The sequence below is a fragment of the Carcharhinus amblyrhynchos genome, chromosome 26 (assembly GCF_965287045.1).
Source record: "Carcharhinus amblyrhynchos chromosome 26, sCarAmb.v2.hapA, whole genome shotgun sequence".
In the NCBI taxonomy this organism is placed as follows: Eukaryota; Metazoa; Chordata; class Chondrichthyes; order Carcharhiniformes; family Carcharhinidae; genus Carcharhinus; species Carcharhinus amblyrhynchos.
The window spans coordinates 21,564,702-21,636,790 of record NC_137349.1 but is presented as its reverse complement, the minus strand read 5'-3'; the positions used below and the strand labels follow the sequence as shown (position 1 = coordinate 21,636,790).

Below are 72,089 nucleotides of genomic sequence, written 5' to 3'. Positions count from 1 at the left end.
TGAAGAGTCAGCAGGGCTCTGTGCCTTCACTAAAATGGCACCAAAGCCCCAACTCTGCAAATCCTACCCTTGAAGCTGGCTCCCTCTTTTTTTTTAATGGGGGTGAGGGGGAACGGGTGTGGGAGGTATTTCACCACAGAATGATCGGGCCTCCCCCCTCCGTCCACCAGAAAATGACCTGGCTCCCCTCCTCCCTCCTCCCCCCTCCCCCCTCCTCCACACCAGAGAATGATCAGTTCTCCCTCCTCCCCCCCGCACCAAAGAATGATCAGGCCTTCCTCCCACCCCCTGCACCGGAGAATGATCAGGCCTCCCTCCTACCCCCCGCCCTCACCAGAGAATGATCTGATCTGCCTCCTTCTCCCCCTTACCCCACACACTACCATTGATCTGAGTCAAAGAGCCACTGGGAGCTCTGAACTTACCTCTACTGAAGCTGGAGTGCCTGAAACAGACCTTTGTGCCAAACCTGGATGGGCAAACGCAATGGTAAAGGGGGAAATACAGGTAAGGTTGGGCAGGCAGCCCATTAATTCAATATAATTGCATGCAAATGCATTTAAATCGCCGTTGCGCCCATTTTGGGAGCAGTTCAGATCTCAGACGTTTTCGGGCCTTGGTAAAGTGGGCATCTGCGCGGCTGAGCGTGTGGATCACATTAATTGCCTCACACCCAACTTTGTCAAGTCTTCGTGCCCACGCAATGGTAAAATGGGGCACTAAATATCAGTTGTAAAGTAAAAATTAACTCATAACCTTTCAAATATTTTCAGAAGGTCTTGCCCCAAAGTTCCAATTGAAGAATGCATCACTAATTATATGCTTTCAATATTTGGTTTTTACTCCTTCAATCTTTCATATACTTATTAATTTTCAGTTGCTGTCAGAGTGAAGGAATCTTGGGCATTTCTGCAGCCTAATTTAGAATTCTTGTGTTGAAATACTTACAAGGGCTGTTCTAGAGTTGTTAGGTTATTTGGAGCTGATGTCAATGTTTCTGATGCTGTTGATGAAACTTTGTTAGGTTGGAATTAGGATCCAAGGATGGAGAACTGAATTGAGAAAGGAGCACACAGTTGCTCCTATACAACTCCTAGCAGCCTGTTTGAAAAAGTTTTGGCGAAGGATTGTTTGTAATTCATTGGTCTTCTGAGCTATTGTTGTGTGTAACAGAGGAACCATGCAATAACAGAAGAAAATTACACTGAAATTAAAAATGTAGAGGGGTAAATTGCACTTATCCATCATAATTTTAACATAAGAGATACAGAAATTCCAGAAATATGGCATGGAAGCCATTTATTCTATTTTTTTCAGGCCATAGATCTTCCACCAACATGGAAGATAAGCCAGGGAACTTTGATTGAACATCACTCCTGATGTGTTTATGTCATCACTGAGCATTTTCTTTTTGCGAGGTAAGCAAACAACTTGCACGCCTGGAGTTAATAAAAGCCAAATTTCAGACTTTAAAAGACCAAACAAGCTTGTGGGCTGCTATTCAGAAACCACAGTATTAGGGTAATTGCACTTCCCGAGGAAAGGCTACGTACTCTAGATTGAACTGGAACATACAATGCAAGGTCTTAACACTCAACAAACAACACTGATGCCCTTTCATTACAATCAGAAGATTATTGATACAGGTAAACAGTTACTTCCCTCGCCTTTGTTCAATACTTTATCAGAAGTAACACTCAGTTGAGTTAACCCAAGAGTAGTAGAGGTGATCTTTTAATCAATATAGCTTCTGTAATCTAGGAAGTAATTTCAGAAAAAGCCAAGATGTCACTAGTTATTGGCCAGAATTCTCTGGCCGCTCATGCCCTGCCAGAGAGGATAGAGAATTTGGTGCTCAGCCAAATCTCTGTTCACTGCAGTGGCACTGGAGATTCCCACTGGTGTGAATGACAGGACAACTCTGGCCATTGTCTCGGGACCATATCAATGATGGTGGAAACTGCTTAATCAACAATGATCAAAAGTGTTCTTTACTTTTTGTCCTACTTAGTAATTTTCCAATGTGTGTTCTTTAATTCTAAGGAGGATACCATTTAAATAGTTCTGTTATCAGTATGCAGGTAACATTTCTGTAAGGTTTTATTTTAACAAACAAACATAGTTATTTACACCTAATACTACACAATGTACAGAAGAATGTTTTCTTCAGAAAAAGCAATTCTTGCTATCTGGTGATGGTGCTGTTGCAATGTTCAGATGAACACAAACTGGAGGGAAGGAAGGAGGGAAAGAAAGATGAAGAAGGGTGGCATGGTAGCATAGTACTTAGCACTGCTGCCTCACAGCGCCAGGAACCCGGGTTCAATTCTGGCCTCTGATGACCGTCTGTGTGCAGTTTGCACATTCTCCTTTGTGTCTGCATGGGTTTCCTCCCACGGTCCAAAGATGTGCAGGTTAGGTTGACTGGCCATGCTAAATTGCCCCATAGTGTCAGAAGGATAGCAGGGTAAATACGTAGGATTAAGGTATCGACCACGGGTGGGATCGGTACAGACTTGATGAGCCGAATGGCTTCCTTCTGCACTGTAGGATTCTATGATTCTCTGAAAGAAAGAAAGGGGTGAAAGGAAGGAGAAAAGAAGGAATGATGTAGGTTAAAACAGCCAGCACATGGTGACTTTCATCAATTAATACAGACTGGAATCAAATGGAGGGAGCCAGATGGGAGAGGCAGTGGCATACTAGAGTTGTCACTGGATCAGTAATCCAGATACCCAGGTGAATGCTCTGGGTGATCCAGGTTTGAATCCCACCATGACAAAAGATGAAATCTGAATTAAATAAAAAACCTGGAATTAAATGTCTAATGATGACCACAAAACCATTGTTGCTTTTCATAAAAACCCATCCAGTTCAACAGCAACTTTACCTGGTGTAGCCAAATGTGAGTCCAGATCAACAGTAATGTGGTTGACCCTTAAATGCCTTCTGAAATGGCCGACAAGTCACTCAGTTCAAGGGCAATTAGGGATGGGGCAATTAGGAATGTGCACACAACCTATGAATGAATAAAAAGATGTGAAAGGCTAGTGCTACTGTGCCACTCAAAGCCCTGATCATTCCTCTTAATGATTACATCAGATTATTGACATATACTTTTGTACATACCATTATAAGTGATTATGGTCTCCAACAGAACACATCAACATGTATTTTAGTTTCTCTGTGTTTGAGCATTGACTGCTTTTTTGAATGATAAATGTACATTTGGCAAAGATATGCATATGTAGCCTATTGGTTCAGAGGCTATGCAGAAATATAAACTTCATGTTGACAAAGTGTTATTTTATATGCAAAATAATCTGATGAAGCTCTCAACAATAAATTTCCTTAAAAAGAACCTGACTATATCCATTGAGAAGAAAGCAGCTGTATCAATTGATTTACAACATTCTTAATCAAAGATTTTGCATCATAATCAACATATGAGTCACCACTTGTGTTAATGAAACAGACTTAGGCGGCAACATTCTTAAATGCTGACAAGTTCTGTGCAGTTGGTAATACTATACTAGCAAGAATGGAAGTAGAACTGAGTGCCTGAAAAGTAATCCTGCAGTCAATAGAAATAAGCAGACAGACACCAGCCTAAATGGAGAAACTGAGGGCGAAAATATTTACAGGGCAAATACTTATTGTTTGACAGCACAGGACATTCAGTGGAGAACTATCATCGTTTATTCACTCCAGTGGATTCATGGGCATTGAGGTGGAATAGGTTGGATGGATTCCATTTTATTGTCCTGTGCACAATAAAGAAAGAGGGCAAGCGAGAAAAGAACAGTAATCAGAGAAAGAGAATAAGAGAAAGGGAAAAAGAGAGCGCGAGCAAAAGAATGAGAGAGCAAGAGAAAGAGCAAGAGAGTGATAGGAAGAACTTGAGTATATACATATAAAACATAATTCGCATCCTCCGGTAAAGTAATGCTCATCCAATGAAGTACTTCTGATGTGTAGTCATTGCTGTATTACAAACACAGCAAAGTTGCACAAGCAACTATGGGATAAATAATCAGGTAATCTGTTTTAGTAACACAGCATTAGCTGAGGATTTATTTTGGGTAAGAAGTCTGACAACACCAGGTTTAAGTCCAACTGATTTACTTGGTAGTAAACTCACAAGCTTTCGGGGTTTGCCCCTTCGTCAGGTGAACGGAGCATATAACAGCTATCCTAGTGGACTTATCATATATTAAGCCGATCTTTCTCCTCAATCTACCTGTAACTGCAACACTATCTTCTGCAGCCTATCCTTTTCCCCTATGTACTCCATGAATGGTGTGTTTTGCCTGTATAGTGGGAACAAAAACAATCACTGTATCCCAGCACATATGACAATAAATCAAATCAATTTTATTGAGAAACTGGCAGTAGGTTCCCTTTTTGAACTGCTGCAGATTTTATGGTGGCAGTGCTCCCATAATATTAGAGAGGGAATTCCAGGATTTGACTAAGTATCACAGTCAGGATGGGATGTTAATTGGAAGGAAACTTGGAGGTAATTGTGTTTCCATATCATGCCTGCCTGATTCTCTTTGAAAGCTACAGGAAGATTTAATGATTTAAAAAAAGGTTTATAAACTTTGAAAGTAATTGGCGCCACATGAAGCTGCATAATTATCTTGAGCAAAAAAAAAATCTTCTGCTGTCCGGAAAGGATAGCATCCAATCTCAAGGTGGGGAAAGAAAATATTTTAAGTATTCTCTGAAGGGCTCATTGAAAAAAAGGACTAATTGACATTGGTGCATGGAGAGAACTTGTAGCTAACCATAACATGTGGCAGTACATCATCCAACAAGCCACAGCACAGTCAGAAAATAACCACAAAAACTCTGTTGGGGAGAAGGGACAGAGGTGTGAGGAAAGAGAAAGAGAGAGAGCTGAAACCCTGGCACAAGAACTTTAGAGCAACTCTTTTCCTCTCTGCTCAAAGATTTGTGGCTCAAGAATTGGTTCATAGAGTTACCAGAACACTTACAAATCAAAAAGGCTGGCAGAGTTCATCCTTGTTTCAAGAGACTGGTGATAATGATGAGTGCCATAATACAATGATAACGGAATTGTTGATTAATCATGATAATCAGTCCCAATCAATGAGTTTAAGAATGTCCAGAAATGATGAATGTTGGAGAGCTTTGAGGTCCAAAGTCACCCTTTTTTGTCTCAAGCCTGTCACACGTCCATCAAATCACATTTGAGAAAAGATCCTGCAAGATACTTACACTTCCATTAAATGACATGGTCCAACTCCCATATGGTTTCCGTAAGTGTAGCACCTTAAATATCATGACAGAATTAAAAAAGCCAAGACTGCCAAATTTTAGGCAAAATTGCTTTATATTTGATGTATTGCTATCCTCACAGTTTTCCCAATGTCTATGATTGAAAGGGAAGGCATATACTTGCAAGAACAAGATTTATGGCAAGTGATTTAACTAAATAGCTGAATAATACATGCAAGGACCTCTTCAGGAAATTTTTTAAAAAACACAAAGGGTGGGATTCTCCAGTCCTGCTGCAGTGAATGGAGATTTGGCTGAGTGCCAAATTCTCCATCCTGTCTGGCAGCGGCAGTGGGACGTGAATGGCCGTAGAATTCCGGCCGTGGGCAAACAATTAATTGCTTTCAAAACTGAACTTAGAGAAATTGAGATAGATGCTGCACCATTTTATATTTAAATGAATACAGATCAGGTCTGCATTTGCACTAGATTACCTTGTTGCATGCAAGCATTACAAACTTGACCTAATATATACTCACTGGACATGAGCACTACCTAAATCTTTGGGCAGAGAATATTTGAACATTAACCACATATTTAGATTTACATGTTTGATTCACATATCCCAGCAGCAGGGGTATTCAGCTTACAACCCCATGTGACCCCAAGCCCAGTCATCTCAGCCAAATTTATTCTTTTTCCCCAATTGAGATTTGTGATCCGAAAGAGATGCATCCTGCAGCCTTCTATGGATTCCGGGAGATTTGTTTTGGCAAAGTCAAGAGGAAGAATAATCAATGGAACCAGACTTTACCGCAGGTGGTGGATCTAAGAAACTCTCCAAAAACTAAGGAAAGCATCTGGAGATGATCACTCAAAGTTACCATCCAGTAAAATGGGACTACGGAAAGCTAAATGGACTGTTTGCCAAAATGACTGTAATTCAAGGGAGAATCTATTGGAAGATAAGCATACAAGGGGAACAACACTTTCTGTAATTAAAGTGTATGTTACTTGCAAAATTAATATAGTGTTTAGTCACAGGGATTTTTTAGTTGTTTCAAAACTGAACTTACAGAAATTTAAATAGATACAGCATCATTTTATACTTAAATGAATACAGATCAGGTCTGCATTTGCACTAGATTACCTTGTTGCATGCAAGCATTACAAACTTGACCTAATAAAGACTTACTGGACATGAGTACTACCTAAATCTTTGGGCAGAGACCAAAGGATTGATTAGAGAAGTCAGCATGGCTTTGTGAGTGAAAAATCATGTCTCACAAATTTGATTGGGTTTTTTGAAGGGGTAACCAAGAAGGTTGATGAGGGCAGTGCAGTTGATGTTGTCTACATGGATTTTAGCAAGGCCTTTGACAAGGTACCACATGGTAGGTTGTTGCATAATGTTAAATCTCACGGGATCCAGGTTGAGGTATCTAAATGGATACAAAATTGGCTTCTTGACAGAAGCCAGAAGGTAGTTGTAGAGGGTTGTTTTTCTAACTGGACGTTTTGTGCCTCAGGGATCAGTGCTGGGTCCACTGTTATTTGTCACTTATATTAATGATTTGGATGAGAATATAGGAGGCATCGTTAGTAAGTTTGCAGATGACACCAAGATTGATAGCATAATGGACAGTGAAGAAAGTTATCTCCAACTGCAACGGATCTTGATCAATTGGGCCTGTGGGCTGATGAATGACAGGTGGAGTTTAATTTAGACAAATGTGAAGTGATGCATTTTAGTAGATTGAATCAGGGCAGGACTTACTCAGTTAATGGTAGGGCGCTGGGAAGCTTTACAGAACAAAGAGATCTAGGGGTACATGTTCATAGCTCCTTGAAAGTAGAGTCACAGGTGGACATGGTGGTGAAGAAAACATTCAGCATTCTTGGGTTCATCGGTCAAAACACTGAATACAGGAGTTGGGATGTCTTGTTAAAGTTGTACAAGACATTGGTAAGGCCACACTTGGAATACTGTGTTCAGTTCTGGTCAACCTATTATAGAAAGGATATTATTAAACTAGAAAGAGTGCAGAAACAAGACTTGATGTTTTGGGTTATAAGGAGAGGCTGGATAAATTGGGACTTTTTTCTCTGGTGCGCAAGAGGCTGAGGGGTGATCTTATAGAGGTCTACAAAATAATGAGGGGCAGAGATCAGCTAGATAGTCAATATCTTTTCCCAAAAGTAAGGGAGTCTAAAATTGGAGGACATAAGTTTAAGGTGAGAGGGGAGAAATACAAAAGTGTCCAGAGGGTAATTGGGATTAGTTTAGGGATTTAAAAAAGAGCAGCATGGACAAGTTGGGCCAAATGGCTTGTTTCCAAGCTGTAAACCTCTATGACTCTATGACTCTATTTATTGCAATAAAGTTTTAAAATGTAAAGTCTTAACAGATTATTCCTTTAGCTAATAACTGGAGGTTTGAACTTTTTAAAAGTTATCAGTCTCTACACAGATTGTAACAATTGATGGAAAAATCCAAAATCCTAACAACAAGATCTGTTGATGTGGAGATGCTGGCATTGGACTGGGGTGGGCATAGAAAGAAGTCTCACAATGACAAGTTAAAGTCCAACAGGTTTATCTGGAACCACAAGTTTTCAGCGACTCATCTGATGAAGGAGCAGTGTTCCAAAAGTTTGTGATTCCAAGTAAACCTGTTGGACTTTAACCTGTGTTGTGAGACTTCTTACTGTGCCCAAGATCTGTTGATATATGCAGGCTCAAATATATATGCATTCATGGAAATGGGTTGAAACTTTATACATGCTCCCTGAAGCTCCATGGTGTACAACTTAGAGCTCTGAATACTAAAACTTAGACCATCTGCCAGAGAGTAAATAAACTCTCTTACTTTCTAACTGCGGCAATGAAATAAAAATAACTGCTGGCCTGATACCAATTTAGTGATGCATGTACAGATGGAGCACAATCACAGATTGCTTGAGTCATTTATAATTCACCCACCATACAAATCAGTGTTGCAGTGTCTTTTTTGAACTATGAGTTTTCTCTGCTTCAAACTGTATGTGTAACCTTCGTCATGATTCAGGCTTTTAACACAGGTTACTTACATAGCAAAAAAATTTCCTATAGATAGCTACAAGCTACTAATCAAAACCTGCATATCTGTGGGTGCCACGAATGAGACAATGCTAACTAATTAGTACTTATCTACAGTATTTTCGACTGGCTACCAACAACTTGTATGTATATAGAACCTTTAACATAATAAAATGTCCTATAGCACTTCACAGTTTGGGTGAGATTCTCCGGCTTCCCAGCTGTGTGTTTCCTGCCAGCAGGAGGTGGCGCGTTTTTTGCTAGCAGTGGGGTTCTCTGGTCCCACCGCTGTCAATGGGAATTCCCATTAACGTCACCCCCATGCTGGCAGGAAACCCACATGCGGGGGTGCACTGTTGATGGGACTGGAGAATCCCACCAGCATGAATGGCCAGAGAATTCCAGCCATTATATAAAACAAAATTTGGCAAGGCCGTCTAAGAACATATTACGTCAGGTGACAAAAAGGTAGGTTTGAAGGTGTGTCTTAAAGGAGGAAAGAGAGATAGAGAAGCAGAGAGGTTATGCAGAGAACTCTAGTGCTTATGTGCCGGTATGTAATAGATTCTGTTGATGGATGTTAAATATCAAGAAGTTTAAGGTAATAAGGTTAACAGGTGTTGGATATTGATTAGTAAGCTATACTCAGATGTGTGTATAAAGAGTCAACCAGCAGAGCATTAGAGCAGAGAAATAAACTGTACAATAAAGAGTGTCTACCAAAGCATCCTTGTCTTGGAGCCTTCTTCACAGCCAGGCTTGAGAGTCTTTCTTCTCCCATTGGTAGTAGAGTTGTTGCCTGAAAGTGAAGATAGGAGATGAAGGTTTACTTTCAGACAGAAGGTTAGAATTGGAGTTTTTTGGAGGGAAGATTGTAATTGAAGAGTCTTTAAAGACCAACAGTTGAAACCAGGTATAAGGTGGCAGGGTATGAGTTTCAACCAGTGTCCTGCGAAATAGAACTTTACAATCAATGGAAAAACAAAATGGATCTATGAACATGGATTACATATGAAAGAAAAAGTAGGATGTGGTTTTGGCAGCTTCGCTTCCCATCAGAAGCAGGATTGGGTGCAAAGTATTTTTTCAGAGCTAAAGGTTCAAACTTTGGACACGGAGGAAGATTTGGATCATCCATTAAAATCTATGGACAAAATTTATATGAAAAATGACTTATTGAATGCTTGGTTGGACTTTGAGAAATTTAGAAGAATGGATGAATACATCCATTGAAGAATACATTATAGAGTTTAACCAACTTATGTATGAGTTTGCAGTGATTCCACTTGGGAATTCCTAAATCCATACATGTCTTTAAATTATTGGAGAGAAGTGCTTTTGGATCAAATGTCCAAAACCTTTAAAAAACAATTCTGGGAAAGCATTCATTTTCAGTCATTTTTATGATGCAAATGGACTCTTCAGCAGTGATACCAAAGGTGGAAGAGGGTACATTGGTAGCAGCATTTTGGGACCATTTAAATATAGGGCCCAAATGTTTGTACGAAGGAAGAACAAACAAAAAGTCTGAGGTCAAAGACCCTTTTGGGAGATATAACAGGCGGTGGGAGTTGGACAATGGAACAAGGATGAACCCCAGGGATTGCCAGGGGATGGTCAACATATGCTTTAAGTACTATTGTGCATCAAATGGCTGAAAAATGAAAAATATGGTTTCTGAGACAACGATATAGAAAGCAACAAGGATGCTACTGACTAACCAATCAGAAGGAGTTATATTGGTCACCAGAAGCTTCAGTATCCTATGAGTATCCTTATTGCAGATTTGTTCAATTGCACAGTTCTGGATAGTGACGTCCACAGTACGTGGAGTGGAGCAGCTCAAGTGTTACGTGGATTCTTCAAGGAAGGAAGATCGAAGTGAAGTCAAAGAACATGATAGTTCTGTTTGTTCCAGGTTTAGTGACAGTAATACGTTGAAATCATCAATAAGAATAGTAATTCCATGTAAAATAGCAAGTGCAAATCACAATCTGTACTGATGTTGTGTTGAATGAAATACCTTTTACTGTTAAGTAAGATTTCAATGAAAAAGACTCAACTAAAGTTGGAGATGGAGCATGATAAAGCGAGCCTGTAGATTTGCAATTTACAGAGTTAATACGTTATTGTATTCCTTTATAGCCTATCAATTCTCAACAGAATGTTAAAGAGGTATTAGTGGCAGCTGAGGATAGGGATGAAAAGGGAAAGAAACAAATGATTACAAAACTATATCGGCAATTTGCAATTTGCACATCATCTGGCCATAGGTTGAAGATTCTGTTAAAGGGTGCAGGAATACTGGATGAGGAATACGCTAGACCTGTTGAGGATGTTGGTGAACAAAGTGCGTAAATATTGGTGTAAAAAGTGCAGGAGAACACCATGACCAGTAGTTAGTCTCCCAATGGCAAAATACATTAATGGAGCTGTAGAGATAAACCTCAAAGTATGGGATGAAGAAAAATAATCCTGCTACAACTTATCAATGTAGTAACTCAATTTGGTCTGTCAATGGTAATTTGCAGTAAAGACAAAAATGTAATTTTCAATAAGATAGTAGAAATATGGATAGCAACAGGGCTGGGAGCACCAGCTAAATTCTTTATGGCAATGGAAGAGAATTTGCAAAGGATGAATTTAGGAGTACGTGTGAAGATTTGAAAATTGTGGCAAAGTTCGCAACTGCAAAACATCCTTTTATTAATAGGGTATGTGAGAGAAATCATACCATGATTGATGAAATGATCTGAAAAATTTTAACTGACTAACTAAATTGTAAATTGACAAATACTCTAGCATGGGCAGCACATACAAAAAAACATGCTTCAAAGGCTGGGGGCTACAGTCCTTATCAATTAGTTTAAGGCAGGATTCTGAAGATACCTTCCATAACTTGGGACCTCCCTCAACTTTGGAGGGACTACGAACGGTTCAATTTTTGTAAAACATTTGAATGCCATGCATGTAGAGGAGAAAGAATTTGGAGGTTTCAGAAAAATTCAGAATATTGATGTATTGAATCATGCTTCAGAAGTGAATTGTAAACCCGAGTACACAGAATATTATAGAAGAGAAGGGTGGAAAGAATGGAGGGACCCAAGAAAAGTTATAGGCACCGAAGGCAAAATTACCATCTTGCAACATGATAATCAGACTGTTAGAGTACATTCCACATGGCACACTGGCACTGATTACACATTGATGGAACCTGAACAGATGATGGACTCTGAAAATGCACCATGCACTTTGCACATGTATATGCCAGACCTGTGCAAACAGATTGTGGCAAATAATGGGCCAACTGAGAGTAGACCAAGTGATACTGAAAATCAGAATAGGGCTATTTATCACAAAGATCAACTGCTGAAAGTTGGAACTTTGGTGGCATATATTTCAGAAGGGGCTAGTGAGTGTGGGGAAGCCACAACAGTAGGACGGGCAGGAAAGGTCAGAGGGAAATACAACAGCTTGCTGAATGTACATGACAAGAGGCAGAAATATCAGATCTATAGACTGGCAGGAGGAAGTCAAAATGTAAAGAGCCAGGGAACATGACGTAAGTTCAGATAGTGGTGACCACAGGCCAAGAAAAATCAAAGATCAAAGGAACACAATTTAGACCCTGTTACATTTAAGTTCTTACTTTAAGTTCTTTGCAAATTCCTCCACAACCTTCCCATTGTAGGTCTACAGATTATGCCACGCAATGAAATTGCACCTTTTTTTGTTCCTGCGCATTCTTCTAAATATAAAATTTTCAGTGTATCATCTGCATGACATGATTTTCCTTCCAGTGACATACTCATGGGAATGTAAATTCATTGATGTCAAAGCAGTATTTTTGCAAGGGAGGCAATTTCAAAAACAAGTATTCTAAAGCCTCCAAAAGAAGCTGGCAACATAGAGGAGGAATTATGGGGGCTAAGTAAGTGTGGTTATGGGCTAAGTGATGCATCTAGGGTACAATATTTTTCAATTAGTGGGATGGACTTAACCACTGGAGGTTTTCAAATAAATGCAGATCTAGCAATGTTTTATTGGTACTATGAAGGAAAACAAGCAGGCATTTTCATAATGCATGTAGATGTGCGCACGCGGAATTATAATGGAGTTCAAAATTAGAAGTTGGGCTTTCAGAATATAGGATTGGACACCAGGCAGACTAAATTAGGAATAACTATGACTCAACAGTCTTACCTCAAGAATGTTAACAAGATAGCAATAAATCAGACCAGGTTTTCATAAAGGGGAGATTCTACAACCTAGGAAGGAGCAGATCAATTAAGAAGCTTAATTGGGCAATTAAACTGGTTATACACACAAACTAGATTGAATGTGTGCTATGCCGTATTAGAATTGTGCGCCATGCTGAAATATGCTGCTGTAGGGAAGGTGCTTAAAGCAAATGATGCATTGAAAATTTTAAGTTTAGAAGAATGCCCAGGAACATAAAAGATGCAATTTCATTGCTTGGTGTAATCTGTAGATCTGCAGTGGGAAGGTTGTGGAGGAATTTGCAAAGAACGTAAAATGAGATGCAAAAAGTATAGAGTACTTATAACGGAAGAATTTACTTTCTAAATAGTAGTGGTGTAAAGGGCAGAGAGAGTTAAGAGTTCCTCAAGTGTGTTCAGGAGAATTTTCTTCAGCAATATGTTTCCAGTCCATTGAGAAAGGAGGCACTGCTAACCTGATTCTTGGAAATGAAGTGGACCAAGTGGATCTCAAGTGTCAGCAGTAGATCACTTAGGAAATAGTGATCATTGCATCATACATTTTAGGTTCAATATGGAAATGGATAAAGAACAATCCAGAGTAAGAACAACTAACTGTGGGGAAGCCAGTGGATCTAGGCTGAATAAATTGGAGTCAAAGATTGGTAGGAAAAGCAATAGCTGATCGATGTATTACTGTCAAAGAAGGGATAATTCAGGCATAGTCATGGCACATCCCTTTGAAAGAGAAAGGTAGGGCAAAGAAACCCTGAGTTACCTGGATAACAAAGGGGATAAAAGTCAAGACGAAGAAGAAAAAAAGTGTGCCAGATAGAGAATACAACTGAAAAGCAAGCTGAATACAGAAGGTTCAGAGGAGAGATGAAAAAGCAAATAAGAGAAGCAAAGCTGGAGTATGCAAAAAGATGGGCAGCTAGCATCAAAGGGAATCAAAATTTTTAACCGGCATATTGTGTGAATGTACCTGGTGGCAACTAGACCCAGAATTAATAAAAAGAACTAAGAGATGTAATCTACCTGGTAACAAGGGATAATCTGCCTGCAGCCCACATTCAAAGAGGCTGATGAGATGCATCCTTTTTCCAGTAACAAGATTAGCGGACATGATGATGATCAGGAGAAGATACAGAGATAATGATCAGGAGAGGATACAGATACTGATTGGGTAGCACAGTGGTGAGCACTGCTCCCTTACAGTACCAGAGATCCAGGTTCACTTCAGCCTCAATTGACTATCTGTATGGCGTTTGCATGTTTTTCCTGTGTCCGTGTGGGTTTCCTCTGGGTACTCCAATTTCCTTCTGCACTCCAAAGATGTGTGGGTTAGGTTGATTGGATATGTTAAAGTGTCAGGGGGATTAGAAGGGTAAGTATGTGGGGTTATGGGGATAGGGCCTGGATGAGATTGTGATTGTTCCAGACTCAGTGGACCAAATGGTCTCCTTCTAATTGTAGGAATTCTATGATAGTTTTCAAGATTCATGTAGGAGAGACAGACGGTCCAATACAGGATGAGCAGGTTCAAAGAGAGTCAGTGGTATATAATTGTCAACTCCTGTGAAAGCAGACAAGCCTGTTTAACATCTTACAAAAAGGCCAGGGTAACAGCTAACAGCAAGCCATAATCTCTAACAGCAAAACAGTTAACAACAGATGTCCTTTGTAAAGTCTTACAGCTAAGTTAATGCAGAAACCTTCACAAAGGCAATTTGCCTATCTTTGCTGAATCAGGCAAAGATTCTTTCCAGACTGGATCATCCTCCTGGCATTGTGTGGTAATCATAAACTGGATTTAACTTAAAGATTTGTTTAAGGTGGACATTGTATGGGGAACAGAGAAGTTTTCCTGAGTTGAAGTAGAGGGGATATAGCTTGGAACAAGGGATAATCTCTAGATAAAAATGTATGTATATTGCTCCGGTGTTTCTGTCTTCTAGAATTATAGTCTTGTTTGTGTGTATTTGTCTTGTCATAATTTAATAAAGTCTTTAGTAACTGGTCCACAATGACTGGGCTGCTTATTCTCACAAGTGGTTTCACATGACTTCCCACACTATTGCAAAAACGATAACATACACCATCATGTACTGTGCTGTTCTATTCTATGTTCTATGAACCAATGTCTTGCACTGAAGCGCCCTCGTAGATAACATCAGCGTCGTTCATGACAATATAATTGGTAAAAGGTTGGTAAAATGAAGAATGGAGTCAACCAGGACCATAAAGAGATTTACACGTGGAGATAGAAAGCATAGCTGAGATATTAAACAAATACTTTGCTTCTGTCTTTAAGAGGAAGGAGATGCTACCCACGTGAAAGATGGGGTAATCCAGACAGGATTTGAAATTCAAAAGGAGGAGATATTGGATAGGTCATAATTTTTAGTTTTCTTTAGACTCAGGTGGCCCCAGAGGACTGGAGGATTGCAAACATTGTAGCTCTGTGACACTGCAAAAGGGTGTAAAGATAAGCCCAGCAATTACAGGCCAATCAGTTTACCTTTGGTGGCAGGGAAACTTCAAGAAATAAAAAGTCAAGGCACATGGGCAAATGTGGTTTAATTAAGGAAAGCCTATGTGGATCTTATTGAAGGAAATGTCAAGTTTTTTGAAGAGGTAAGAGAGTTGATGTGGGCAATGCTGTAGATATGGTTTTTATGGACTTTCAAATCGCATTTGATACAGTAAAAAGTCTGACAACACCAGGTTTTAGTCCAACCGATTTATTTGATAGTAAACTCACAAGCTTTCGAGGGGACTGCCTCTTCGTCAGGTGAATGGAGAGTTCTGGCCTCGGACAGAGCATATAAAGCACAGACAGTTTAGAGATTACTGATTAGAATGCGAATCTTTACACCTAACCTGCTGTTCAAGTCCTAAAGCGGCCGACAATGTGTGTGGAAGGAGCACTGATCACAGGTTAAAGAGATGTGTATTGTCTCCAGACAGCACAGTGAGTGAGGTTTTGCAAACCCAGGCAAGTCACGGGGGTTACAGATAGTGCGACATGAACCCAAGATCCCTGTTGAGACCGTCCTCATGTGTGTGGAACTTGGCTATCAGTCTCTGCTCAGCGACTCTGCGCTGTCGTGTGTCGTGAAGGCCGCCTTGGAGAACGCTTACCCGAAGGTAGGAAGCTGAATGCCCGTGGCCACTGAAGTGTTCGCCAACAGGAAGGGAACAGTTTTGCCTGGTGATTGTCGAGCGATGTTCATTCATCCGTTGTCGTAGCGTCTGCATGGTCTCCCCAATGTACCATGCTTCGGGACATCCTTTCTTGCAACGTTGGCCGTAGACAATGTTGGCCGAGTTGCAAGAGTATTTACCGTGTACTTGGTGGATGGTATTCTCACGTGTGATGATGGTATCCGTGTCGATGATCCGGCATGTATTGCAGAGGTTGCTGTGGTAAGGTTGTGTGGTGTTGTGGTCACTGTTCTCCTGAAGACTGGGTAGTTTGCTGCGAACAATGGTCTGGTTGAGGTTGTGTGGTTGTCTGAAGGCAAGAAGTGGGGGTGGGGGGATGGCCCTGGCGAGATGTTCGTCTTCATTAATGATATGTTGAAGACTCCGGAGAAGATGTCGTAGCTTCTCCGCTCCGGGGAAGTACTGGACGACGAAGGGTACTCTGTCCACTGTGTCCCATGTTTGTCTTCTGAGGAGATCGGTGCGGTTTTTCGCTGTGGTGCATCGGAACTGTCGATCTATGAGTCGAGCGCCATATCCTGTTCTTATGAGGGCATCTTTCAGCGTCTGGAGGTGTCTGTCACAATCCTCCTCATCTGAGCAAATCCTGTGTATACGGAGGGCTTGTCCATAGGGAATGGCTTCTTTAACATGTTTAGGGTGGAAGCTGGAGAAGTGGAGTATTGTGAGATTGTCTGTGGGCTTGCGGTACAGTGAGGTGCTGAGGTGACCGTCCTTAATGGAGATGCATGTGTCCAAGAATGCAACTGATTCTGGGGAATAGTCCATGGTGAGTCTGATGGTGGGGTGGAATTTGTTGATATCATCATATAGTTGTTTCAGTGATTGTTCACCATGAGGCCAAAGGAAGAAAATGTCATCGATGTATCTAGTGTATAGCATCGGTTGAAGATTCTGTGCAGTGAAGAAGTCTTGTTCGAACCTGTGCATGAAGATGTTGGCATATTAAGGTGCAAATTTGGTCCCCATGGCTGTTCCGTGTGTCTGGATGAAAAACTGGTTGTTGAAGGTGAAGACATTGTGGTCCAGGATAAAGCGGATGAGTTGTAAAATTGCATCTGGAAACTGGCAGTTGTCAGCATCGAGTACTGAGGCAGTCGCAGCAATGCCATCGTTGTGGGGGATGTTGGTGTAGAGCACCGAGACATCCATTGTGACGAGGAGTGTCCCTGGTTCAACTGCTCCATGTGTGCTGAGTTTCTGTAGGAAGTCCGTAGTGTCGCGACAAAAGCTGGGGGTTCTTTGTACAATGGGTTTCAGGATGCCCTCGACATAGCCAGAGAGGTTCTCACACAGAGTTCCATTGCCCGATACGATGGGACGGCCAGGTGTGTTTGCCTTGTGTATCTTTGGGAGGCAGTAGAGATCTCTGTCTGAGGCCAGAACTCTCCATTCACCTGACGAAGAGGCAGTCCCCTCGAAAGCTTGTGAGTTTACTATCAAATAAATCGGTTGGACTAAAACCTGGTGTTGTCAGACTTTTTACTGTGTTTACCCCAGTCCAACGCCGGCACATCCACATCATGACTACTATCAACACCGCAAGCTGCCGGATCCAAGTGGAGAGGATCTCCAAGAAGATTGCGCATATCGACACAGACATCAAGTTTTTACAGAGATGCAAGAAAGCAGACAAGATACCAAAAGGACTACAGATCACGAACCCACTCAGGTCAACCTATAACACAGACTACGCTGAGAGACTTTGCCGTCGCACCTCTCTCACACTCCTCAACCACCTCATACACCAGCTTTACAGCAAACGCCACACCCTGGAAACTAAAATGGAATACATATTCTCAACTTGCGCTCAGGATGCAGACCAACTGCGAAACTCTGCCAAGCAGATGAGACAAAGAAACTACACCACCTATATGCACACCAAGAACAGGAAATTTGAGAAACTCGGCATCACCGCCAGCAACAACCAAGCCTCCCCCGGCACCACAGTAGAAAACAGCACTACCACAGGGAGGTCTATTGTCAACTTGTCGGACTACACACTTCAACCAGATGAAATCGAAGTTCTCAGTCGAGGGCTCAATTTCTGCCCCACCACCAAAATGGACCCCATCAGTCTTGCAGCAGACACAGAGGAATTCATCAGGCGAATGAGGCTGCGGGAGTTTTTCCACAAACCCCAAGAGGCCAGCAGCGAACACAATGAGACAGCCGATGAACCAGAACAGCCGACAGAGAGATCCGCAGTGCAACAACCTAAGAGCAAGGAATCCAATTGGACTCCTCCGGAAGACCGCTGCCCTCGACTGGACTTGTATTCCCAAACCATCAGGAGGTGCGTTAACACCAAATTCATCAGCCGCACTCACAAGACAGCCCCGAACATCACCCAAGCACAACGCAACACCATCCACGCGCTCAAGACCAACTGCAACATTGTCATCAAACCAGCAGACAAAGGAGGGGCCATTGTCATACTGAACAGAACGGATTACTGTAAAGAAGTGTACCGACAACTAAACAATGAGGAACACTACAAACAGTTACCCACAGATCTGACCAAAGAACACACTCGTCAAGTCAACAATCTGATCAAGACCTTTGATCCGGACCTTCAGAGCACCCTGCATGCTCTCATTCCACGTACTCCCCGCATTGGGGATCTCTACTGCCTCCCAAAGATACACAAGGCAAACACACCTGGCCATCCCATCATATCGGGCAATGGAACTCTGTGTGAGAACCTCTCCGGCTACGTCGAGGGCATCCTGAAACCCATTGTACAAAGAACACCCAGCTTTTGTCGCGACACTACAGACTTCCTACAGAAACTCAGCACACATGGAGCCGTTGAACCAGGGACACTCCTCGTCACAATGGATGTCTCGGCGCTCTACACCAACATCCCCCACAACGATGGCATTGCTGCGACTGCCTCAGTACTCAATGCTGACAACTGCCAGTTTCCAGATGCAATTTTACAACTCATCCGCTTTATCCTGGACCACAATGTCTTCACCTTCAACAACCAGTTTTTCATCCAGACACACGGAACAGCCATGGGGACTAAATTTGCACCTCAATATGCCAACATCTTCATGTACAGGTTCGAACAAGACTTCTTCACTGCACAGAATCTTCAACCGATGCTATACACTAGATACATCGATGACATTTTCTTCCTTTGGCCTCATGGTGAACAATCACTGAAACAACTATATGATGATATCAACAAATTCCACCCCACCATCAGACTCACCATGGACTATTCCCCAGAATCAGTTGCATTCTTGGACACATGCATCTCCATTAAGGACGGTCACCTCAGCACCTCACTGTACCGCAAGCCCACAGACAATCTCACAATACTCCACTTCTCCAGCTTCCACCCTAAACATGTTAAAGAAGCCATTCCCTATGGACAAGCCCTCCGTATACACAGGATTTGCTCAGATGAGGAGGATTGTGACAGACACCTCCAGACGCTGAAAGATGCCCTCATAAGAACAGGATATGGCACTCGACTCATAGATCGACAATTCCGATGCACCACAGCGAAAAACCGCACCGATCTCCTCAGAAGACAAACACGGGACACAGTGGACAGAGTACCCTTCGTCGTCCAGTACTTCCCCGGAGCGGAGAAGCTACGACATCTTCTCCGGAGTCTTCAACATATCATTGATGAAGACGAACATCTCGCCAGGGCCATCCCCACACCCCCACTTCTTGCCTTCAGACAACCACACAACCTCAACCAGACCATTGTTTGCAGCAAACTACCCAGTCTTCAGGAGAACAGTGACCATAACACCACACAACCTTACCACGGCAACCTCTGCAATACATGCCGGATCATCGACACGGATACCATCATCACACGTGAGAATACCATCCACCAGGTACACGGTAAATACTCTTGCAACTCGGCCAACATTGTCTACCTGATACGTTGCAAGAAAGGATGTCCCGAAGCATGGTACATTGGGGAGATCATGCAGACGCTACGACAACGGATGAATGAACATCGCTCGACAATCACCAGGCAAGACTGTTCCCTTCCTGTTGGCGAACACTTCAGTGGTCACGGGCATTCAGCCTCTGACCTTCGGGTAAGCGTTCTCCAAGGCGGCCTTCACGACACACGACAGCGCAGAGTCGCTGAGCAGAGGCTGATAGCCAAGTTCCACACACATGAGGACGGTCTCAACAGGGATCTTGGGTTCATGTCGCACTATCTGTAACCCCCGTGACTTGCCTGGGTTTGCAAAACCTCACTCACTGTGCTGTCTGGAGACAATACACATCTCTTTAACCTGTGATCAGTGCTCCTTCCACACACATTGTTGGCCACTTTGGGACTTGAACAGCAGGTTAGGTGTAAAGATTCGCATTCTAATCAGTAATCTCTAAACTGTCAGTGCTTTATATGCTCTGTCTGAGGCCAGAACTCTCCATTCACCTGACGAAGAAGCAGTCCCCTCGAAAGCTTGTGAGTTTACTATCAAATAAATCGGTTGGACTAAAACCTGGTGTTGTCAGACTTTTTACTGTGTTTACCCCAGTCCAACGCCGGCACATCCACATTTGATACAGTGCCATACTTGTCAACAGAACAACAAAAGAGCCAGTAGCAACACAGATACAAAATTAGCTGATTGACAAGAAACAGAGTAAATTGTTAATGCAAGTTTTCGTGCTGGAAGGTTTGCCCAGCATGGGGAAAGTTGGGCTTTAAATGCAAGAAACAGAATCATTTTGCAAACAGGTGTTTGGCTAGAAAGAATCAACACAAATCTATATAGATGGCCATTGGAGAGATATCAACAGAAGAATCTAATGAAGAACTACACACCATACCATACAACTGATTGGTTTTTTCAAGTCTATAGATGAGAAATGGTTTGTGACTGTTACTCTCCTCCTGGCGTTATTATCGGCATCATTGTATCAAGCAAACAAACGGTGTCAGATAGACACTGGTGCACATTGCAACACAATGATCTTCACAGACATGTGCAAAGTAGCTCAACATGCAATCCAAAATGAAACCCTTGAAAGTAAAGTTGAAGTTTTATTATGGCATGATATTCATATTGAGAGGACAAATTAGTCTGAGAACTCAATACAATAGCAAAAATTAAGATCTATCATTCCAGATCATAGAAGGGACACAACGGCCGTTCAATTGGCCAGTTTGGAAGAAGGGATCTCACCAGCTGTACAGAGTACAAAACTACCTTCAATCCTAGAGATCTATGTGCCCCTAATGAACACAATGGAACAACAACAGTTACCACAGCAACAAGTGCCACAGTAGTGACACTCTCTGGACAAGGAACATCACCCAGACAAACAGTCAATGTCAACATTCATACATACCAGTATTAGACTATTTAAAGACTGCAAACTATGTGCTGAGTAGTAGAACAAACTTCTCATGATGCATTAGAACAGTGGGTGTATAGTGGGTAACTCAGTCACACATGATGGTGCATGCAAATTGATCTTCTGTTCATTGTGGCAAGAGGATGTTTGAAATTTCAAATGCAATCTGTCGACATGTCACATATGGCTTTCTGTAATCATGTGACCACTGTCATGAGGCAGTTCTCTATATCTGACGTCAGAAGCAGTTCAATAAAGCTTCTCACTGAGAAGGCATTTCATTGCCCCTTAATTTGAGACACAGACAGATCTTGGTGTACAAGGCAAATTTTCAAAGTTTGCAGATGATACAAAACTTTAAAGCATTGTGAACTGAAAGGAACATAGTGTAGAGCTTCAAAGGGACATAGACAAGTTGCTGGAATGGGCAGACTGTGGCAGGTGAAACTGCAGAGAAGCATGTGGCTATTCCTTTTGGTAGGAAGAACATGGAGAGACAGTATAAAATAAAGTGTACAACCCACAGGGGGTGCAGGAGCAGAGGGTGAATATATGCACAAATCATTGAAAATGGCAGGACAGATTGAGAGAGCAGTTAATAACGTGTACAATATCTTGGGATTTATTAATAGCGGCAGAGCAAGAGGGCAAGAAGGTTATGCTGAATTTGTATAAGTCACTATTTTGGTCTCCAGTATTGTGTCCAGTTCTGAGTGTTGCACTTTAGAAAGGATGTGAAGGCATGAGAGAGAGTGGAGAAAAGATTCACAAGAATGCTTCTAGGGAAGAGGAATTTCAGTTATGAAGATAGATTGGAGAATTTAATATTGTTTTCCTTGGAGAAAAGAAGGCTGAGAAAAGATTTAATAGAGGTATTCAAAATCATAAGGGGTCCGGACAGAATAGATTGCAAAAGACTTCCCATTCATGAAAGAATTGAGAATAATAGGACACACATTTAAAGTAATTAGTGAAAGAGGCAGAAGTGAGATGAAGAGGAACCTCTTTTCAAAGCGAGGGGTCAGCATTTGGAATGCATTGCCTGGGAGTGTGGTGGAGGCAGGTTCAATTGAAGCATTCAAAACGAAAAATGTGGAGATTTACTGGGAGAAGGTAGGGGAATGGAACTAGGTGAGTTGCTTATTCGGCGAGCTGGTACAATCAAGATATTTATTTGGTAGCAAATGTGGTGTTTGCTACCAAATAAACCTGTTGGACTTTAACCTGGTGTTGTGAGACTTCTTACTGTGTTTACCCCAGTCCAATGCCAGCATCTTCACATCACAATCAAGATGGGCCAAAGTATGACCTCCTGCACCATAACAATTCTGTGATTCTGTAAACCACCCCCAAGGATAAACCTGCATGGAGGGTGGCATGTGGCACATATTTCTGCTAATTTTACATGCCGGGAGAGTCTGTTTGAACCTTTAGAGAAGCCTATCATCTTAAATATATGACTGATGAAGAGGTCACCTCATGCAAAATAGATGAAATTTGGAAGCCTATATATTTTGGATAAGTTTCTGATAAACATTGCAACACAGAAAATAGGAGCAGGAATAGACCATTCAGCCCTTCAAGCTTCCTCTGTCATTCAACATGATCATGGCTGATCTTCTATCTCAACTCCATACTCCAGCACTCTCCCATACCCATTGGCACCTTCAGAGTTGGGAAAACTTCCTATTTCCTTCTTAAATAGATTCAGCGATTTGGCTTCCACAAACTTCTGTGGTAGAGAATTCCACAGAATCATGTGTGCCTGAGACTTCAATAAATCTGCAACGGAAAAAGATAAATACAGTACTGGTCTCCAACTTGAAACAAATGATGCAGGGTTCTCAATATGCTGTGCATTGATGTGATTCCACTTTAGAAGTAAAGGCATATTTACTCATTGGAATTTAGAAGACGGGAGATCTTATAAAAACATAAGATTATGAAGGGAATAGATAAAATAGAAACAGGGAAGTTGTTTCCACTGGTGAAACTAGAACTAGGGGGCATAGCCTCAAAATAAGGGAAGCAGATTTAGGACTGAGTCGAGAAGGAACTGTCAAAGGGTTGTGAATCTGTGGAATTCCCTGCCAAGTGAAGCAGTTGAAGCTACCTCATTAAATGTTTTAAGGCAAGGATAGATAATTCCTTTACTGTTCAAAAATTTAAGGGTTATGGTGAGTAGGCGGGTAAGTGGAGCTGAGTCCACAGGAAGATCAGCCATGATCCTACTGAATGGCAGAGCAGGCTCGTGGGGCCAGATGGCCTACTTCTGCTCATAGTTCTTATGTTCTTATATTTGATTGACATATGAAATAGAAGGATGTAGGAAGAGAAAACAAATCAGTGACTATGGCCTGTTTCATATGAATACAGGGATAGGATTTGATGGTTAAGTTTTCTCTGGAAAAACCGAATCCTCTTCTTCCACATCCTAACTTTTTTCACATTTGTAGAAAAGGCAGATATAGAAGTACAAAGCTATGGCCAAGGTAATTCAGCCCAAACAGGGTACAGGATCTGAGGTTGACAAGAATATGGTTTTGCTTTCGTGCAATAGAAATCCCAACAGAACATAATATTCTAGATGCTGTAGGCTAGAGTTGAATGCAAGTTGTTGTTTAGCTAACATATAAACCAGGAGTCTTAGTACTATAAATATTTTGTTGCTTTGCATCTTGTCAAAGGAATACATTATCCAGTAACTGAACTTGAGTCATCCCAAAATTCCTCTAACAATCAAAATAAATGATTAATTCTAGTTGAAACACCGTACATCTGATCTATTACCCTCGGGTGGCAAGCTAATTGTACACATACTGCTATGAAATCATAGTTTGACTCCACAGCCTCAAGTACGAACTTTTTTGAAACTCATGGACTTGGTATGTCAGCTATGATTTTCACCAACTTCTACAGATGCATCATGGAAAGCATTCTTTCTGGTTGTATCACAGCTTGCTATGCCTCCTGTTCTGTCCGAGACCGCAAGAAATTACAAATGGTTGTGAATTTAGCCTAATCCATCACTCAAACCAGCTCCCATCCATTGACACAGTCTGCACTTTCTGCTGCCTCAAAAAAGCAGCCAGCACAATCAAGGACCCCGCGCACGCCAGACATACTCTTGTCCACCTTCTTTCATTGGAAAAAGGATACAAAAGTCTGAGATCACATGCCAACCGGCTTCTACCCTGCTGTCAACAGACTTTTGAATGGACCTACCTCGTATTGAGTTGATCTTTCTCTACGCGCTAGCTGTGACTGTAACAGTATATTCTCCACTCTCTTCTTTCCTTCTCTATGAATGGTATGTTTTGTCTGTATAGTGCACAAGAAACAATACTTGTCACTGTACACTAATACATGTGACAATAATAAATCAAATCAAATCAAGTGAGAGGATAATATGTAGGGATATGGGATAGGACCTGGGTGGGATTGTGTTCGGTGCAGACTCAATGGGCCGAAGGGCCTCTTTCTGTACTGTAGGGTTCTATGGCTCTATGACAAAAGAGACGAATGGTCTCACCTTTGACACTCACAAAAAGACATTAATTTTCGCCTTCCTGGTGGAAATGATAGGTTTTTGCCTCTTGGAGGTTCTTCACCTAACTTACTCCACATTTTGGCGTCTGTGGTTTGGCAGCCGATGAGCTGATTCGCTCGTCACCACGAGAAGTCAGAGTTCTGTGCATTTCTGGCAAGTTTCGGCAGCCAATGACAATCAACCCTTTGAGACTCCAGGGTCGACCTGTTGGTCGCGATTGACTATTTGGAGACTGCTGATCTCTGAGTTGTGTGACTGTGAATTAGTTTAGTATGAGTGGATTGCTTTCTACAACAGCCAGTGCTGGAATGGATTAACAGAGGGCCATTTTCCTGTTTGGGGAGGTTCAGGTGAATGTTGAAACCCTGGATATTTGATAAGAGCTGTGAGTTCTCCTGAAGCCTGGTCCAACATTCCTCCTGCAACCAGCAGAACAATAGAATATTGCAACACAGAGAGGCCATTTGGCCGCCCGTTGAAGTGGTGGAGGCTACCTCGCTAAATATTTTTAAGACGCGGGTTGATGGGTTTTTGATAAGAGAGGGGATTAAGGGTTATGGGGAGAGAGCAGGAATGTGGAACTGAGCCACGACAGATCAGCCATGATCTTATTGAATGGCGGGGCAGGCTCGAAGGGCTAGATGGCCTACTCCTGCTCCTATTTCTTATGTTCTTATTATGTTCTTATGTTCTTATAAGCATGAGAAAATTAGAAACAGGAGCAGAAGTTGAACAGGCGAGACATTCTTTACATTCCAAGCATGAAAGAGCCTTTGATTGAGGCATTGAGTTAGCATGGCTCAAATGGCCAACTGATGAGTCATGGAAGCTAACCCTAGAAAGGGCAGCATGGTAACACAGTGATTAGTACTGCTGACTCACAGATCCAGGGTCCCAGGTTCGAATCCTGGCTTGGGTTGCTGTGTGGAATTTGCACGTTCTCCCCATGTCTGCATGGGTTTCCTCTGGGTACTCTGGTTTCCTCCCACAGTCCAAAGATGTGTGGGTTAGGCGGATTGGCCATGCTAAATTGCCCTTTAGTGTGAGGGGGCCTAACTAGGATAAATAATGGGGTTATGGGGATAGGGTCTGGGTGGGATTGTGGTGGATGCAGACTTGATGGGCCAAATGGCCTCCTCCTACTCTATAGGATTCTATGAATAAGGGTAATAACATCTGTTATCGTTGACAAGTCTTACGGGTACACAACTCTTGAACAACCAAAACCACAAGGATAATGAGAGAGCTATGATTCTTAACTTGATTGCAAACTTTATGAACCACCAAGGCAAGGGCATAAGATTTAGATATATATTGCTGAGCTACAGTTGGGTAAATAATGCGCCGTGTCAAAGTTGACTTGGCGATGTGAAACTCAGAAATATAGCAATGGAGGAGAATAGGGACAGATTTTATGAGGACGGAACACTAGTAAAATTGGCTGATGTACAGCCACTCAAATTTAGTGCAGCAAAATCTGAAGTGATATATTTGGGAAGAGAGAATGAGGAGACCCATAGGAATTAAATGATCCAATTTTAAAGGATAGGTAAGAGTAAAGAGATATGGGAGCAAGTGTAAACAAATCTTTGAAAGTGGCAGAGCAAATAGAGAAATAAATTTGAAAAAAGATACATGTGGGGTCTTAAGGCGTTACTTATAGAGAAAGAGATTGAAAAAAGTAAGATTATGTTAAACTTTATAAAACACCTTTATAAAAATCATAGAATCATAGAATAGAATGTCAGAATCCCTACAGTGCAGAAGGGGGCCATTTGGCTCATTGAGCCTGCACTGACAACAATCTGCCCAGGCCCTAACCGCTAACCCCATGTTAATCCATCTGACACTCAGGGACAATTTAACCTGGCCAGTCAACCTAACCCACACACCTTTGGAGTGTGGGAGGAAACTGGAGCACCCGGAGGAAACTCACTTGTTAGGCAACTTGTCCAGGCATGATATTTAAGAAGGATGCCAAGGTCTTGGAGAGAATGTATAAAATATTTATTAGAATGGTACCAGGATAAGGGGCTACTGTGTTATTGTATTTGCAGCAGGCAAGTTTAAGTGGAGATGGCTTCATTAAGTAAATAAAGGAGAGACAGTTTGCAGTGCAAAAATGAATTTTAATTAGAGAAGTCTAAGTTTTCTTTCTTAAGGCCTTGCTAATATTCTTTTAATGAACTCATGCAACATTTAAAGAGTAAATATTTTACTTCAGGGCAAACCATGATTTTTTAGTTGCTCAGCAAATTCTTTTTACCAAAAGCTCTGGACTTTGCAGCTGGATTAATAAACGTTAGTAATAAACATTTATACTGATTGATTGTCTCTTTTACTGCTTTTGAAGTATTTAAAGGTTCATTATAGCAGGACCAAGGCGATTGACTGCTAATTTATCATTTTTAGAGTATAGATGAAAGGATAAAAATAAATTAGTGCTTGGGATTATGCGCTATAATGTTCTTTATAGAAATCTTAATTTTCTCTTTAATGATCCTTTAAGTGCCTCAAAAGAGATTTTTGGTGGAAGTAGCTACACAAGTGAGAAAATCCTGCTTTGTCCTGGTGTGAAATATTCCCCTTTCAATCTCAATGCTGGATGAGTTCATTAAAAGAACATTAACAAAGGCTTAAGCAGAAAAAAAATTTTAAAAAAATTTACACTCCCTTTTGGTATGAGCACCTTTAACAAAAAGTCAATAAAAAAAATTACAATCCCTGAAGAAATTGATAGCTTTTCAAAAAGAAAGCAATCCTCACTGGGCCAAGAGAAAGAAGACGACTGGGTTTCACTTTTTAGAACTTTGCTGTAAAAAGAAGACGACAAATCAACACAATTAAAGCATCAATTAACAGGCAAAGGGTATTTTAAACAAACAAGTAAATTTCACTTGAAATAGTCTATACATCAAAGATACACCTCATATTGTTCCAAGCATTTGCACAAGAAAGTATGCAATATCAGTCTTTCCAACTTGGTCTCTGTATGATCTCTCAATTCCCATCTGATCATTTCAGCCTTTGAGCCACAATCAGTAGCAGCTGTATTCCATTCAATGTCCCCAGGCATGGTTAACTATCAACAAGACATGTGTTGTCAAACCCTCTCTCTCACCCAGACCATGACAACCCAGATGGCAAATAGTGAGACGAACCAACCCAACTGCAAAGGACATAGACTGGCAGAATGGACAGACAAGCAACAAATGGAATTTAATACAGAGAAATGTGAGGTGATGAAGGTGGCAGAGCATATCGAAACAGGGTAATTAGAAAAGATTTGGGCTTCATAAACAGAGGTAGAGTACAAAATCAGGAAAGTTATGCTGAATCTTTATAAAGGCCTGGTTAGGCCATATTGTGTGGAAATTTGAAGGTGGCCAATTGTGTCTTAAACTAAGACAATTCAAAACTTGCAAGGCAAGTATCTCTGTGCAAAGATGTAACAGATTAATTTTACAAATAAAACATAGAACAAACAAACAAACATACCGCAGAATTCCAAAAGGGTAAAGTAGCTCTGGGAATAGAGCAACAGAACCTCGCTGAAAGGTCTGAAGTTCATAGTAAAATACAGATCAATTTATAGTTTTTTCTAATTAATAACTCTGCCTTTTATTCGCTTAAAATCAATTTCATTAAGTAACCATACATCAATACAAATCTCTGTCAAGTATCTCGACCAACCATCTGATACTTAATAGCATGGTGATGCCTTATTTGTCCAACAAGTCCAGACGTTGCCTCCCTACTTGGCTCTAACTATTTCCCTGTAATCTGGTAATGGCAGATGCTGCCGTAAAGTAAAAATGGATGTTCCCATCAGCTCACTGCCAAGTTGAATAGACATGTGTTCCTGCGTCCAGGAGCATATCTATCTTTGTGTCTCGGCAGTGAACACATCTATTCATTATATTGCAAAATTCATTCCCTCACAGGAATGCTACCCGCAGCAATGACCCCACCCCCCACCCCCGCCCCTGATGCTGCTGACTAACAGGTTCCCAGACCTCTGATTTTAAACTATTGATATTTACTGCCATGCCTTTCAGTAACTTTGTTTGGCTAAAGTGAACAAAATATTTAAAATATCATAGAATATCAGAAAATATCAGCATGTATGTTTTGAAATTGTAACTGCTTGTTTGATTTTCTTACTGCATTCACATATGTGTAAACTGTTTGTGTTAGCTTGTCTTAAGAGTCATTTAACGTCTTACTAATCTCCTGTTTCTGAAAGACTGCATTCTGCCTATGAATCTTGTTAGCTGGTTAGGAATCCCCTTCTTCAGACCACAACTGAAGTATTGTACACAAGTCTGATCACTACCCTTCAGGAAGATGAGATTTTTTGAGAGGGTGCAGAGGAGATTTGCCAGCATTTACTGCCCTCACCTAATTGAGAAGGTGGTGATGAGCTGCCATCTTGAACCACTGCAGTCCATGTGAGGTAGGTATTGTTTCAGAGGAGTTCCAGATATTGACCTCGTCACAATGAAAGAATGACAATATTGTTCAGATTAGGATGATGTGCAACTGGCAGATAATAGTTATGTTCCCACTTATCCTCCTAAAATTGAAGAAGCTAAATAAGCTAATACTTTCAATTTGAAATTCTTATGCTTATGTTTAAATCTCTTCATGACCTTATGCTATCAGTCTCTGTAATCTCCTTTGGACCCTCTGGAACTTCTGCACATCTTTTCATGTCACTTATCCAGAGCAAACTAGGTTTTAAGCTGTCTAATCTCTTGCAATGGAACTCCCTTTCTAAACTCTTCCATCCTCAAATCCTTTAAATCCTTTTCCTAAATCTGCCTTAGGTAAAAAGCTTTTGGTCATTCCTTCTCTACCTGCATGGTTTCCTCTGGGTGCTCTGATTTCCTCCCACAGTCCGAAACATGTGCTTGTTAGGTGCATTGGCGATGCTAAATTCTCCTTCAGTGTACCCGAACAGGTGCCAGTGTGTGTCAACTAGGGAATTTTCACAGTAACTTTATCACAGTGTTAATGTTAAGCTACTTGTGACACTAAAAAATAAACTTTAAAACACCTATGGTTTGCCGTTCAATTATCTTATCGAGTGCCTTGGAAATTTTTTGTGAAAGCTATGCAATATTGTTGCTAAAAAATTTAGATCAAAAACAGCACAAGAAAGCTAATGGGGACAATACAACGAAGAAGTAATTTGATTGGTTGGAGAAAAAAAATTTGCTGATCGGTATCTAGTATGTGTGTAAGCCTTATTCCTAAGATTTGAAATAGTATAAGCACTGTACTTTTGTATGTTGATTGGCTGGTAAGTGCTTAGTGTTAGAGACAGTTAAACTAACTTAGGGCATAGGAATTAAAGTAGATCTATAAATGAAAAGAACTAAAACATTAAAATTAAAATAAACACTTAAAACACATTCCAAAATAGGTAAGAAACATATAACTTGTAGTTGTCAGTGGTACTAGTACAATTTACTGTGCTTATTGAGTACATGTTCTGCTATTTATGGGCCAAATAGCCTCCTGCTGCACTGTAGGGGGATCTGTTCCATTTTTGTTTATGTTATGATGCTGCTGCGGAATGAGAGAGCTTTCAGACACCTACATGATCCAGAGCAGATATGTCTACAAAAGCGAACAGTGAGAGGAATTCCAGATCAGGATTATTGATTATGAAACCAAATTGCAGACACTGTGAAATATGAGGAAGGGGGAGAAATACCTGGACACTATTCCAGAAGACTGTCACATCTCTTGGAATATGGTCTGTTCAGGTCAGCAATAATGGACAGGAGAATGTAACCATAAGTGAGGCAGGTAAAGGGACCAAGCAGGGTGGAGTGGACAAACCATTTGCAATTGCCAAACAGGTTCAAGATGCTTACACAGAGGTAACTATGGTACAGGAAGTCATTCAAGTGGCAGGAGAAAACAGGAATGTAGTTGCAGCAGGGGACACTACAATGAGGAGGATTGACAGTGTTCTGTACAGCAGAGTCCAGACTAATCCAGCATTCCCTACACTGTGCCAGGATTCAGGAAATTTGCTCAAGGCTGGAGAAGAACTTACATTGGGAGAGGATCCAGTTGTTGAGGTATGTGTAGGTTTCAACAACACAAACGGGACAAGGAGAGATGTTCTGCGTAGTCAGCATAAAGCAGTAGATTCAAAATTAAGCAGAACCTCTCAAAGGTAATAATCTCCAGTTTATTACTGGTCCATGGGGCACTGGCATCAATCAGTACTGGGGAAATTGTAATGAGACAGGTAGAATTAAAGATCTTCTTGTGAGGGATCACAATATGGTTGAATTTCTAATACAGATGGAGGGTGAGAAAGTAGGGTCCCAAACCAGTGTCCTCTGTTTGAATAGAGGGGAGTACGATAGGACGAGGACGGAATTGGCTAATGTAGACTGGGAGCGCAGACTAGTTGGTAGGACAGCTGAGGAACAGTGAAGGATTTTAAGGAGATTTTTCTCAGTACTCCGCAAAAATAGATTCCTGTGATAAAGAAGGAATGTTAGAAAAGGGATAACCAACCTTGGATAACGAAGGAAATAAAGGAGAGTATTAAATTAAAACCTGATGCGTACAGTGGCCAAAACTAGTGGGGAATTAGAAGATTGGGAAAGCTTTAAAAGAAAGCAAAGAACGACTAAGAAAGCGATAAGGAAAGGAAAGATAGATTATGAAACTAAACTAGCGCAAAATATGAAAACTGATAATAAAAGTTTTTACAAATGTATGAAAAGGAAAAGCGTGGCTAAATTAAATGTCGGACCCTTTAAAGACGAGAAGGGGGATTTAATAATGGGAAACGAGGAAATGGCCGAGGCCTTAAACAAGTTTTTTGTGTCAGTCTTCACGGTAGAGAACACAAATAGTTTACTAAACATTAACGGCTGTGGGATTGTAGGGGGTGAGGTCCTTAAAACAATTACTATTACGAAAGAGGTATTGCTTGGTAGACTAATGGGACTAAAGGTAGACAAGTCCCTGGACCTGGATGTAATGTATCCCAGGATACTGAAAGAAATGGCAGATGCATTAGTAGTAATTTATCAAAATTAGCTGGACTCCGGGGAAGTGACGGCTGATTGGAAAATAGTTAATGTTATGCCACTGTTTAAAAAAGGAAGTAGACAAAAGGCAGGTAACTACAGGCCGGTTAGCTTAACGTCCGCAGTTGGGAAAATGCTGGAATCCATCATTAAAGAAGAAAAAGCAGGACACCTGGAAAAGAATGGTTCAATCAAGCAGACGCAGCATGGATTCGTGAAAGTCGTGTTTGATGAATTTACTGGATTTTCATGAAGATGTAATGGGTGCGGTTGACAGAGGGGAACCGGTGGATGTGGTGTTTTTAGATTTCCAGAAGGCGTTCGATAAGGTGCCTGACAAAAGGTTGCTGCAGAAGATTAAAGTACACGGAGTTGGGGGTAAAGTGTTAGCATGGATTGAGGATTGGTTATTTAACAGGAAGCAGAGAGTTGGAATAAATAGGTGCTTTTCCGGTTGGCAGTTGGTGACTAATGACGTGCCACAGGGATCGGTGCTGGGGCCTCAACTGCTTACCATATACATAGACGATCTGGAGGAGGGGACCGAGTGTAGGGTAACAAAGTTTGCTGATGACACAAAGATGAGTGAGAAAACGAATTGTGTGGAGGACGTGGAAAGCCTGCAGGGAGATTTGGATAGGCTGAGTGAATGGGCGAGGATCTGGTAGATGGAGTATAACATTGGCAAGTGTGAGGTTATCCACTTTGGAAGGAAGAATAGTAAAATGGACTATTATTTAAATGGTGAAAAATTACAACATGCTACTGTGCAGAGGGAGCTGGGGGTCCTTGTGCATGAATCACAAAAACTCAGTCTGCAGGTGCAGCAGGTGATCAAGAAAGCAAATGGAATGTTAGCCTTTATCGTGAGGGGGATGGAATATAAAAGCAGGGAGGGCTTGCTGCAATTGTACAAGGTACTGGTGAGGCAACTAGAGTACTATGTGCAATTTTGGTACCCTTATTTGCGAAAGGATATATTGGCCTTGGAGAGAGTACAGAGAAGGTTCACCAGGTTGATACTGGAGATGAGGGGGTTAGCTTATGAGGAGAGATCGAGTAGATTGGGCCTGTACTCGGAGTTCAGAAGGCTGAGGGGTGATCTTATAGAGACATAGAAGATAACGAAGGGGCTAGATAGGGTAGAGGCTGAGATATTCATTCCACTTAGAAGGGAAACAATAACTCGAGGACACCGCCTCAAAATAAGGGGGAGGCAGTTTAGAACAGAGTTGCGGAGGAACCTCTTCTCTCAGAGGGTAGTGAATCTTGAGAGGAATTGCTGGCATCTTGAGAGGAATTGCTTGATAGAGCAGACGCAGCACAGTTTCGTTAAAGGGAAGTCGTGTCTGACAAATTTACTGGAGTTCTATGAGGATGTGTCTAAGGCGGTGGATAGAGGAGAGCCGGTGGATGTGGTGTTTCTTGATTTTCAGAAGGCGTTTGACAAGGTACCTCACAAGAGGTTATTGCAGAAGGTCAGGGGACATGGAGTTGGGGGTAGGGTGTTAGCGTGGATAGAGGATTGGTTGTCAAATAGGAGGCAGAGAGTGGGGGTCAATGGGTGCTATTCAGATTGGCAGATGGTGACTAGTGGAGTGCCCCAGGGGTCGGTGCTGGGGCCTCAGCTATTTACCATTTATATAGATGATTTGGAGGAGGGAACCGAGTGTAGGGTGTCGAAATTTGCTGATGACACCAAGATTGGTGGAACGGCAAATTGTGCAGAGGGTGTGGAGAGTCTACAGAAGGATCTAGATAGGCTGGGCGAATGGGCCAGGAAATGGCAAATGGAACTTAATGTTGGCAAGTGTGAGGTGGTCTACTTTGGTAGGAATAACGGTAGGAAGGATTATTACTTACGTGGCAAAAAACTGCAGCAGGCGACGGTGCAGAGGGACCTCGGGGTCCTTGTGCATGAGTCGCAAAAACCCAGCTTGCAGGTGGTCAGGAAGGCGAATGGGATGCTGGCCTTCATAGCGAGGGGGATTGAATATAAAAGTAGGGAGGTCTTGCTGCGGCTGTATAGGGCATTGGTGAGGCCGCAGCTGGAGTACTGTGTGCAGTTTTGGTCACCGTACTTACGCAAGGATATTTTGGCCTTGGAGGGAGTGCAGAGGAGGTTTACTAGGCTGATGCCGGAGTTGAGGGGGTTGAGCTATGAGGAGAGGCTGAATAAATTAGGCTTGTACTCGTTAGAGTTTAGAAGAATGAGGGGAGATCTCATTGCGACGTATAAGATGATGAATGGGATGGATAGGATAGAGGTGGAGAGACTCTTCCCGCTCAGAAAGGATAGTAGGACTAGGGGGCACAGCCTCAAGATAAAGGGGGGGGCGGTTTAGAACGGAGTTGAGGAGGAACTTCTTCACTCAAAGGGTGGTGAATCTCTGGAATTCTCTGCCCGTTGAAGTGGTGGAGGCTACCTCGCTAAATATTTTTAAGACGCGGGTTGATGGTTTTTTGATAAGAGAGGGGATTAAGGGTTATGGGGAGAGGGCGGGAATGTGGAACTGAGCCACGACAGATCAGCCATGATCTTATTGAATGGCGGGGCAGGCTCGAAGGGCTAGATGGCCTACTCCTGCTCCTATTTCTTATGTTCTTATGTTCTAATCTCTAGAATTCTCTGCCCATTGAAGTGGTGGAGGCTACCTCGTTGAGTAAGTCACAGGTAGATAGATTTCTGACCAATAAGGGAATTAAGGGTTATGGGGAGCAGGAGGGTAAATGGAACTGAATCACTTTCAGATCAGCCATGATCTTATTGAATGGCGGGGCAGGATGGCCTACTCCTGCTCCTATTTCTTATGTTCTTATGAAATTGGAGGTTTGTGTTGAGATTGTCTAGGAAGCCACATAACTAGGGAAATAGCTTTATATTAAAAAAGTGGGCTGGGGGAGAGGGGGGAGGGGGGAATCAAGCTTGGGTAGATGTTAAAAGAGGTGGGGGTCAAGGAAGCGGAGCAATATATGCAAAATAAGATTTAGAGAATGGCAGGAAGGGACAGAGAGAAATAAACCTAGGAAAACATCAAAGGTTAAGACTAGATGTTATAAAGATAACAGAAACAAAATTAAAGGCTGTGTGTGTGAATGCAAGTAGCATTCATAGGAAAGGTAAATAATATATGATAGTGTACATTGAAATAAATATGATGTAATAGCCATTATGGAGATGATGTCCTGATTCAGAATTGTGACCTGAATATTGTGTGATATATGACATTCAAGAAGACTAGGAAGCAAGGAGGAGATGGCCTAGTGGTATTATCGCTAGACTATTAATCCAGAAACACATCTAAAGTTCTGGGGGCCTGGGATCGAATCCTGCCATGGCACTGGTAGAATTTGAATTCAAGTTCAATAAAAAATTCTAGAATTAAGGATCTACTGATGACCATGAAACCATTGTCAATTATCGGAAAAATCCATCTGGCTCACTAATGTCCTTTAGGGAAGGAAATCTGCCACCCAATCTGGCCTACATGTGACTCCAGAGCCACAGCAATGTGATGGACTCTCAACTGCCCTCTGAGCAAGGGCAACTAGGGATAGGCAATAAATGCTGTCTAACCAGTGACACCCGTATCCTAAGAATAAAAGAGGTGGCCAATGAGGTAGTAGATGCATCGGTGTCAGTTTTCCAAAATTCATTAGAATCTGGAAAAGTTCTACCAGAATGGAAAGTAGCAAATTTAACCCTCTATTCAAGAAAGGAGGTAGGCAGGAAACTATAGGCCAGTTAGCTTGATGTTTATTGTGGGGAAGGTACTAGAATTGATCATTTAAGATTACAGCTGGCATTTGAGAAACTCAAGGTAATTGGGAGTCAGCATGATTTCACCAATCTACAGTTCTTTGAAGGAGTAACATGCACTGTGGATTAAAGGGGAACCTGTGGACAATCTGTACTTGATTTTCAGAAGGCATCGATGGCTGGGGTAACGGGAATGAAGACATGCTGGCTAAATTTGCAGATGACACAGTATGCTGTAAAGATTGTAGACAGATATAGATGAGTTGAGTGAGTGGGAAGAATATCTACATACCTTTCCTCCCACCCACTTCATCTTTCAGTAAATAATTGTGTTCCACACTGGATGCTAAAAGAAAGTTTTGAACATTCTAATTGGGAGAAACTAGTTTCAAGTTCTAGTAATTGTCTTCAGGCAGGGAACTGAGATAGAGACAGAGTAAGGAGTCTCACAAAACTTTGGAGTATAATGTGGGAAAATGTTAAGTTGTTCACTTTGGCAGGAAAAATAAAAAAAGCATAGTATTACTTAAGCAGAGAATGGATGCAAATTCAGAGGGATCTGGGTGGTCCTAGTGCATGAGTTGCTTAAAGGTACAGCAAATAAATAAGGCTAATGGAATGCTATCACTTATTCCAAGAGGAATAGAAACAAGGTTACGTTAAACAGCCAACAGGGAGATCCATGATGCAGCAACCAAAGAGAAAAAAGTTGAACTGGACTCTTCCAGAAGGCCGCTGCACTCAACTTGACATGTATGCCCAAGCTGTCAGGTGGCGTTTCAATCCCAGATTCCTCAACCGCACTCAAGACAGCCCTGAACGTCACCCAAGCACAACGCAATGCCATCCGCACTCTCAAGACCAACAGCAATATTGTCATCAAACCAACAAAGGAGGGGCCACTGTCATACTGAATAGAACAGACTACAGCAAAGACTGACAACGGAACAACGAGGAACAATACAGTTACCCGCAGATCTGACCGAAGAACACACCTGTCAACTCAGACAGATCAAGACCTATGATCCAGACCTTCAGAACACCCTCTGTGCTCTCATCCCATGTACTCCCTGCACTGGAGATCTCTACTGCCTCCTGAAGATACACAAGGCCAACACACCTGGCCGTCCCATTGTGTCAGGCAATGGGACCCTGCGTGAGCGCCTCTCTGGCTGTCAAGGGCATCCTGAAACCCACTGAATAAAGAACACCCAACTTTTGTTGCGACACTATGGACATCCTACAGAAACTCAGCACACACGGAGCAGTTGAACCAGGAGCACTCCTCGTCACAATGGATGTCTCGGCATTCTACACCAGCATCTCCCACGATGATGGCATTGCTGCAACTGCCTCAGTACTCAAAACCGACAACTGCCAATCGCCACGTGCAATTTTACAACTCATCTTGGATCACAATGTCTTCACCTTCAACAACCAGTTCTTCATCCAGGCACACGGAACAGCCATGGGGACCAAATTCACACCTCAGTATGCCAACATCTTTGCGCACAGGTTCAAACAAGACCTCTTCACTGCATAGAATCTTCAACCGATGCAATACATTGGATACATCGATGACATTTTCTTCCTTTGGACTCACGGTGAACAATCACTGAAACTATATGATGACATCAACAACTTCCATCCCACCATCAGACTTATCATGGACAACTCTCCAGAATCAGTTGCATTCTCGGACATGCATCTCCATCAAGGATGGGCACCTCAGCACTTCACTATCACAAGCCCACAGCTTTTCTCACGATGCTCCACTTCTCCAGCTTCCACTCTAAACATGTTAAAGTCATCCCCTATGGACAAGCCCTCCACATACACATGATCTACTCAGATGAGGAGGATCATGACAAACACCTTCAGACACTGAAAGATGCCCTCATTAGAATAAGATATGGCGCTCAACTCATCAATCCACCGTCTTGACACACCACAGCGAAAACCCACATAGACTTCCTCAGAAGACAAACACTGGACACGGCAGATGGAGTACCCTTCATCGTCCAGTACTTCCCTGGAGCGGAGAAGCTATGGCATCTTCCCCGGAACCTTCAATATGAAGACGAACTTCTCACCAAGGCCATCCCCACACCCTCACTTCTTGCCTTCAAAACAACACACAACCTCAACCAGACCATTGTCCACTGCAAACTACCCAGCCTTCAGAACAGTGACCATGACACCACACAACCCTGTCATAGCAATCTTTGCAAAATGTGCCAGATCATCGACACGGATGCCATCATCTCACGTGAGTATGCCATCCATCAGATACACTATTACTCCTGCAACTCAGCCAACATTGTCTACCTGATGCTGCAAGCAAGGATAGTTGAGAGCTGTTCAAAAGCACATGAGGATTGCAATAGATGAGAAAGAAGCAAATTTTTAAGAAGGGAGGGGGACAGAAAACATGAAATTAGCGACTTCAGATGAGCCTGTAGACTGGCTGTACTTGGATTTCTGAAGGCATTTGATGTGGTGCCACATCAAAGGTTATTGTGGAAAATAAAAGCTCATGGGTAAGGTAACTTATTAGCCCAGATAGAAGAGTGGCTGGCATTAAAGTATGCAGAAATGGTTTTTTTTTATAATAGTAAAGGTAAAATACTGCAGGTGCTGGAATGAAAAATAGAAAATGCTGGAAAATCTCAGCAGGTCTGACAGCAACGTGGAGAGAATAGAGCCAATGTTTCACGTCAGGATGACTTTATCAGACTCGGAGACAAGGAAAGCAGGACGTGATTTATACTGCAAGGGTGAGGGGGCGGGCTGTAATTGATGGGGATGGCATAGACATAAAAACAAAAGGGAATGTAAATAGTGGTGAGAAATGCTAGGAATGGTGCTAATAGCAACCATTAAGAGATCAGAATGTGTAAATAGCACTGGAACATTGCAACAGACCAAGGCTGGACATGTCTACAGGAGAGCAGGATGGTGTGTTGAAGTGGTAAGCAACAGGAAGGTTTGGGTCCTGCTTGCACACAGAGCGAGGGTGTTCAACAAAGTAGTTACCCAGTCTGTGTTTGGTCTTTCCACTGTAGAGTAGGCCACATTGGGAGCAGCAAATGCAATAGACCAAATTAATGGAGGTGCATGCAAAATGTTGTTTCACCTCAAAAGTGTGTGTGAACACTTGGCGAGCAGGGAGGTGGTACAAGGGCAGGCTTTGCATCTTCTACGATTGCATGGGAAGGTATCAGGTGAGGTGTTGGGTGTGATGGAATCGTGAATCAAGGTGTGCAGAGAGAATGGTCCCTGCAGAATGCTGATTGGGGAGTGAATGGAAGATGTGTTGAGTGGTGGCATCATGCTGGAGTTAGCAAAAACAACAGTGGATGATCCTTTGAACGTGGAGGCTGGTATGGTGAAAAGTGATGACAAGGGGGTCCCTATCCTAGTTCTGGGAGGGAGGGGAGGTGGTGAAAGCAGTGGCGCATATGTGCTGGGCACAGTTGAGAGCAATGTCAACCACGATGGGTGAAAAGCCAAGATATATCAACAGCACCATTTTGGAAAGTGGCATCATTAGAACAGATGCAGTAGAGGTAAAGGAACTGAGAGAATGGGATGAAGTCCTTACAGGATGTGGGTTGTGAAGAGCTGTTGTCAAGGTAGCTGTGGAAGTCTGTGGGTTTGTAATGGATACTGGTGGATAGTCTATCAGCAGAAATGAAAAGAGAAGTCAAGTGTCAGAGATGGACCATGAAAAGATGATAGAAGAATGGAATTTGGAAGTAAAAAGATACTTCTTTTTACTTCCAAGATGAGAGCAAAAAATGGCGCTGAAATAGTCTTCGATGTACTAATAAAATAAATGAGGGAGGGCTGGAACAGGGAATGTTCCATTTACCCTAAATTTTGACACAAGCTTTCTTTCAAATAACAAGATGAAATATTTTTCAGAAGGTAAAGTTGGAGGCTAAGCAAATAATGGAGTAATGGATAATATACAAAGGTGAATTAATTAGCACAAAACGGAAAAGAAAAATGACACTTGCACGATTGATCTGTATAAGTTAATACAAGATTTCACGAATTATGCAATAGAAGTAATCAGATTGACATGAGATTGAATTCAATTTTAATATATATATATGCACAATTTCAAAAAGATACAAAGGTTGATGCATCCCAGCCCCATCCCCTGAAAACTTCAAAGGATTACACAATCCCACACCTATAAATTTGATTAATTTCACACCATTTATTTTTGTTTTGTTTACACAGCTTTGAGCATTAAAATGCCATGAATTTGTTGTAAGCATTTCCACCCTGGACTGACCTTTCCATCACTAGTGACTCAAATTGTTTCAGCACTATGTCGCTTTATACAACAACACAATTTGGATTGCTAGACCACCACCCCATAGCTCATTTCCATTAAAATAAACTGTGTACTCCAATTTCTCACATTCCATTACATGTTAAAAACAAAATTAAAACAAATTAGGCTGTGAATTAAATCACAAATTGTCAAAAGTCAAATTGCAGGTAAATTTGATCTAATTCATTTTATGAACGAACAATTAAGATTGCTTTTATTAAGTAAATTGGGAAAATGGATTACAACAGTCACAGGCTACAGCCCAAGGACATAGACACAAGTTTAGTTCAGTATTTTGTATGAAATCTGACATTATATATAACCCCATGTGGCAAATGTTTTGGATCCTCAATATTGTGTGCAGAATACATGACTGTATATTTTCTAAGTAAAAATTTAAAAGACAATAATGCAACTTATTGTACTTCAGTAGAATTTTATTTTAGGCTTGTTTTAACTTGTAGAACAGTAGCAACTGAAATCTCCAATTTCTGCCCCCCAAAGCCATCAAATGTTCTTCCATTCTGAAGACATGGATGCCTACCCTAGTTCTGACAGTTATCAGATACATTGCAAATCTGAAAAGCAAGTTCAATGGATTCTTTGAATAATGGTTGATTCTGTCCTCACAGTAGGAACTATTGGATAACTACTTATACATTTTCCAAGTCCAGGGACTTGGGAGGCAATACAACCACTGGTCAGGCTGACCACTAATCAATATATGGCAAGAATTAAACCCAGACCCCTCCAAGCCTCTCCGGTTCAGAGCCTTATGTAGATCAGAAGGTCATAACAATTCAAGGAGGGAGAGACGAAATACTGGCCACTTAGCTTGATTATCAGCAAAATGCAGGATAAAATTGAGGCAGAGTTAAGGAGGAACTGAAATATTAGACAGGGTCAGCGGTTTCATGAAACAGACATGTTTGACAAACTTATTCAATTTTTTTTATGTAACTGCGAGGGGAAATAAAGGTTAACCCAGTAGATGCAAGTTATTTGGATTTCAAAATGGAATTCAACAAGGTTCCACATAAAAGGTCTCAGTTGGGGATATTAATTAGCAGATAGAGAATCCATCAGAACAACCACACCCCACCCCCAAGGAATCACCCAATTTAACAACACCTTCCTTTAGTGTGCTCAGTGTTTGAATGAAAGCCGAGTCTGTCAGTTACAGGAAGGAAAGGCAGGATAAGCTGGGCATTTCAAGTTGGCAGGTTACAACTAGTGGGCCTCCACAAGAATCAGTGTTGAGGCTTGAGCTATTTACAATCTATACTAATGACTTAGTAAAAGAGACCAAGAGTAATGAACCAAGTGTCCTGATGATAAAAAGCTAGGTGGGAAAGTAAGCTACAAGGAAATTACATTAGAGGCTGTAAAAGGACAAAGGGCAGGCTATATGAATGTCAGCAAGGTGGCAGGTGGAGTACATGGGGAAATGTGATGTTATTCATTTTGGTAGGAATAAAAAAGTTGAGGTAGTTTTAAATTGGTGATAAACTGTTAAGTATTGATGGTTACAGAGATGTGGTGTCCTCATGAAAAACACAAAATTAAGCAATTATGAAAGCAGATGGAATGTTGGCCTTTAATACAAGATGGTCAGATTTCAAGAGTAAGGAAGTCTTACTACAACTGTACAGCATTTTGGTGAGACCATACCTGGTGGTTTTGATTTCCTTATTAAAGGAAGGATGCCTTGGAAGTGGTGCATCTCAGATTCACTCGCTTTATTCTGGACATGCAGGTTATCCTATGGTGAGAGCCTAAGTACAACTGGCCTGTATTTACTGGAATTTAGGAGAGAGAGAGAGATGATGTCATCAAAACATAAAAGATTTGAGGGGGCTGTAGGTATTGAGGTTGGTTCCTCTACAAGAGTCTAAAACTATATCTCATGCTAAGGGGGCAGTCATTTTAGACTGAAAAGGGGAGGGATTTCTTCAGTGTTGCTCATGAACCTTGGAAAATGCACATGTAATTGAGCACTTTTTGAAATTCTCTTTCCCAGAGGGCTTGGATGCTCATTTGTTGAGTATATATTAAACTGAGATGGATAGATTTTTAGACTCTAGGGAAATCAAGGAATATGGGGAATGGCTAAATACAACTGACGTCAGAGATCAAATCATGATTATATTGAATGACAGCAGTTTCAAACTACTGTACAGCTTACTGCAGTTTCCTATATTGGAAATGTGCATGCGTGTGTGTGTGTGTGTGTGTGTGTGTGTGTGGGTGGGGTGGGGGTGGGGGAATTCTCTGGCCTCCCTGCACCATGTTTCTTCTGCAACTCACTGTTTCAAATCTGACAGCATTGCAACAGACAGTAAACTCATATTACTTCCAGAAATGTCTCAGATAATTGCTGTTTAGTAGAAAATAATTGAAGCATCAGTTGACAAGTGATGCACTACAGCTAAACAGAAAAAAACACTTACTTTCCAATAGATCCTCATTTACCTGACATATTTCTGAAACTAAGTCAAACTAGTTTTATACATTTTGTACTGTTGAGCAATACAGAAGTGGAAGTGCTTGCATTAATAAACATGAGACAGCCTGATCTGTGCATAACAGCCAATTTGTAACTGAATGAATATTGTGACAATACAAAATTAAATTGGCATTGCAGAAGATCAAATTATAAAATTGTTCTACCCCAATGTATAAAACATATATTTGGGTGGGAGAATGAAGTTAATTTGATGTATTTCAGATTAATGCATTACTCAAAACTCCACATTTGGTCTTTTCACATTATGGATTACCTGAGTAAATATAGTGAAAAGCTCATGCCAAATTTTAGTCCCTAAAGACTGTATATTTTTTTTTACGTTCTTGGTATTGAGAAAATAATTAGTATTTCAAGATCTGTGCCTCTTAAAGCCAGTGTATGGCACTTACCTTGACATCCAACTAAATGACATTCTTCACATCTGAACACTGCCCCACATTAATACTTATACAGACACCTTTATGCAAATTAAACACCAGCAGAACTTTAAAATGAAGATATCAAACTGTTTGAAAAACAAAGACGGAATTTCTATTCAGAACATTGTTTTAAAGCAAATATTTGAGCATTTGATACCAAAGGTGTCAAGCAAAGCTTAATTTGTTTGAATAAGTATACTATATAGGATAATGTTAAGTACACAAGTACTTTTAAGTATTTATGCCCAGGCTATGGGTAACAATCAAGGGGGAGGGATCTCTTCAGTGTTGCTATTGAGAGACTGACATTATGGTGATTGTTTTGTCTACTGAGATTTTAAATGTTGATGTTTGTTCATTCACGTCAATGTATCACATGAAGCAGAGTTGAGGCCTCAATCCTATCAGCCATGATCCTTCCAAATGTTGGATCAGGCTTGAGGGGCTCCTCATGCTCCTAATTTGTGTGTTTGTACGAAATGTAGCGTCAATTCTAATAGCTTCCCCTCAATAACACTTACCATGTAGTTGAACACTTCTTCAAAAAAAATGCAAGGTTTTAGAAGATTTAATTCATAAAGATTTTGGCAGGCACATGGCTTGGGTAGGACAGCTCCATTTCAGTTTTCTTCTAAAAATGCACAATTTCTCCACCAGTCTTCACATTCCTACATTCTCATTTAAAGTTCCATTGGCTTACTTGTCATTAGAGGGTGAAATCAGATGGCAAATAGGAGTTTTTCTTTTTACCCTGATCAAGCGGTCACACAACAAAATGTTTTTTCTTCCACACAGTATACTGTAAAAAGTTTTTATTAAGAAGGTTTAAGTCAAAAAATAAAACTCTTAATACAATTTCATACCGTCAAGTCAGTTCAGCAAATATATATCAGTACTTTAGCCATGTAAGGTTAAAGGTCCATTATCTTAAAATAAAATATATTTAGTTTTTAAAATTTATTCAAATAAAGTACATTTTCAGTCCTATAAATTCCCTACATATACATAGTAAGAGGTAAACAAATGATAAAACTTGAATATTTAGTAATCTGTACTGGTGCTGTCACAATTAAACTCTGGTGTTATAAAACATACAACCACTCGGCTTTTCTCAGCTATGTGTACAAGATATATTCTATGCATTAAAAAATAAAATGCTAGGTAGAAATTTTAAAAACTCATATCTGCAAAGTGCGGCGGACCTTTCCTTTATTTAAATCTAACTGAATACTGTCATAGTAACTTTGACAAGCAGTACACAATCAGCACATGTGGTTACAACTGCTCAACAATATCTAACTTATTTCAAAATTGCCAATGATGACTGGGTTAAAATTAAAGCTAATTTGTAAACATCTCCTCTAGGAAATATAGTCTTCCAGTCGAAATAAAATAAGGTTTGTCTAGGGTATATTGTACAGCGGTTATTCTGTTCTTTGTGTTGCCTGCAGTACTTGCTAGGACATGATGCCGCTAAGAAAATATACGAATGGCCTGTGATGCTGGTTTTTGGCAGACAGGGCACTTGGGCTCGGCTTTCTCACATATGCGGTTGGCACACTCCATGCAGAAGTAATTGTGACCACAAGGAACAAGTGCTGCAATCACTTCGCTTTCTCGGCAAACTACACAGTCACGGTTGTTTTTCTGTCTGCTTTCAGAACCACTTGAGTCTGTGGGGGAGCCAGATGTTGCTGAGGTACTCCCTGGGAGTGAAGACGATGAATAGCCTGGACTGTTGGAAAAGGCAGACAGGGATGTCTGGTTAGGTAGCCACGCTAAATTAGCTAAAGGGTCACTTTGCACACGCCTAGCCAATGGATGGTCAAGGGCACTGCCGTCAGAAATGGTGGGTGATACACGGAGAGTGGAAGAGCCACTAATGCTGTTAGTGCGTCTTTGGACAGTTGAGCTACCATTAAAGGCTTGAATTGGATTGCCATGCTCAAACGGAGACCATATCATGCTGTGAGGCCCACTAAGACAATCAATTGCAGGATATTCCAAGCCCACATCACGCTCATCTGAATTGACAGAAGTAAGTGATTCCCCAAATGTGAAGCCACCACTGCCTGTACTGAATGGACTTGTTGGACTGGTATCTGCTAATCTATTGCTGTAATAGGAATCAGTGGAAGTACTTCCCAAAGAACTTAGGCTGTCATTTCGAAAGCTAGCAGCAGGTCTGCGGGCTGGATTTGGAGCCTTGGACCATAGGCTTCCAGTAGTGCCGATGCCATCTAAGCTTACATCAGTTCCATTGGAGTGAAAGTCATTGTCTGCTGTTAAGTCAATAAGCACACCAGTTCTCATTGAAATATGAGCCTCAATTTCCTCTCTGGCCCGATCCACATTTTCCGGCATGCCTGTGACCTCAAAGACTGGTTCTTTGTCACGACTTGGAGTGACTATGTATGTATGAGTTGTTTGCTGAATCCGTTTTATGGTAGCTCCTTTGGGTCCTACCACAAGCCCCACCACACGATAAGGCACACGCACCTGGATTGTTGTCTGCCCTGGCAGGTTTGGAGGCCCTGCCACAGCTCCTGCCAGTCCGTTTGTTTTGTTGCGAGATGCTCGGATCATTGAGAAATGTTCTGCTGCAGAAAGAATCTCTCTTTTGGCCATGGCTACGTCCTCCTTTCTTCCAGTGACAATAAATACAGGCTCCTCACCTCGAACGGGGGTTTTTATGTACGTGTTTGTCTTTGCTCGAAGAGCCTTAATTTTGCAACCTTTGAAGAAAAAAAATTATGTTAGACAAATTTTAAAAAGTAGTGCCTTTATTGAAACGTATGGAAAATTGTAAATTACAGCAGCATCAGCCAGAGTGTCATATTTTGACTAACGTAGCTGTCCCCTCTAATTACCATCTGTGTAATAAAGCTCCTTTAATGACCCATGCATAATTTTTTTGTTAGGTAGGTTGGAGGTTGGCAAAGATGGTACAAGAAACAAAACACAAACATGATATGAAATTCCACAGCTTTGAGGAACTGAAGAAAGACTGTCACATAAGTGCTTGCATTAATACATTTAAGGCTGCTATGTCTTGTATAACTTAAGAAAAATGATTAAGCAAAACTTCTCTATAAATGAGACTTCCTGCTTTTAACGTGCTGTAATGAGCATGGAGATAGAATTCTTCCAATAGGATCACTATCTTGGGTTTACATTACCCAATGCATATACATAAAGAAACAACTGCTTGAAACCATGATCAGAATTTAAGATGCAAGCTTGCAAGCACAGTGATGTGTATTCATTCATGGATTTAAACCAAAGGCTTTTCTAAACATAAGCATTAAAACAAATTGTGTAGATATATCCTACTGCCTGGTCACCCCCACTATTGAAATTGCATGGTTAAAACAATCTAATTAGTCATTCTGTTCTACAATGCAGCATTGACGATATTGCACAAGTACAAGCTAGGTGCATATCTATGCTGTTGGTTCAATACGTAATCCAAGTGATTTTAAAAAAATGGAAACTGAATAATCCTGGCAGGAAGGTTGGCTAAGGCTACTGGGGAGACTTTCAACTAAAATGGTTGGGGGGGGAGGGAATCGAAATGAAGTGACTGGAAGCGCGGAGGTTGGCTCGCAAATAGAGAGGGATTGTTGACAGTATAAGAGGGAGGACAGACAGGTGACGGAGAAGGGGAATACTCAGACCGAAGGTTTGAGATGTGTCTATTTTAATGCTAGGAGCGTAGTGAACAAAGTGGGTGAGCTTCGAGTGTGGATCGCTGCTTGGAAATGTGAAGTGGTGGCCATTACAGAAACTTGGATGTCTCAGGGACAGGACTTGATACTTCAAGTGCCAGGTTTCAGATGTTTCAGGAGGGACAGGGAGGGAGGCAAAAGAGGTGGGGGAGTGGCACTGTTGATCAGGGATAATGTCACGGCTGTAGAGAAGGTGGACGCCGTGGAGGGATTGTCTACAGAGGGTCTGTGGGTGGAAGTTCGGAACAGGATGGGGTCAATAATTTTACTGGGTGTTTTCTATAGGCTGCCCAATAGTAACAGGGTTGTTCAGGAGCAGATAGGGAAACAGATCCTGGAGAGATGCAATAATAACAGTTGTTGTGATGGGAGAATTTAATTTCCCAAATATTGATTGGATTATCCCTAGTGTAAGGGGTTAGGATGGGGAGGGGTTAGTTAGGTGTGTTCAGGAGGGTTTCCTGACACAGTATGTGGATAAGCCTACAAGAGGAGAGGCTGTACTCGATCTGGTATCGGCTAATGAACCTGGACAGGTGTCAGATCGCTCAGTGGGAGAGCATTTTGGGGATAGTGATCTTAACTCGATCTCCATTACACTAGCATTGGAGGGGGATAGGATCAGGCAAGCTAGGAAAGTGTTTATCTGGAGGAAGGGGAAATATGAAGCCATCAGGCAGGAAATTAGAAACGTAAATTGGAAGGAGGCATTCTCAAGGAAATGTACCAAAGTAAGGTAGCAGATTTTCAAGGAATATTTGTCTGGAGCTCTGCACGACAACGTTCCAATGAGACAGGGAGGTTATGATAGATTACAGGAACTATGATGCACGAAAGTTGTAACAAATCTAGTCAAAAAGAAAAGCGTACAAAAGGTTCAGGGAGCTAGGTAATATTAAGGATCTACAAGAGTATACGGCTTGTAGAAAGAAACTTAAGGAGGAAATTAGGAGAGCCAGAAGGGGTCATGAGAAGGCAAGATCAGAGCAGGTAAGATTAAGGAAAACCCTAAGGTGTCCTACGAATATGAGAAGAGTAAAAGGATGAGATCCGAAGGAATAGAACCTATAAAATGTGAGTGGGAAAGTTTGTATAGAACCGGTAGAAATAGCAGAGGTGCTCAATGAATATTTTACTTCGGTATTCACGATGGAAAAAGATCTTGGTGGTTGTAGTGCAGGCTTGCGGCGGTCTGAAAAGCTTGAGTGCATGGACATGAAGAAAGAGAATGTGTTGGAGCTTTTGAATAGCATCAGGATAGATAAGTTGCCAGGACTGGATGGGATATACCCCAGGTTACTGTGGGAGGCAAGGGAAGAGATTGCAGAGCCTCTGGCAATGATCCTTGCATCATCGATGGAGACAGGGGAGGTTCCAGAGGACTGGAGGATTGCTGATGTGGTTCCTATATTCAAGGAAGGGAATAGAGATAGCCCAGGAAATTATCCACCGGTGAGCCTAACCTCAGTGGTTGAAGAAAAAGATCCTGAGAGACAGGATTTATGAACATTTACAGAAGTATAGTATGATCAAAAGTAGTCAACATGGCTTTGTTAAAGGTGTCTTATGAGCCTGGCTGAGTTTTTTGAAAATGTGACTAAACACATTGACAAAGGAAAAGCGGTGGATGTGGTTTATACGGACTTCAGCAAGGTGTTCGATAAGGTCCCCCATGCAAGGCTTATTGAGAAAGTGAGGGGGCATGGCATCCAAGGGGATGCTGCTTTGTGGATTCAGAACTGGCTTGCCCGCAGAAGGCAGAGAGTGGTTGTAGATGGGTCTTTTTCTGCATGAAGGTCGGTCACCAGTAGAGTGCCCCAGGGATCTGTTCTGGGACCCTTGCTGTTTGTGATTTTTATAAGTGACCTGGATAAGGAAGTGGAGGGATGGGTTGGTAAGTTTGCTGATGACACGAAGGTCGGAGGTGTTGTGGATAGTTTGGAGGGATGTCAGAAGTTGCAGCGTGACATAGATAGGATGCAAGACTGGGCGGAGAAGTGACAGATGAACTTCAACCTGGATAAATGTCTAGTGGTACATTTTGGCAGGTCAAATGGGATGAAGGAATATAATATTAAAGGTAAGACTCTTAGTGTCAGAAGGATCTTGGGGTCCAAGTTCATAGGACTCTCAAATTGGCTTCACAGGTAGATGTGGTTAAGGTGGCGTATGGTGTACTGACTTTCATCAATCGAGGAATTAAGTTTAGGAGTCAGGAGATAATGCTGCAGCTGTACAAGGCCCTGGTCAGACCCCACTTGGAGTACTGTGCTCAGTTCTGGTCGCCTCATTACAGGAAGGATGTGGAAGCAATTGAAAGGGTGAAGAGGAGACTCACAAGGATGTTACCTGGAGTGAGTGGCATGCCTCATGAGGATAGGTTGAGAGCTCAATCTTTTCTCCTTAGAGAGACGTAGGATGAGAGGGGATCTGATAGAGGTGTATAAGATGATGAGAGGTATTGATCAGATGGACTCTGAGGCTTTTTCCCAGGGCTGAAATGGCTGCCACAAGACGACACAGGTTCAAGGTGCTGGGGAGTAGGTACAGAGGGGATGTCAGGGGTAAGTTTTTCACTCAGAGGGTGGTGGGTGAGTGGAATCAACTGCCGGTGGTGGTGGAGGCAAAGTCGTTAGGGTCTTTTAAGAAACTTCTAGATGAGTACATGGGACTTAATAGGATTGAGGGTTATAGCTAATGTTTGTGCTGTCGTTTTTCTATGATTCTACGATAATCTGGAGTGATAACTTCCACGTCATGATGAAACAAGGCATTCATAGAGAACCAGTATCAAATAATTATGCAATTAGACGGTGAAATATAGGTTTCCAGTAGGTGCACATCTACCACAATTATTCAAAGCAAACCATTAACTGAAGAGAAAAGGATGATGCTTTATCAATACAGTAGACTTGAATCCTTAGAGTTTGTCATCACACATGTATTTATAAATACGACAGCATCTTAAGGATGTAGTATGTATTCTGAGTCCTAGCTGTTAGTACACACAAAGGGTGTTTGCATCATGTTGCGTTTAAAGCTCAATCTCAACATTTAATAATACTAGCGGGTCTCCCACTGAATTGCTCAGGTATCCTGGTACCAAGTGTGTGGATTCTAACTTTTATGACAGCATTACCACAGCTGCCACACGAATGTTTCATCTTTCATTCCAGCGCAGCAAATTTACTTGGGTAATATATCACAAAATTCAAGGCTAGAGCACATTAAATGTCACAATCTGATCCAGATGCATGCGATAAACCCAGCTGACAACGGTACGAAATCTTCATCTAAGGCATAATTAATTCAAAATTTCAACCTAATGGGGTAAAGGTAACTTTAATGGGGTAATTGCATAAAATGCTAAGAAAAAAATAATTTGTTCTATTGAGCATGGTGAAAGTACTCGGTCAAAGTAGTTTAAAGTCTTAAAGGGAAGCAGAGTTCAAGGAATTCCAGACAGCTAACGTCACAGTGTTGACTACAGAATGGTCATGAAAGAGTGCTTCATTAACACGTTGCTATGTTCAGGAACGTGGTGCAAGTGGGAATTCCTCTGGTAAGTATTTCTCAAGCTAAATTGTTCAACATTTAGAATTTGACTTAGAACTTTAAAAAATGGCAAAAGAAACTGCTAGCTAATTCAGGTGCTTAGTTTAATGGAAACTGCTCATCAGTGGCAGTTAACTGTCAATCAACTATAAGCAGTTGCCTGAATAGGTGTTAATTATGGTAGCAGGAAGTTGAATTCAAAGTTGTAACTTGGGTTTGAATCAAACTATACATAAATAAACACTATTGCTGCCACAGAGTGTGGCCATGAAAGAGTGCTTTGTTAATAGTAAAGTTGGGAATTCAGTGCTGAGGAAGGAGATATTGCTTGCTTTTTTACCTCCAGTATATGCTGTGTCTTTCTTTTGGCTGTAAGCTAAGTAATGTAACATCTAATTACAATTCCTAAGTTGGTAATAACAAACTAGATAAATTATAAATAAAGCCAAATAATCAATGAACATTAACTTAGAAAATAAATAGGGTTAGATAAACATGGCAAAACAGGTGATGTTACATAACTACATGGGAGTTTATGCAGAGCACTGCAATCCCGGATATCCAGCCTGAAGAACTTTGGCTCAGAGACATTGAGTTGGAATGCAGACATTACAGGGCATCAAGAATAAGGTTACCAGGATGCAGTCAAACCACTTCGATTAAGTAAAACTTTAGAGTCGGCCAACAGCAATTTAATTGGTGATGGGGGCAGGGCAGTGGAGGAGAATGAAAAGGAATATGGTAATGATAGCAAAGGCATAATCAGAGGAATAGGTACAATATTTTGCAGCTGTGGCTGGGACTTCTGAAGATTGTCTTATCTTTAGCCATGGCACCTGGCAGGCCAAGTGTTTGGGTACTAAGGGATATGGGGATTTGCAATAACCTGGTGCTAAGGTAGATCAGCCTTGATTTTACCAAATAGCAGAGCAAGGCTGGAAGGGTTAATTACCTTTCTCCAGCTCTTACTGCCAATAGCCGCCAGTGGTGGGGCAAAGGGAGTAGGATGTAGAAAAGGGCAGAGGAATATTGTATTCATGCAGAGCAGAAGGAAATCCATGAGAGGATTTAAACATGACAATGCAAATTCCAAATTTGAGCTGACATAAGTAAGAGTAGGGCATGAGGAGTAAAATTGACTTAATATAGGATAGGATGTGAGCAGGAGAGCTTTGGGTAAGTGTAAAGATGAAACTGCCCAGGTGAGTAGGTATAATTAAGTTCAGAAGCGACAAAGGCCAAAAATGGTTAAAGCAAAGGAGAACTCAGTTGATGTAAGTGAAAATATGGCAAGAGGAAAAGACAGCTAGAAGCTTCGCTCAAGTCAAATTGGAATCAGAAGCTGAAAACTCATCGGGTTCTGTCCTAGACAATGGTTGAGAAGGGATATGGAGTCAGTGGCAAATATAGGACTTGCGGGAGAGGTCCAAAACAATGGCTTTGTTCTTCCCAGTATTTAATTGGTGGAAATTGCAGTTTATCCAAAACAGGATATCAGACCAGTCTGACAACACAGACAGCAACGCTGTAAAGAAGTCAGATTTATCTCTGATGTACTGGGGTGGAGGATAATTTTAGTAGAAAATAATGATGTTTGAAAGCACGCAATGTGGTCCAGTCAGATCTATTGCTAGATGGCTAATCCAGTTGCATTTCAGATCATAAAGTTTTAAAGTTTATTTATTTGTCATAAGTAGGTTTATGAACTTAGTGTGAAAATCCTGAGACGCCATACTCCCAACGTGTTCGGTACAGACGGAGAATATAGCATGGCCAATGCACCTAACCAGCACATCTTTTGGACTGTGGGAGGAAACCTACCAGACATGGGGAGAACATGCAGACTCCGCTAAGATCCAAGCTGGGAATTGAACTCCGGTTCCTGGCATTGTTAGGCAACAATGCTAACCACTGTGCCACCATGCCACCCCATTTATAGCTGTGGTTTTGACTCCAACAGATAACAGTATTTTGCTCCAGTTAAGAATATCGTACGTGGATGCTTGTGTTTTAGCAGATCAATCGTTGCAGAATTATGGTGGCAAATGGAAAGTTCAAAGGTTAAATAGACAGTCAAACTCAAATCTTCCCATAGCTTACTTTATGACAGAAAATACTGAACAGCAGATGGATCATTAAACCCTTATTTCATGTATTAAAAAATATTCAATGGGAGAAAATTTAAAACTTTGATACTTTGGCCTTCATTGTGAGAGGTTTCAAATACAAGAGCAGGGGTGTATTGTTGCAATTATACAAGACCTTGGTGAAGCCACACCTAGATAGAGTGTGCAGTTTTGGTCTTATTCTGAAGGAGGATGTTCTTGCTCTCAAAGGAGTGCAGTGAAGGTTTACCAGGCTGATTCTGGGTATGGCGGGACCAATGTACAAGGAGAGGTTGACTAAGTTAGGACCGTTTTCGCGGATTCACGGTAGACCGCTGAGGATCAAAGTGAGGAGACATTTCTTCACCCAAAGAATGGTGAGCCTGTGGAATTCATCACCACAGAAAGCAATTGATGTCAAAATGTTGAATGTATTCAAGAGGTGGCTAGATATAGCATTTGGGGTGAATGGGATCAAAGGTTATGGGGGAAAAGCAGCATTAGGCTATTAACTTGGATGATCAGTCATGATCATGATGAATGACAGAACAGGCTCGAAGCGCCAAAATGGTCTCCTCCTAACTTCTATGTTTTTTACTAATGCCAATACTGATCCATGCAGAATTTTCAACTGTTTGAGAACAAGAGACCTCTACCTTACCCAAAGGTCCAACTTTTGAGCCAGAAACTGCTCTGGTCACGATCTTAGAAAGCTGAGGATTCTTGCAACACCAGCAACACTAAGCTCTGGTAATCTTGCTTTCAAATTCAGTTGTGTATGAATTAACATTTCTTATTGTGGAGCCTTGGCATTTGGAAAGACACGCTGCCAGTGATGTTCTTCACCAAATAAGTCTTCAATCAGAATACCAAAAAACACTGGTGTTTGCAATTTGCATGCAGTTTCATGAAAATATTATAAAGTCTATATTTGAAACAGCAGATGCAGCAGCATTTAATGCAAGCTGGAAGTGATACATTTTAATAGGAAGAATGAAGGGCAATATGAATGAAATTATACAATTTTAAAGGAGATAAAGTACCAGATACCTGGGTGTGGTACAATAATCTTTGAAGTTGACTGGACATGTTGAGATGGCTGTATGAAGGCTCCTTAGCTTTATTAACATTGAAAAAGGGTACAAAAACAAGGACATTATTGTAGACCTTTAAAGGGTTAGTCCTCAGTTCAGGACACTGCACTAGAACGGTATCAGGGATGACAGACTTCAGTTATGTAGAGAAACTGGAACTGTTATCCTTCGTGCAGAAAGATTAAGAGGAGTTTTGATAGGTGTTTAAAATCATGAATGTTTTTGAATGGTTTAATGAACAGAGTGACCAATGGCAGATGCATCAGTAACCAGATGATACTGATTTAAGGTGATTGGTTCAAAAGTGAAATGAGGAAACTTTTAGTTTCTTTTTACACAACAAGTTATGATCATGAACACTGTCTGAAAAGAGGGTAGATTCAATAGCAATGTTCAAGAGAACTGGACAAATATTTGAAGGAGGAAAGATAAAGGTCAAGCAGTAATGAGCAGAGGAGCTGGATTAATTCAATGGGTCTACCATAGACACACTGGGACTGTAGTATACCATTTTATAATTCTTTGCTATGCCCTAGGCTTCGTGGTACAAACTATCCCTGTTGCAAAATGACTCAAATCAATATCATATTAATACAGTTTATGAATGGAATCTCACTTTCCCATTTTTAAAAAATTCAAATGCCATGGTTTATTACGTAGATTTTTCTGCTCCTGAGACTTCTGCAACTGGATGACCTCCATTTAACAACTCATTTTAATTAACATTTCCATTATACATTATTACAAGTGGTCAATGAGTGTTATTTCAGCAGCACTTTGCCATTTTCTTACTGGGCTACAAAATAAAAGGAACAGAAATGGGAAAAAAAGACAATCTGTGAGAATCTTCCATGGAATCAGAGTTGCTGAGACTATGCAACTTCATATTTTTTTCTTCTGTAATGAAAACAATGAATATGAGCATTTGCGCAGGTTATCAAGGGGAAAAAAACCACTGCCAAAAATTTAGTCTGATCAATATGAATAACTGTATGACTGAACATTGTTATTTATGCTTGCGGATGGCATCAGGTTGAATTTAACGATTATCAGCGTTGTCAATATAACGCTTTCTTACTTTGGCACCCATCAAAAATGCAGCATATCCACTCGTGTTTTAACTTCATTGCTTTACTTCAAGCATTTTTAAGAGTCCATATCAGCTGTCCACCAAGTGCTAATTTAGTGCCAGATGGCAGTTATGTGCTACGTGCCCTATTCCCACTAAAATACAGACTAGAGAAACCCAAGTTCATTGGATTGATCGATGTAATTCCTAAGGATCACTTTATCCAAATTGGTAGCGTTCTATTTAAGGATTGCAGCACAATTTAGGTTCACATTCCAGTCCGTGCAATGCCAAAGGAGACCAGTTTATGTTATTGACATTCACATTTGATCATTCAAATATCCTACAAGTTTTTACAAAATCATAGAATGGTTACAGGAGGAGGCCACTGAGCTAGTTGTGTCCATGTCAGCTCTTTGCAAGACCTACGTCCCCACCCACTCCCCATAGCCCGACAGATGTTGTCTCCTCAGATAATTATCCAATTCCCTCTTGAAAGTCACCTTTAAGGCTGTAAGCTACAGGACTATGGGCCGAGGCAGGAAAGTGGGATTAGAAAGGGCACTTGGGTGTCCTCAAGCTGAGATGGGCCAAATGGCCTCCTTCAGTTCTGTATCTTTTCTATAGTTCTAATTCGTCTCCAACATACTCCTTGCAGTGCATTCCTGATAGTAACCACTTGCTGCATTAACAAGATTGTCCTCTTGTCACCTTTCATCTTAAATTGATGTATTCTGGTTACAGTATGATATCCTGTTTTCTGGCCCAGATTTCCCCAGAATCGATAGCTCCTCACAAACTTCACCCCACATCCCCTAGTCAGCTGTTCAAATCCAAACAGCACCCTGCAAACTGTTTATGTTCCACTTGATGTGCGTCCTTCAAATTTCAGCTCCGTGTTCATTGTGTTCTGTGAAATCCCTGTGTTCATAGCATCCTTTCATAGAATCATAGCATTCCTACAGAGCAAAAGGAAGTCATTTAGCCCATCGCATCAGCACTGATTCTTGACTAAACAACTTACCCAACTCCTGCCCCATCCCCATAGCCCCACGCATTTAACACACTAATGCTCCTAACCTACACATCTTGGGACACTAAAGGGGCAATTTAGCATGGCCAACCCACCTGCAGATCTTTGAACTGGTGAGCAAACTGGAGCACCCAGAGAAAACTCACACTGACAAGGGAAGACTATGTAAACTCCACACTGTCTCCAAGGCTGTAATTGAACCTGGGGCTCTGCTACTGTGAAGCAGCAATATTAACCACTGTGCCACATGCTGCCCTTCTCATTCATGCCCTTTTTCAGGATCTAGCACCATGAGTATTTGAAAAGCATTCACTGCCTGTGGATTTGAATGTCAGAGCTTCATGGGGGACCTTTATGGCATCTCGAAAGCCTCTGCACACAAGTGCATCAAGGATGTGATGGACACACTCTTTACAAGGGCAAACAAATGCATCAATTTTGACCAGATCAGACAAGCCAGAATGCAAGAACCATGGAATTTGTCCAGATTATTGGCTTTCCACAGGGTGCCACTGACTGCACTCATAGCTCTCCAATCCATGTGGCATCAAGGATCATAGTTCAAGGGCCTCTACTCTCCAATTGTTCAGCTGGTCTGCAGCCACACGAAGCACATCCTATGTTCCTGGGGAGTGTACATGACTCATGTGACCAAGACACACTCAGCTCCCTGCAATTTTGAGTGTCAACATAGTAAGAAATCTCATAACACCACGTTAAAGTCCTTTAACCTGGTGTTGTAAGAATTCTTACTGTGTTTACCCCAGTCCAATGCCAGCACCTCCACATTTTGAGGGTCTACAGACTACAGGGCTAGCTCCTCAACAACTGGGAATATGCACTGAAGATGTGGCTGATGACACCAGTGTGGAGGTCAGAGTGTAGCTGAGACCAGATACAACGAGCCTTATGCTGCTACTTGTATTTTCATTGAATCAGAGAATCTTTACAGTGCATGTGGTCACCATTTGGCCCATCGGGTCCATACCAACTCTGGACAGAGCATCTTAGCCAGGCCCTCTCCCCTGCCCTATTCCCTGGAACCCCACACATTTACCATAGTTAATTATTCTAAACTACACATCTTGGGACACTAAGGGGCAATTTACTACAGCCATTCTACGTAACCTGTACATCTGATTCCTGGGATGGCAGGTCTGTCATATCAGAAGAGACTAAGTGGTTAAGATTATATTCAGGGGTGTTTAGAAGAGCGAGAGGGGATCTCATTGAAACTTGTAAAATTCTAACGGGATTAGATTCAGAAAGAATGTTCCCAATTGGGGGCGGGCATAGTTTGGGGATAAGCGGTAAACCTTTTAGAACAGAGGCAAAGAGAAATTTCTTCACCCTGAGAGTGATGAATCTGTGGAATTCACTACCACAGAAAGTAGTTGCGAACAAAACGTTGTCTTATTTCAGTAAGAAATTAGATATAGCTCTTGGGACTAAAGGGACCAAGGGGGAGATCGGGATATTGAATTCAATGATCAGCTGCGGTCAAAATGAATGGCAGAGCAGGCTTCAAGGGCTAAATGGCCTATTCCTACTTCAAGTTTCTACGTTTCCATCTTTGCACTGTGGGATGGAGTCAGAACAACCAGAGGAAATTCACACAGACACTGGGAGAATGTGTAAACTCCACGCTGACAGTCACCCAAGGCTGGATTGAATCCAGGTCCCTGAGAGGCAGCAGGGCTAACCATTGTGTCACCATGCCATTCCTGGAGCCATCATGGAGCAGAGCATTGGGGTGCTCAAAATAAGGCTCCAGTGTCTGAACTTATCTAGTAGAACCTTGCACTACAGTTCACACTGTGCTGCATATTACGGTCATTTTCTGCACCTTTCAATAGGGCACTTCAACAGGGGCAGGAATGGCTCAAAGAGGAGATTGAGGAGTGAAGATGTGATAGGACATCAAAGTAGATGAAGCAGCAGTGGTCCTGACAGGCGAAGCAGTTGAGCACAATGCAATGGCGATTGCCAGATGAACTCAGGCTGCACGCAGTCACCCAACTGATGACATGGGCCACTGAACATATTACTTCAACAAGCATTGCTCTCCCAACTAGCTGCTGCCTTTCCATCCGCACCACAGACATTTAAAACTGGAAATCGCCAGGAGAGCTGATTTATGCAGATATGAATTCAAAGTTTTTCTTTATATCCCAATCAATATTCTAGAACTGATATTTTACTTGCCCAACATCTGAATCCAAATCCCCCTTGTGCAAGTGTAGCATATATGTAAGTCTGCAGGTGTATATAATTTACTTGCCATTTCATTAACATAAATGATCCTTGGTTGAAACTAAGTTAGCTGAATAGGGTAATAGGCATCTCTTTAGTAGCTAATACAGCATCACAATGCACAAGTGCAACAGGTGAGATTGAATTCTGAGAGTTTTGTGCAAAACAAGAGTGTCAGAAGCTTCGAGACAACTGAATGTTTATTCTGTGGACACACAATGTCTGGTGAAACTTGAATTTTAAAATGGTGGATTTCATATTCAGGTGATGGATGGATGACATGAAAAATAGATGCCTGTAATAAAGCATTGTTCCCAGTGTTTTCACGCAGTGACATCATCAAAACCTCCTCAGCCAGTCAACCTCCTGCAATACAAAGTTCTCAGTCCTAATCAGCTAGGCCTCTTCACCAAACTGCATTTTAACCTATACCAACTTCCTCAAATCCTCTATCTCTAATGCCTGACAGACAAAGCAAGTCTCTAGTTTAATTTTTCAGAGCTCCATTGCTGCAGCATTGCTCAATCGCATCCGTCAATATTGCTAAATTTGTTACCTTTATGTTTTCAGAATCACAGATAAATCACCTGCACAACTGGACACTAATATCTCTCAATGGACTTGATTCTCTTGCGCATATATCTGCACAAGCGTGAAAACTCCAGCAAAACCTCCAACTGCGGGTGTTGAGCGATCAGCATAAACAGACAGATAATGCAAAAATCAGTGGATAGAGAGACAGAGGTGGACTTAAGAACCCACTCTTTACACATACCAATCTTCAACAATTATTTAGGTGCAACTTGGAGCTAGTCTGGCGCCATATTCTACAAGTATGACCTTGCGGCACTGGCACATTCATCACTTTTGAAAATGCAGACTCATGCCAAGATAGAGCCCCACAGTTACTGATTTGATACCTCATTTTAGGAACATTTATTTGTATGCGAGCCTCGCCACTAAATGGACTATTCCACCAGTAAGAGTATTGCAGATCAAGTAGATTGTTATCTTCACCAATATTCTCCCCAAAATACTTGCAGGAAGCAACAATTTCACAAGCAGAAATTTGGTCAGACTTTTCTGCCCACTGGCCTTGAAGGCACTGATGCAAATTTCAAACACCCTTTATCTTTCCTTCCTTTGCAGGCATGGTTGAGATCAATTGAGTCAGCAAGTTGGAGAAACTGGGCCCTTCCTGCCTTTCGTAGATGTACTGAACCAAGGCAGCCCAGTGTTTTGTTGCTATTATGATTCCGATTCGGTTGCTTGCTCATTAGGAATTCAATAATGCACCACTGAATTTTTAAAAGGCTCTCATTTGGGCAAGACTAAAACTTACACAATACTGCAAATATCTGAGACACGTCATGTGGACAACATGAATTCTGACTCAAAGTAAAGATACCAAACAGAAATCATTTACACTTTTGGCGCAAGTCAAAAGTTGCACCTGAACTGAGGATCCATTTACTCTGTCTCAAACACACTGAATTTCAACCTCAGAGTCTCCCAAACTTAAGAGAGATTTACAGTTCTCTCAAGTGTAAAATTGTGGGTAATTTTCTAATATGAACTTCACCCACTAGCAACTGGACTATGCCAGTCTAAACCTAACTGAGGAAGAGCCAAAAGACAGACTTCTCAGCATTATCTAAAATCAAATGTGTCAAAAGTAAAAGAATGGGATTTTAAAGTCATACTATTGATTACAGTACGATTGCAGAGGCAGCTCAAGTGCATACCAACAATTGTATGATTATTTCAACACCATTCCCAGCAAAGTCAAAGCATTACCAAATCATAATGCTAAAGACCTCAGCAGATCACCAAATCAAACTCGATTAGTACAAAAAAAGTGTTAAAACGTACATTAAATGAAAAACATTAACATAACTTACTGATGTATACATTATATCGTTAAGTACATATTAAAACATTTCATGCTGCACAGAACTGGTAATGAATCCCAAAATAAGTCTCTAACACTAATTATCTGATCAATTTCAAGTCAACTTCAACTACAATTCCATAAATGTCATTGTTATCATTAGAAACATTCAAAATGGCAAAAGGCTCCTTAAAAGCAAAACAATCCGTTTATGGGCATATCTTAATTTATGAAAATTGGTTAGTTATAAATACACAAACTCGGCTAAGCAGGTCTTGCCTGTAGCTGCTGCAGTCCTAGCATATACATTTTCTGCTTAAGACTATATCAAATAGGATTTCTACCACAAATGTCTTGCTGAGCTATAATCAAAAAGATGTGCTTGGCTACTAACAATTTAAAAATTAGCAAGTTGAGCTTCACAATTTTTACTGTGCTGTTTAAAAGACATCCAAAATGTTTCAACTTTCCCCTTCTGCAAATTTTCTTCAGCTAAAAATTTCTCTGGTTTCACCACTTCCATCTTTCTTCCCCTGTAATCTCTGCCAATCACCTTCCCCCTCCACTAAACACAATAGTTAACTCGGCATCTCACTATACTTAAACGCTCAAATGTACTTGTCAACTGACTAATGTGGCTGTATGCTGTCAGATACAATGGGACTATCATAATATAGAACATCACACCATTACCCTGACTAAAACTACCACTTTCTTGGACAGCAGAAACAACTCAACCTTTCAAAGATCAAGACCATTTACTGAGTTGTTCCTGCCTCGGAAGAACTACCAGCTTTCCCTACTTCCCTCCATCCTCGTTCTCTGCAGTTTTAGTCTTCACTTTCAGCATAATGATCCTTGAAGCTTGCCTCTCTCAATCATTGCCTATCCCAACTGCTGATCACCCAACTTCACATCTTCAGTGAGGACTTAATGGCGCAGTGGTATTGCCACTGGATTCGTAATCTAGAGGCCCAGAGTGATGCGCTGGGGACAGGGTTCAAATCCCACCATGGCAGCTGGTGAAATTTGAACTCAATTAATAAATGTGGCGTTATAAAGAAAGTCTCAGTAACGGTGATCTAAAACTATTGATTGTCATAAAAACACACTGGATTCACCAATGTCCTTTAGGGAAGGAGATCAGCCAGTCTTACCTCATCTGGCCTACATGCAACTCAGGCCCACAGCAATATGGTTGATGCTTAACTGCCCTTTGAAATGGTATGGCAAGCCACGTAGTTTAAGGGTAATTAGAGATGGGTGAAAAATACTGGTCTGGCCAGTAACTTCTACACCCTATGAAATTAATAAAAATCTCATGCTGATCAGCACAGTTCTCATCATTTATCAGCCACGATTCAGTGGCCTGAATGATTCATACTTGCCTGAACGTTATGGGTTCTCAAGATTCCCGTTCCAATGACTTGAGCAACATAATCAACAGGCTAACTAAATCGTCAGAAGTTCCATCTTTTGACTAATATGTCAAACGTGAGGCTTCAGCTGTCCTCTTGCCCTGGCTAATATTTATTCCTCAACCAATATCTTGCTTTCACATTGCTGTGTGAAAATGGGTGGTTGCTTCTTAAAACACTTTGGGATATGCTATGGTTGTGCAAGTCTTTTCAGCTTCAACTGTAATTCTTTCCATCTCTGTTCATCTTATCTTTGATGCATCCTTTAGCTCCAAAATTTCAGACACCATTCTCTCCTAACGATACTACTATCTCACCTCGCTAGAAGCCCTGTTCACATAATTAATACAATTACTTAATTATGCATTCACTTTTCTGCCATTATCTGTGCCACTCACATTCTCCCACAATAATGTCTCCTCTGCAATGCAGACATTACACTACTTCCAACAGCTTTGCCTTCAAGCTTAAACTCCTGTCAATCTTAAAGGTTTGACCATGGTTTTGCCCTCCATTATTTACACCCTACTCCTTGCTGACCTCATCTGGAGGCAAGGGATCAACCCAAATGCATGATGGTAATTCCTAACTCTGCACATAAATGTATATACTATACAGGCCTAGACTGTTACTGCATTCTCCAACTGCAACGTCAATCACATCTGGTTAATTTGCAGCAAACTTAAGTGTCAACAAAGCCAAATCTTTGGCATAAATCAGCCCACATTTGCCTCTTACTCCACCAACTTCCCTGGCTATCATCTTAAGACAAAATCATTGATAGTCTACTTCAACCCAAGCTCAACTTCCCCTTCATTGTCACTAAGAATTTATTTCATCACAATAACTTAGCTCATCTGCCCCCACCATCTCAAAACACCTTAGTTCATTAGTCACCATGATCCATTTTCTTCCAGGTAGCTAATTTAATGCCAATCCTCCATAAATTATAATCAATATGATACCTGGCCTTAATATGTAAGAGTCTGGTGATCTAAGCTTTTTCAAACGCCACAAGATTTTAATATTCTAATATTACTCCCCCCCTCCTCAAATTCATCCATGACCTTAACCCTAATTTATAATAGTGAGGTCCAGCATACTGTGGCTTTTTTGTAATCCTATCAATTCGCTCCAGTTCACCAGTAGTTGCCAGACAACATATAGAATTTCCTCCACCTCTGCAACTTCACTTGTTAATTTCACAAGCCTTCTCCACACCCTCTCACTCTCCCCTATCCTTTCTCCACTGTCTCAATACATCCTCATTAATTTAAAATGTTTTGAGGTGTCTTACTGCACAGAGTAGTTTTCACGTTTACACTCACCACTCTCATTCTTCCCCGAAGATTCAGAGTTGATGTTTCAAATAGTCTTGGCTGGCTGCAGGGAACTCACAGTAAGAGGGAGTGAGGATTCCTCAGGTGTACAACAGCAACCTTTGCATGTAGTTTCCCTTCCCCATGCACAAAACACATTTAGGACCGTTCACTACATAACTAGAAAGAAAATGATAGTGGTTCAATGCATACTTTAACTAGAAAGTATATTTTCTTTCTTCTTGTTGGAAATAAATATAATGACAATTTTAAAAATTACCCCATCAAGAAAATGCTTTCAAAGGACAATGGATTGCAATCAATGAGTTAACTATAATGAGGAGTGCAGCACATTCAATGGGGTTATATTTAAATTATAAAAGGTAAATGCATTTCTTTTTATCTTCTTAAGCAATTACAGTTCAATGGCCATGGTGAAATTGTGCAGCTTTCAGGTGCAAAAGCAACAAGTGACCTTCACATATTTCAGTCAACTGCAAAGAATGGACGATAATATACCACAGTAATGGCACACAAAGTTTCAGTTGCGATGATAGATTGGATAGAAACCCATACAACAAACACTTTCTGCCAATAAAATTGTGATATGATTTAAAACAAATAACATTAATGTTATGCAGAGTCTTTAGGAATAAAGTACAAAATAGTTTCAGCATTTTCTTGCATATACCTAGATCATTCAATCCTCTCCCAACATCTACAAACCTGATTTCTCACTCCATCCTTAGCACGTCACTGCGCAGTGATGGTAGCATCTTTACCTTCTAAACTAACTTTGGAGATTAAAATCAATGACTCTTACAATTACTATATAGCTCAGTCAAAGCAAAGATTCGGCTTTTCTTCACAATATTTTCCAATAGCTCCTTCGTCATCCTGTTTGAATTATTGACCTTTACAGGTATACCATTTCCTGCTGCAGTAATTGCAAAAGTTTCCAAAACTACTCACATTACTCAGCACATATATCATTGTACAAATAATGACAAGGTGGTCAAGTCTACGAAAAGCCACATTTCACAAGCACTGATAACAGACAAAAATGCGAAGCTTTGCAGGGCACAATCCCATATTATATCATTATTTTCCCTATCTACCCCTTACCAAACTCAAATAATACAGCCACCTGCCAAACTAAGATGAAATCAAATAAAAACATTAAGTGCTGAAAGGACACAGTGGTTATCACTGCTACCTCAGAGCATGAGCGAGCTGGGTTCAATTCCCAGCTGCATGGGTTTCCTCCCACAGTCTGAAAGACGTGCTAAATTTTCACAGTAACTTCATTGCAGCGTTAATATAAGCCTACTTGTAACTAATTAACTTTCATCTGTTGAGACTCAATAGAGCATTTGATCAAATACATTGAAATAATGACATTAAAATGATTCATGCACTCAAAATTTATCCCATTTGTTGGTTTCACCAAAATCCTTCAACATGCAAGACTGCAAGTTAGCTAGTACACTAATACCAAATTAATACAATTCCAGTTGAACATTATCAGGAATATTCAGTGCTGTCCAAAAAAAAAGACAATCTGCAAAACTGAAGGCTGAAATATACCAAAGGACATCTCCAATTCTATTGTGGTAGCGCTTACTTCATGTTTAAAGGCTACTGTGTAGATTGGCTGGAAGTTAAAACCAGAAATCTTTTAACTTAACCACTGTTAACCACCGATGACTTAAGTGTTGACTGTTGAGTAATTTTTGAGGATACAATGATTTATTGAAAAAGCTAATACTTTAAAATAGTGCACCGTTTAATTTTGATGAGGAGAATCTCAAAATTGCATTATCAGTTTTGTGCCTTCTATATTTACATTTGCAATGTGCCCCCCACCCTCAAACGATAAATACAGGTAAAGAAAAAGAATAAGCTATAAAGCATGATTAGTAACTTGCATTCATACATAATCAGATCTATTCTTCAGATGTTAGCTATTTTTAACTTGCATCAATCTTTTAATGAAGCTTCTGATAGTTCTCCACAGTAACAATTATACTTGAACTCAAAAATCCAAAAGTTAAAAGCATATCATGCTTCGTGCATAACATTGTGATGAGATGCTTTTCAAATAAGTTTAAAAATTGGGAGCAAGAATGATGGTAAAGAATCCCAAAACAATTAACTTTAATTAGTAAGAAAAATGTGTAAGCACAGTTCAAGATATGTTTAACCTGCAGCATAATTTCTGAATTCATCTTTAATGCACACTTAGTGCATTGAGGTTTTTATTCAAAAAAAACTTACTAGGACATTTATTTCAATATACTAATTGTATTAATGAATGAGAGTGGTGGCAGCAGAAACAGTCAACATGCATGGGCTATGGGGATCGAACTGTGGAGTGGGACTGAGTGGATTACTCCAGAGAGCCAGCACGGACCCGATGGACCATATGGCCATTGGGTCCGTGGCTATGAATATTTGTAACATGTTGTATTCAAAACAATTTTTTAAACTGTGCTTTTCAATGTACAAAGGGCATCATTGCTGCTGTATGGAGCACTTCCATTTTAAGGATTCCATCAGTATTCATGAATATCTAGCCATTGGACAGATGCAATATAAAGCTTTCCTTTTGCTCTTCCCCAAAAATATACTTCCAATTCAACTATAAGCGCATACTCATTCTTTCTAACATAGTGAGAGAGGATCCCACTTCATCAATAGCCATCTTTGTCAACAAAGTCCATAGGTAATTTTATGCATTACTGCTAGGCCACTCCAAATGTCATCAAGCCTGCCCAAAGAAATTTTCTACAAGAATCTTTACAGCTTCCACCACAAAAAAAACTTTCAATTTTTGAAATCAAATTCAGATTTCAGAGATAAATGGATAAACATTCTAAACCAATTCGCTACACTAGAATTTTAAAACGCCAGTTCACAAGTTTGCTGTGAATGAAAAACCTTCGAGCTCTATATTTCTGACAGTCGCTTTCATGTTTTATTGAAACTACCATACTCAAAATAAGATTCTACTACTCATTTAAAATAATTACAACTGCAATATTGTTTTTCCTCATATTGCAATTTGCATGCTATTTCAATGCAGTAAGGAGATGTGTGAGCTACACTGAGTTATAGTAACAGTACTAGCATGATAAGACATCACTAGAGTCAGGTTAAGTACCCAAAGCACGCTGCAGAGGCAAAGAAACCGACCAAATAGTAAGAGAAATACCATTACATGCTGACTGAATAATGATGGGAGGTTTAGGTTGTTGACCAAAGGCAAGATTCAATTATTTTGGACATTGTTGAAAGATAGGAAAGTTGAGGGTTTTTGGAAAAAAGCACATGAAGCAGTGACAGTGGGAGACTCAGCTATGTTACAAAGGAGACAAGACCATGGAAGTGAGGGCAGTAATTTCAAAATTGGTGCATTATATTGTGCAGAAACTGAATAAACTGGGAAGAGCAAGGTGACTGTGGAGCTGGACAGGAGTGTTTTGGTTAGGCTGCAACTTGTAAAAATGCTGATGAAATTGAATGCTGGAGAAATCAAAATCATGGATAAACCTCGCACCAGCAGTAAAGTTAGACAGAAGTACACATTTTAAGTATGACAAAGCACACCAGTTTAGGAATATGGGATTAATTTTAAAATTACCTGAAAATCAAAACGTTTTCTTGTTCAACTGAAGAAATTGTGCACATTAAGCCCCATCATGCCCATTTATAAAGTAATTATCCCAAACTGGGTTTAAGCACACATATGAAAGAGTAAATAAACTATGATGCTTTCTGAGGTTGAATAGCCTGCTTGTTGACTCAAGATTCGCATGGGCAATGCACAGCACACATGCTTGTGCAACATACACTCCTGCAGGTAAGGCTGTCAGAAGAGATTTTTACAAATAGGCAGAAGTATAAAATCAATCCCCTTAAATAAGAGTTGCAAACCAAGCATCCATCAGATTGTACTTCCAGCCTTTATTAATTTATAAGACCCCCTCCTCACATAATTAAACTTCCCAAAAGGAATTTTATACAATAATTCCATTTGAAAAATAAAGTTAACTATATTGACATATACATTTTAATTACAATTTTAACCATCACAAAGCTGTGGTGTCCACAAATTGTATTTGATGTGCAAGTGTAAATAATGCTATGGCTTCTATTACAAACATCAGCTCATGAGAACATGGAGGACTGCTGAACTATGGACATGAGAAAAATGAAACATGAGAAACAGCAGAGGTCTACAGAACAACCCCTGCTCCAATAATGTGCCTTAAAAGCATTTCCAGATGTGAAACTCCTACTGCTGTCGCATACAGTAATTGTTTTTAACCACAGTAATCCATGCATCGTAGTTAAGGTTGTCAATTCAATACATTTATTGGTTTACATTTTGCTATGAGCAGTTTCCAGACCCTGTGTTGAAACTGCCCAAAAGTCAACAGATGAACGCTCATCAAGTTGCACAGACTGTCCAGGTGCCAGAGGTACAAGAATGGTATTCCAGCTAACTGTGCCATCAATCCCTCTCTAATATATTTTTAATTTAGCGAGACTCTCATTTTGACTTTGCAGAATGAAGTCCAAAGATCTATAAATGCAGCAGATGCTGTGACACAGTCAAATCGTTCAGTCCTGCTGCCAATTCAGTTCTTTTATTGGTAGTAATTTTACACAGTTTAGGGTTGTGTGCCCAGACCCAGTGATTTTGAACAAACAATTAACTTCTGAAAAACTTGAGATTGTATTCATTGCCGAATTGAGTGGGAAAGCAATTTAAATTACTACCACTAGCTAAACTGTTCTTTCACCTAGTAATAAGATATTCTGATCTCTATTACAAATAGGCATTTTGTTTTAATGTTGTGAATCAATACTGCCAACAATAAGACTTCAGTTTATACTAAGTAGAATTAAGACAAATTTTAATTTCTATCTTCCATGTTGCTGCTTGGCCAAGATCACAGCATGTAGCCTGCACTCCTGAATCGCCTACTAACAACTGTACAATAGCAAACATGATTGACTCTATCGACAAGTACCTTTCCTTTTCTGTGGGTGGTCTCTATCCCAATCCATTAACTGATGCTAAATAAATTATAAAATCAAATAGCTGTAATTTCATTCATATCTCAGGATTACTAAAACAGTACTCGTCACCCACTTTTACTTCAAACCAATTAGGTGGAGTGAAAAAAAAGTAAAAGCAGAGTAAAGTTCAAACCAGAGACCTAAACTGCTTAGTTGGAAGAAGTACATTTGTAACAACCAGGGTCATAATCTAAATGGCAGCTCAATTTCTAATGCTCCACTGAGACAATAGTCAGACAGCTTTAAATATGGGAAATATACAAACGCAGTACAACTCTCACGAGTGTTTTAAGGCTTTAGCTATCCTTCCTGCAAAACAGAAACAGTTCTATTAAAAACTGCTCAGTATAGAATTGACTGGGAGGGTCACAAGTTAGATCTGCAGTAAGAATGCATGTGTAGAAATGTTAGTCACCCTAAATTTCATCCCAGGATTTGGGAATGCATTTGGGAGAGTGGTTTGTGTAAAGGGAACAAACATAACTAGTCTGTCCACTGCCACACTATTCAGTGAATCCTGCTGGATATTACATTATGGGAGGCCTAATCAAAGTCAAATGATCTTCTCTCCTCTTCCTCCCTAGAGAAATAGCCCCATGATACTCACCATCTGCCTCACATAGATCTACTTGGACGGAATACCAAAAAGAAATCTTAGAACTGTATCACTTTCAAGGGAACAGCAAAAATATTGGATGGGGAGCAGGAATAATTTATAATAGCATGTGGTCCTTCTCCCCAACCCCCACAGATTTGATTTTTATATCTTTTAAATGAAAAATTGTATATAAAAAAGCAGTTTTATTTAGGGAGCACAAAGCAACATCCTATGCAGTAGTACTTCCTGAAAAAAGTTAACTGCTTTTGTATAAAATTCAAAACAAGAGTAATCCAATGATGAGTGGCTTTAAGAAATATATGCCTCAATTTTCAAATGATCTTCTCCTGATTGTCAAAGTTTTCTCGGCTTATATCAACTGTAGCCAAACCGAATTCCGTCCTCTGTTCTGAAACTGCGAGTACAGAGCCACACAACTCCTGCCACTTTCCCCCCATTAGAAACCGTTGGCCTTGTTTATAAGACATGAAGCTGCCAATCTATTGCTTTCGTAAAGAAATGTGTAATAAGCATAAAATGATGGAAATAAGGTTTAAAAAAGAAAATCATGAGGGGAAAGGGAAAAATTCACAAGTGGAAATATAATCTAAACAGTGCACTTTCCAAAACATCCAAAAGAAAGTATCAGCACAGCTGACTAGGGCATTTCTTTGGGAAATACTAAACAAGGCTGAGCTAGCTTGCTCAAGAGATCACTAAAATCAGAAAGAAAGCCATTACTCAACTGGTAAGGGTTGCATAACCTGGGTGGAAGTTACCCACCATCTCAGCCAGGTTTACCAGTGACTGTTGTAGGCTTAAAGTAGTGTACTTACTCTTGCAATAGAAAAGTAAATAACGTCAAACAAGTTAATTTAAACTCTCAAAGCCAAAGTGTCATAACTGGTACAAGAAAGATGACAAAATTCAGTTCCTGGGGATCACTGAACATGCTGATGTGTTTACTTAGATGGAACCTTTCATATGAAGTGCACACATGTCAAAATGTTCAACCATTTGGCAAGTATATCCAAAACCTGAGCCCAAATGATAGCTGCCTCAGTTTCCCACACTTGATTATCACTTTATGATCCTAACAATGTATGTACAAGCATCAAGTAAGTGATGGCCTGTCAAGCTCAAATGTGATAACCCTCCAATCAAACAACCCAACAGCTCTCTGTTTAGCCTCAATGAAATTGCTCAGCTATGAGTATGATGGTTGGATGCCGTACAAGATGATGAATGGGATGGATAGGGTAGAGGTGGAGAGGCTCTTCCCCCTCAGAAAGGACAGTAGGACTAGAGGGCACAGCCTCAAGATGGGGGGGGGGGGGGCCAGTTTAGAACGGAGTTGAGGAGGAACTTCTTCACACAAAGGGTGGTGAATCTCTGGAATTCTCTGCCCGTTGAAGTGGTGGAGGCTGCCTCGCTAAATATATTTAAGACACGGGTAGATAGGTTTTTGATAGGCAAGGGGATTAAGGGTTATGGGGAGAAGGTGGGAAAGTGGAACTGAGCCACTTCAGATCAGCCATGATCTTATTGAATGGTGGGGAGGCTCGAAGGGCTAGATGGCCTACTCCTGCTCCTAATTCTTACATTATGTCAGATTCCATCAAAAGCTCTTACAAGATTCAAAAAGGGAATAAAAGAGGAAAGGGATGGGAAAATTGAAATTAAAACTTCCAAGAAAGCAACCATTTATTTAGCACTGGATATAGAGAAATTGCCAAGAGTTTCTATACTATTATGTTGCTCGAGTGGTCTTTAAAGAAGTCATGCATACCAAGATCATAAATAACAATGCCAATATCATTCATTAGCAAAAAATGTAAAGTGATGGGAGTTTGTTAGTGAATATTTTCTACAAAATTTGGTTTAAACAATTTAGCCGCCCCACAGTGAATGAATAAATACATTTTTCTACATGAAAACAAAGATTTAATATATTAATAAACATTTTCAAATTACAGTATATTGCTATACAGGTTACTGCATCTCAACATAAAAACAAAACTATATTAAATTAGCGTTTACTAAATACAACTGTAAGGCACATTTAAATATGCAAAATTGCGCAAAGGCTCAGCAAGAATCTTACTTTGACCAAGACGTTAATTTTTATTAAAGTGAGCCTTTAAATTGTAAAAAACGTTCAAATGCCTCAAGTCAATTTTACTATCTAGAGGAATTTTTGGAAATTAATCTATTCAAATTATGGCAATATTTGCAGCCCTGGAAACAAAAGCGAAAAACGTGAAACACTTAAATCAATCCCAGACTCCCAGCACTACAGCCTATGATGTCAGCATATAAATCAGAGCATGGCTTGATTCCTGAACAAAGGAAACAATGAACCAGTGAAAAATCTGCCTCCATTTACTAAAAAAAAATGATCACCACCTTCAATTCCAACACAAAAACTTATACTTTCTGCTTACATGATAGTACTCAAATAAAATTGTGTTTTTGAAGTTAATTTTCACTTAAATCTTACACAATAGCCAGTTCCCACACAGGGTTGAATTCCGAATATCCATCCACCAAGCTTGGGTGTGTTTTATGGGGATATATACCAATAAAAAAAATGGAACCGTCCCACTTTCCAAATGAACAATCAATATAATGAAGCATTTAGGGTAAAACGATATTTTGAGAGCAGACTGCAATGGTCAAAGAAATTTACGATGTACGTCGGATGGGGATTTCGTTAGTGAACGTTCCAACGCTTCATCTGCGGTACTCCATCCATGCAAGCAAGTCCTGCACACACACACAAAAAGCTATTTCTGCCCCCTTTCGCGCCACCCCACACAAAGGAACTGCGTTAAACCCAAACTAGAGACTCAACGCCTTCCAACACTGCAGAATAAAATAGTGAACTATCAGCTCCTAGTGCAGTCAATCGAACCATATCGACAATATACACACTTTCGAAAGATGTGAGATGAAAGCATCCTTTGGAACCATTCAAGAATAAGACAATGCATCTCCCAACCCCCATCCCAACACATTCTCCACCATAAATCTCATGCATAAGGAAGCGTTTTGCCCTCTGTGTTCTTTCCGTGCTTTGTGAAGTTTCCTTCAAAATTTAAATGCAAATTTTAAGTGTTTGCTTTCCACTGCACATTGCCACAGCCCTTTCCTTTGTGCGATTGCTGCTTTAAACTATTTCCACCTTCCCTTGGAGTTGGCAAAACTTTTTTTTAAAGAAGGAAAAGGAGTGGTTTTTTTTGGTCGCTTCCTCAATGCGCGTCTTTTACCTTGCCTTCCGACGATCTCAGCCACATGCTCGGAGCTGGGCACCGGCACACACTCGGTCATGTTGACGCTCTTCCTGCGCCCGGGGTCCCCGGGCATGGTGAACAGCGGGGGAGGCGGCGGCGGCACCAGCGGCGGGTGGAAGAGCGAGGCGGCTGAGTGCGGCAGCCCGGCTAGCCCATTCATGCCGCCCTCATCCTCCACCTCCTCCTCGTCCTCTTCCTCCTCCTCCTCGGCCACCACCACCACCACTCCGCCGGCGCCCATTCCTCCTCCTCCTCCAGCACAGCCGCCGCTGCCGCCTCCTCCACCACCACCACCACCACCTCCCTCGCCCAAGAGGCCGTCTCCTTCCTCCCCCAGCCCCAAGATGGAGAGGTGATCCAAGGCGAGCCGCAAGGATTTCTGCTCCTCTTCCGTCCCGCCGGCGGCGGCGGCCCCACTCGCACCGACAACAACAACGGCACCGGCAACTCCTGCTCCTCCACCACCGTTACTCATACTCTCCGCGCCGCCGTTACCGCCAGTGTCACTGACAGGCTCCATCTCGGAGAACATGGAGCCTGGCATCCCGCGGCCGCCCGGCCGGCTGGCTGGCAGGCACTCGGAGCGCGAGAGTCCGGGCTCGCGCTCTCTTTCTCCCTCCTCTCTCTCTCTCTCCTCCTCCCTCCCCCACCCCGGGCTGCCTGTGTCACTGGCCGGAATGCGCACGCGCGGACCCTCTATCCCCTCCCTCACCCCTGGCTGAGTGGTGAATGTGTATGTGTGCGCGCACACTCCCCTCTCCTGCTCCTCCTCCTCCCCCACGTCCCTGGGCGGGTTGGTGTGCGCACACGCGCACTGTCCGCTCCTCCACTCCCCGTCCTCTTCGGGCTCGCGCTCTC

The 72,089-nt window shown here is 41.1% G+C and overlaps 1 protein-coding gene across 1 annotated transcript; it reads right to left on the bottom strand.

Moving 5' to 3' along the window:
- Positions 1-43,627: 43,627 nt before the first annotated feature.
- Positions 43,628-71,422, bottom strand: LOC145358746 (RNA-binding E3 ubiquitin-protein ligase MEX3C-like). Its single transcript, XM_080213003.1, has 2 exons — positions 71,208-71,422; positions 43,628-45,522 (listed from the first exon to the last, which is right to left on the bottom strand). The coding sequence occupies exons 1-2, from the start codon at positions 71,389-71,391 to the stop codon at positions 44,261-44,263; spliced, it is 1,446 nt and encodes a 481-aa protein (XP_080069129.1). The 5' UTR covers positions 71,392-71,422; the 3' UTR covers positions 43,628-44,260.
- Positions 71,423-72,089: the final 667 nt, after the last annotated feature.

Coding starts and splice junctions, on each gene's coding strand:
- LOC145358746 (XM_080213003.1), bottom strand. CDS start 71,391: ATGAATGGGCTAGCCGGGCTGCCGCACTCAGCCGCCTCGCTCTTCCAC. Junction 45,523..71,207: donor TGAGATCGTCGGAAGGCAAG/GTAAAAGACGCG, acceptor TTTTCTTCAAAG/GTTGCAAAATTAAGGCTCTT.